The sequence below is a fragment of the Eschscholzia californica genome, unplaced genomic scaffold (assembly GCF_041429995.1).
Source record: "Eschscholzia californica isolate CP2 unplaced genomic scaffold, dmEscCali1.0.p SCAF_1, whole genome shotgun sequence".
In the NCBI taxonomy this organism is placed as follows: domain Eukaryota; kingdom Viridiplantae; phylum Streptophyta; class Magnoliopsida; order Ranunculales; family Papaveraceae; genus Eschscholzia; species Eschscholzia californica.
The window spans coordinates 23768650-23840738 of record NW_028238198.1 but is presented as its reverse complement, the minus strand read 5'-3'; the positions used below and the strand labels follow the sequence as shown (position 1 = coordinate 23840738).

At 35.1% G+C, this 72089-nt stretch overlaps 2 protein-coding genes and 2 long non-coding RNA genes across 5 annotated transcripts; 3 read left to right on the top strand and 1 right to left on the bottom strand.

Moving 5' to 3' along the window:
• Positions 1 to 3226: 3226 nt before the first annotated feature.
• On the bottom strand, positions 3227 to 7140 carry LOC147565278 (uncharacterized). Of its 2 annotated transcripts, XR_015237122.1 has the most exons (7): positions 7075 to 7140; positions 6890 to 6958; positions 6276 to 6337; positions 4468 to 4600; positions 4276 to 4363; positions 4020 to 4154; positions 3227 to 3644 (listed from the first exon to the last, which is right to left on the bottom strand). It is a non-coding gene; the product is annotated as an uncharacterized LOC147565278 (long non-coding RNA). The 2 variants fall into 2 exon arrangements; XR_015237123.1 differs by lacking the exon at positions 6890 to 6958 and having other exon boundaries at positions 7075 to 7131.
• A 29541-nt stretch (positions 7141 to 36681) lies between these two features.
• Positions 36682 to 39077, top strand: LOC147565277 (uncharacterized). Its single transcript, XR_015237117.1, has 2 exons — positions 36682 to 36919; positions 38773 to 39077. It is a non-coding gene; the product is annotated as an uncharacterized LOC147565277 (long non-coding RNA).
• A 4230-nt stretch (positions 39078 to 43307) lies between these two features.
• On the top strand, positions 43308 to 43904 carry LOC147565276 (uncharacterized). The gene has a single exon (XM_086651342.1). The coding sequence runs from the start codon at positions 43308 to 43310 to the stop codon at positions 43902 to 43904; it is 597 nt and encodes a 198-aa protein (XP_086507468.1).
• A 2050-nt stretch (positions 43905 to 45954) lies between these two features.
• LOC147565275 (uncharacterized) lies at positions 45955 to 46947 on the top strand. The gene has a single exon (XM_086651322.1). It carries the CDS (start codon positions 45955 to 45957, stop codon positions 46945 to 46947), a length of 993 nt encoding a protein of 330 aa, XP_086507448.1.
• The last annotated feature ends 25142 nt before the right edge of the window (positions 46948 to 72089 follow it).

The following is a 72089-nucleotide window of genomic DNA, read 5'->3' as shown; positions in this document are numbered from 1 at the left end:
TTTCGGCTATTCGTAGTCAAATTTCAAAATAATATAATGGTGTCCAAAAATAGTATCTGAGTTGTGACGGTTAAAATAAAGTAAACCCCATTTGTAACAAACAACCAAAAGCGATATGACAAGTTGGTGTCCACGTTGTATAAGAGTGTGGTCCACAAGGTTACCCTTGTGTTAGCGCCAACCCCATACGCTCCATACCTGGGCCACATCCGGTAGAGAGGGTCGAACCAACCACAAAACTACTACAATCCTCCGCCAACTCCATCACGTCACACATACATAATAACATCATACCATTTGTAGTAAACAACCAAAAACGATATGACAAGTTGGTGTTCACGTTGTATAAGAGTGTGGTCCACAAGGTTACCCTTGTGTTCGCGTCGACCCCATACACTCCATACCTAGGCCACATCTGGTAGAGAGGGTCGAACCAACCACAAAACTCCTACAAACCTCCTCCAACTCCGTCTCATCACACACATATAATAGCATCACCAATCTATTACGACATACGAATTTCATGTCTATTACGTTTTGCAAGTAATGAATCGATGTATAATAATAGCCTACAATTCTCATATCATATTGAGTTCTACCACATGTTCATGTATCTACATAAAAGATGTTGTCCAATAATGAGAGGCATCTAATTTTAAGAGTTATATGCTAACATCATGGCAAATAAAGGAGTTTAGCACTAATTATCATTTAGTACATGAATGTAGCATGAGAATGTTAATAGAGATTTTATGGTTCATCAAGTATGTCATTGGGGCAAATATCCTTTAAAATCTAACACATAGAGGAGATTCAAAGTGACCTAAAAATGAGTTTGTCGAAATGCAAAAATCTATTACTTCTAATATATATGTATATATGTTTAAAGAATCCTAATATATGTGCTAGTAATACCAAGATCTAGGGTTTGTAGTGTCATCTAGTTTGTCTAGGTTTTTCTATAAAAATGGCTATTCAAGCCCTAGAGAGATAGAAACCTACCTTATATCAAAAGCAAACCAATGAAGAGAACTCCCACACTAAGAATCAAAGAAAACCCACCAACACCTTGATCTTCCTCTTTTGCTTCTTGGCCTCCACTCACTAGAACATCCAACCTCCCTCTTTTTCTCACTAACTCACGGTTTTGCTAAAAGAAAAATAAGGAAGATAAGGTAGGGGAAGTAAGGTTTTAGAGGGGATATGTGATGTTGCTATAGGCACCACAATCTATTGGCAGGGACAGTAGGGATTTCGAGCAATTATTCTGATGATTTGCTTGTTTCTTTTGCTCAGGTGTTTTCTAAGAAGTTGAGCGCGAAATTGGATAAAATCGAGAAAAAGACACTCCTGAGGGCATTTTGGTCATTTGGGAAATTATGGTAGTCAGGTAATTTTGGTCAACGTTGATACTCCGAGGAAAAGAAGAGTCTGAGACGAATACGTAGGAGAAAACAGAGGTCGAATCGGAGTCCGGATGAGAAGATTAGCCTAAGTCAAAGTTGAAGTCAAGTATGGTTTACCAAGTCAGCAGTAGTACCACAACATATGATCCTCTACTTCGTGGAACAGAGATTTCGGTAGTCCCTCTCAATCCGATGGTGCTAGAGCGTGGATCTGTGAGCAGCAGGTTATTTTTAGGACACACAGATTCATCAACGATCCCACCTCACTTTCCTTCATTGTCTCGAGACGCACGTAATCATTCCTCCTGCCGGAAATCAAAAAACAATTGGTCCCCAAGATTTGTGGGACTTCTTCTCTAAATTTGCTGGTTCATTAGATAGGGAGAAAGGAAGTTTAGTTTGAAATATATTTTAGAAAAAGAAAGGAGAATATAACAGGTCATCAAGTATATACCGTAAATAAGTCGAAAGCTTTAAGGGTCTGACCTTATAAATAATCACGTGGGTGATATGTTAAGGGTCTGACCTCCAGGAGAGATAAAGTGAGTCAACCCTTTCAGGTAATCACGTGGGTGATGTAGGAAGGGTTTGACCCCTAAAAAATAAACGAACCATTCAAGTAGACGAACCCTTGATGGAGTAGGCGAACCCTTGTTAAAGTGATTATAGGAGGGAGAGAAAGTAGACAAACCCTTAATAAGTCCTTTTCTTGTACTTTCACGGGAAAGTATGTGTTTGTCTCATCAAAGGTCATGTACTTAATAAGACCCTATACCTTGATAAATGAGGTCTTGCTCCCTCTGTGAGCGGTACTTGATAAGGTCCTGCACCTTTTGTGAACGGTATTTGATAAGGTCTTCACCTCGAATGTTAGACCGTAACAGTATTTATATGAGTGAAAGGAAGCAGGCCTATGTGATCGAATGAGATTCTATCAAAGAGCAAAACTCTATGAGAGAGAAAGTGGGTGGTTTAGATAGCAGGCGATGATGTTTAAACCAATACTTGATGTGTTTGCCCATAATCAGATGATCTGTATTATCTTCTTCTCGCTTATTTTATAGTGTCTCGGTCGACTGTCACCTGACAGTGAGTTGACTCTTTAATGTGGTAACGCTAGAGCTGTCACCATAAATAAGAATATCGTAACTCCCCTAACGGGTATATCCGGGATATTGTCACCTCGAATGACGGTAACGAGTCCTCAACGGAAATAAGTCATATGCCGACAGTTATTTCACAAACCATTGCCGTCACCAAAAGTACCTTATTTTGTTGTACTTGGACCAATCAATAAGACAAACTCTTTTTATTCTTTTCCCATAATCTCTCCAAACTTCTTTGGAAGTCTATGCAGTTTGGTTTGTAGGTAAAATGTAGTTCTTGTAGATAAAATTGCAATTGAAAATAAAATTTGATAAAGACTTCAAAGAACATTAAAAACTTATATGGACAAGGAGTTGTAATTTTTGCTCACAATTTTTATATTCTTTTTAGTTCGTGGAAAAAAATTATCTCCGAATACATTCATAGAGTACTGGAAGAGGGTATTTGGTTATAGAAGACAAATTTCATTAGCTAAGGAGACTAAACTATGAAAACCATCTGTTCTAGACAACCAATGCTACCAGTTAGGAGAATAAGAAAACACTGAGGTGTTCTGTTCCCTAATATTTCTTTCGTCGCTCAGAGAGAAAGTGTTTTAAGATTGTTCTCAAATAAAAACGAAGGCCATAATATTGTAACTTCGGGTAGGTGACATGCGACGTTGACTGTTGAACCAATACACCATACACGACAAACATAAGCATCTAAGAAAGGGAGTTCAAACCAAGTTCCATAGAAAAATTGTTTTAAACATTTCTGAGCAGTCAAACACAAATAAAAAACTCTTCCACTTTTAAGTCATAAAATAACTACCAACTCATATTTTTTTCGATCTTCTATCATCAACTGATCTTCTTTCGTTCCTACCTCCATTAATTTTTCTCCAAATGGTAAGTGGGGTGAACTCTTCCACAACCTGGAAAATTCTTACATTCAACTCTGATGTTCCCAAATCCAAATTTTTGTCCATGACAAAACCAGCCCACCTTGAACGGTTGAACCCTCAATGACTACACAAGTATTCTGTTTGTAGACTTTGTAATCGCCACCCCATGTCTTGCCATCCATGTTAAGGTTTATTTCTGCACGTTCTCTAGGAAGGTACTTCCTCCGGAAGCATGTTGGGATTGTCTGCATAATGAGGTTATGATCAGAAATTGAAGTTTCATTAACATATCTCCAATCATATACTCTTACTTGTTGTTAATCCATGGTGTCGTCCCAAAGAAACGCTAAGTAGTTCGACTCCAGGGACTGAAACCAAGGGAATCCTTTCCCTACTCACTCTAGTAAAGGTGAACTCGGACAGTGTTTGGTTAACTCAGCTTGAGCACGGCTCTGTCACCGGGCCCAAGCCTGAGACCAACCTTAGGTCTCGAGTAACTAACGTAGTCATCTGGTTGTTTGACTACAAAAGTGAAAAAGCAAGCATCTGAAGAATAGTCAATTTGTACATCGGATGGTCGGATGTAAGTATCTCAAAGAATTATAAATTGAGAAGCTTACCAAACAGAATCTGCAAGATTCATGCGTCTCACACATGGTTACTAAAAAGTATGGGCTTCTTACTTTCTTTGTATGCTGCTGCAATTCTTTCTTTGAGACAGCTTTTAGGCTTTGGTTCCACATAGACTTCTTCATCTGAAACATTTTCATCAAAAGAATTAATCAAATCTTCAAATATATATTTGACCTTCTTCGCTCATTTCTGCTTCCATTATTGCACGGACAGAAGATATTGATTGTGTTTTCGCAGCTCGACCTGCTAGTAGTTGTGGTCCTTCCACAGACAGCTCTCCTTCTGTTGGTTTGCAGAATGAATAACTCTTTCAGAAGTCCAGCACCTCTTTCTGTCCCAACAACAAAATCAGAACAAACAAATCCCAACAACAAAATTAGAACAAACAAATCCCAACAACAAAATCAGAACTTAATTCCTAAAGTAGTTCTTTACCTCCTTCAAGAATTGATCTTTGAGAGTAATAGATGGTTTGGAATCGGATCGGTGACCTCATCAAGCTCAAATATAGTGATAGCAGACATTTTCTCTTTGTGCGAAATTAAATTCATATAACCAACAAAAAACCCTGCAAGGTCAAAATGTACATAAACTGTCATACAAATTATTCTGATATGATATTTAGCCAACAATCTAATCAAATTGTAACTGATCTTAAGGAATTAATTCCCAAATGGTGGTTTTATTCAGCCAAAAGTAACGAACCTTTTCTGTTGGAGAAAGGTTTATAGATATTTCTCATCGAACTTGCATGTGGCTCTTTTACGAAATCAAAAAGTCAAAGTGTATCACTCTTGTATGAAGTTCTTTCTTCAATATATACTACGTACCTTATATTCAATGAGTACATAACCTTTCAAGTCTATTTTATCAGTTTCTAACACGAGTTTATAAAATCTTAATTTTATTTTCCCTATATAGAAATCTTTGACATATACCAAAGTTTCCTTTAAAGTATTTATGATACCTCTTTTTCTCTAACTTTAAATAGAGTCACCATGTTTTATATTTGAAAATCCTATGCAGCACAAAAAGTGATAGACTAATTCTGGGAAAGCTTTATAAATGAAATTAAAATTTCAGATATTTTTCTAAATAATAAAATTTATGAAGTTGTTTTTCATTTCTTCCTATTTTTCTACTTCCTCTTTGTGTTCCTCTCTTTTATGTTTCTTCTTCTACTTCTTATTGTCCTCCTTCATATGGAAAAGCATCATATAATTTAGAGGTATTTGATGGCGGGAAAGGTAATAATTGTTTTGGATAGGAAGAACCATGGTTCCCATTGTTTCGAAAGATTTTCTTTATTGATCTTAAGGGAGGCATTAACACTTATTGGGATGCCTTTAACACTTACATATCATACGAAAAAGTGTTTATTAGTTTAAAAATTAGTCTCAACATGTTTTTAGTTCAGAATCTGGAGAAATGTTGTTTCTTGAAAATTCTAGAGGAGACAATTTTTTAAAAAGCTATAAAATTTCATGTTCATTGGACAAACAGTAGAAAAATGCGACGGTTTTATAGTAGGGTTTTTATGAGGGCATAGTGAAAAAAGAAAGATTAGTTAAATGCGTTCATTATTATTTCTTTTTTCAAAAGAAGTTAAACAACAATGTTACCGGATGAAAATGATGACTCATCATGTAAAACTGATTAAGAAAATACCGCTTATCGTTAGATTTATTTGCTCTTAGCATTAACCCTACGTTTTCTGAGAAAATGTATATTCTTACTACAAAGATTGCGAGTCAACCAAATGGGAGACAGATTCATTTATATTTAGAAAATACATATTTAAAACTATTATACATTGTAATTTCACTTGTTCATATGATGAAAACTCATCGTAGAGATATGTTTATCAATTAGTCGATAAAGTGCCCCTGGAGACAAAATTTTCTGGCCTCGCCACTGTGTGGAACTTTGGTTTCCACATATAATTTTGAGAGATCGGTCTACTTTTATTCAGCTTTTAACTGTTAGAATCTAATCCATTTTAATGTATGAAAATAAGGTGATATGCTATATATACAATTTTCTCATTAGTAAGACTGTTATTCCAAAAATCTCGATTGAGTAAAAACGATTTTATACTTCAATTAAATCTTCTTTCCTATCAAATGATTTTTCCTAATTTTGTTTTGTTCGAAAATTGTTTAGCCAACTTGATTTTCAAAATAGCCGAAACAACCATAGTATATTATAGAAAAAAAATCTAAAAGTCAGAAAACAATGCAGACCTTGGTTTTAGATTAATTGCTTTCTTGTTCCACTTCCTTCATTAAACCATTTGGTGGATAACCTACACAAGAACAAAAGTGAAGTTAAAGAGGATTGACCAAAAAAGATAATGAAAACACAAAGGGCGCTGCTAAAGACATTCACAAAATATTTCCCATGGTATATATATATATATATATATATAACTAGGTTCATAAGAAACGTTTTGCTAGAAGTTATCAAGATGAGAGCATGAGTGTGTACCCAAAACAGAAGTTAATTTAGGGTTCTTTGGGTATAAAATTGACAAGGTTTTAATTTGGTTTGATTCATCAAATAACTTAAAAAAGCTTTGAAGTCGAAGTTGAAGATAAGTTGAATCAAATCAAGCAAATGAAAGTGCCAATTCTAAGCAAAATAAACAAAAGCTTGCTAAAACATTAAAACTAAAATATAAAGATCAGTTACTAATAGAACTACTAAGAAAACATCCTAAAAGAAAATTATTTGTCATGAAGATAAAAGACGATGAAACGAAGAAAACAAAACACAGATGAACGACAGAAAAAAGGAGAAAAACTAAAAACAAAGAGAAAAAAAGAAAAATAGAGAGAAAAGAAAGAGAAAAAGAAACCTTGGCTAAGATGGAGTCCTTTCTTGTCTTCGTTCAATCCTTCAATGAAGAATGTATAAAGTAGCAAAACTAAAGTTGTTTTACCAAGGTTAAAGGGAAAAGAATGAATTGTTTCATGGAAGAAGATGAGATTGATGAAAACAAATAAAACCTAACAAAGTATTTATAATGAGATTGCTTCTTACCTAAGATCCATCTGAAAGATCTTGCAACAAAAAAAAAAATCCATCTAGAAGATTATGCACCATGAATGTTAAGAAATATTTTTCCTTTTTAAATAAAGATCTTGGAATTAATATAGTCAAGGAAATAGTTGAATTTTGACTTTTAAAATTAGAAATAATTTCCAACCTAACGTCTAACGCATGTAAAAAAAGAAAGATATTAAAGTCGCGAATAATAAATGTAACCGTGTTGAACCATGATATTTGAAGGGCAACAGATGACCTCAAGTCTCTACCAACCCAACTCAGCATTTTAATCTTTGCGCTTCGATTTTTAGTCATCAAATTTATAATTATGTTACATTTTGGTGATATGTTTTTTGTTTCCAATGATTTTAATTGAAATAGGAGTCCGTTTTAGTCTGCTGCTTGTTCCATCTTGGTAATGAAACTTGTTGATGTTTTTAGTTGTTTTTCCAAACAAATTGACTCTGTTTCAGCCTTTTAGGTATGAAATTGATTTGGATACACCTAAGGGAAGAAATCTTTGTGATTTGAAATATGAAATAAACTGAAATTAGTAAGTATCTAAGTTGAAATAAAAAACAAAATTATTCAAATTATATACGCATAAAGATATTTTGGATTTGGTAGAATTAAATTTTGGCCGCGGCTTTGGGGCGTAAAGAATAATCTCCGGGGAATAAATTCTTTAGAAATCCATGTTTTTCAGTACATTCTCGGGGCAATATTATTTTTTAACCCAAAAATTAACTTGATCAAACATTGCCCCCTAATCTTCATCTTCTTCTCTATCACCACCACAATTTCCCACCACCACCATTTTGACCACCATTTCCTCTTCTTCTCTCTTCTCTCTTCCTCTCTCACTTATTGTTACTATCTCTCTCGTTCTCTCTCCCTCTCTCTCTCTCTCATTATCCCTCTCTATCGATTTCTCACTGTTTCTCTCTCAATCTCTCATTGTTTATTGATCGATCTCTCATTGTTTATTGATCGATCTCTCATTATTTATTGATCGATCTCACTCTCTCAAACAGACACTGATCTAGCGAAGGGAAGTGATCCCTTTGCCAAAACCATACCTCGAGGAGGGTTTTTCGCGAAACCCTTCGAGGATATATGGCGGAACCCTTCAAGGATTTCGTGGTCACGAAACTTTTCATGGCCACGAAACGTTTTGTGGCCACGAATTTTGTGATCTTCACAGAGAGATCTATACATACCGCAAAAGAAAGAGGAGGGAATATAGACTGCGAGAAAGAGAGATAAAGAAAAAAAAGAGAAACTAATCTACAGAGAGATATGTCTACACCGAGAGAGATGAAAGAGATCTACAATGAAAGAGAGAGAGGAGAGAAAGAGATCTAGAGTGAGAACGACAACGAGATAGTTAGTGAGAGCGAAAGAGAGTGAGAGAGAGAGGGAACGAGAGAGAAATAATGTGGGATAGTGGGAGAGAGAGATAAAGTAACACCCCAAGCCTAGATTTCCACGTCGGCCGCCATGAAAACCTAAACTCAAAGCATTTCTCCGCAGAACAGTAAACATAGTTGATATACCCATCAAAAGAGACAAATAATATCAAATGTGAAGCTCATAAGAATCAATAAATCATCTAAAAGAAATCCATTAAACTTTCTTAACTCAAACAATGTTACTAAATCATCGACACGTAGGTCGGACAATATCGAATGAAATAAATAACTGTCTAGGAGGCGAAAATCCAAATAACTACCTAATCTCGAAAGCGAACACTAAGAAAGAAACTCCGAGTTGACGAACTGAGATCAAACTGGTGGCGTTCCCCGATCTCTATCACCTGAAAAATAGTAGGCTGGGTCAGAACCCAGCTAGTAGATTTCTAATTACCTAAGGTCTAAATAGACCAATTCAACACAAAACCAAGTATCGAACAACAGATCAATAATAACAGTCCATTATGTTACACCTTTCGTACCAACACAATTGAAGTCAACCTATTACACGGTTGAAGAGATTCATACAATACAACTTCCCTTTTGGAGGGACATAACCAATTTTGAGGTCCACGAGATAGCGTCACTTACCATTCGTGTTTGCATCGTCTTAAACCTCTCAATAGACAAAGGATACCACCCAAAAAGGGGATCCGTGCAACACGAGCACTTTACATATGAGCAGGAGGCGAGCCAACCTCTAGTTGGTAATTACTTCTCAAACTAGAAGTATGTGGTCCACAAGAATGATCTTGTGTTTGCATCGACTTAGACCTCTTCATAAACTATGGATACCTCCCAAAAAGGGGATCCGTGCAACACGAGCACATATGAGCAATAAGCGAGCCAACCACCGATTACTTATGGATTACAATCGTCAATCCATATTTGAACTCAAACCCCTGGTCCACTGGGTTGTCCAATATCACATTGACAAACCCGTGTTTGCAATCGATCCACATGTCGAGCCAACCAGTCTTAGTTCATTCCATTAACGGAACTTAAGATCATGGTCCACCAAGTTATCTAATATCACATAAATAACTAATGTTTGCAATCGACTCACATGTCGAGCCAACCAGTCTTGGTTCCGACTAGCCTATGCTTTCTAGGTTAACAACCTAAAGCAATATATCACACACAACTATTGGTAGCACTCATGCTCCAATATCACACAAATAATCTCATACAATCAATTATCAATAACAATAACATAAACACGAATAATCATTAGCGTCTAGGCTGCTGCCCGGATGTATTTTCTACTATGTTTATATAATCCTAATAGTCTAGGTTGCTGTCCGGGTATATACATACCCCATTAATATAACTATAATCGTCTAGGGTTACTATATTGTTGTTGTAAATAGTCTCTAATCATAATGGATATCTATTGTATTACTAATTGGTTCTCAGTTGATGATAACCTAGTAAACAACAATGGTTCAAAGCTATTATAGTCCTACTATCCAAAACTAGGTTAAAAATTAAAGAGGGCTATGTAAACCCTAGGGAAGAAGAAACCTACTTGATAATGGAGCACAAAGAAGAAGAAACCAAATCCCTAGCAAAACCCCTTTGTTGTTTCCCTCTTAGTCTTCACTTTCTCTCACTACACCTTCAATTTCCCACTAAACAAAACCCTCACTTTAGAGCTTCTCACAATCTCACGGTTTTAACCAAGTAAGAGGGAAAGAGATGAGTTGCTGGGTTATTAATTTGGTGGGTCTATTGCTATAGGGAATCCTAACTTTTACTTTAGTGAAAGTGGACCCTAAAATTGAAATCTGGCTACCGTGGGGATATAAGTGCCATCTTGCTATAGACACCCCCTATATTACTTAGGGTTGTTACAGATAATAAGTAAGATACCGAGAGAGAGGGGGAGAAAGAAGATGAAGAATAGGGGCAATGTTTGATGAAGTCAATTTTTGGATTAAAAGAAGAATATGCCCTCCAAATAAATTTTTATTGACTAATTCTTTATTCCCCAAAGACCTTTTTTTTTTAATTCCCCAAAGCCGCGGCATAAATTTTTCACACCCGATAATTTTCGTAGCCATAAAATTTCTAAAATATTTGTTCGTAAGACTGGTCTTGAACTCATCATAAAGGAAAGCGGTACATCTGTGATACGTTTCGAGTTTTTGCTATCTTGAGGGAAAATCTTGCACAAGTAAATCGAGTGGTGCACCATTACAACGGGATGTTGCACTATGTACAAAACATAAATTGCCCGTGTTTACAACCTTCAAATTGACCCATAAAATCAACTGATCATGAGAGTCAAGACAACTTACGTTCGAAAAAAATGTAACTCAAACCAAAACCCTTACATTTGAAAAAACCGTAACTCAAACCAAAACCCTTGACCACACTTCACCACTAAAATAAACAATTACTCAATACCCAGAATTTATACTTAAAAAGAAAATTCAAACTTATAGAAAATGGAATTTCATTTTTCCCAATAATAAGATACAAGTATGACGCGACAGATCAAGAAGCCGAAGATCCAGTGATGAACAAAAATTCAAGATATTCGAAGATCCAGAAAATTGAGTTTCATGTCTTTAGTGTATCTCTTATAATTATCTAATATTTTCACGCCGACCACCATGAAAACCTAAACTTAAAGCATTTCTCCGCAGAACAGTGAGCATGGGTGATATATTCATCAAAGAGACAAATAACATCGAACATGAAGCTCAATAGTAACAATAAATCAACTAACGAAACCTTACCAAGTTTTCAAAACTCATATGATGTCTCCAAATTATCGACATATATGTCGGACAAGATCAAATAAAACCAAAAACAAGTACTTAGGAGATGCAACTCCAAATAACTACCTAAAAAACGAAAGAAGACTACTAAGAAAACTCCTCCAAGGTTAACTACGAATCAAGCAGGTGGTACTTCCCGATTTTCTTGTCCTGAAAAATAATAGGTTGGGTCAGACCCCAACAAGTAGATTTCGAAACCTCTAAAACCTTAATACATTGTTTCAAGAGCTACCAAAACAAATAGACAACCCCATAACATATATAGGTCTCTATAAAAAGTATTCAAGTTATGACCGTTATAATAAATTAAAGCACATTTGTAACAAACAATCAAAAGCGATATGATAAATTGGTGTCCACCGGGGAAGTCAGATCCTTCATCTAAACCCTCCCTATAACCCTCGTTGTATAAGAGTGTGATCCACAAGGCTACCCTTGTGTTAGCGCCGCTCCCATAAGCTCCATACCTTGGTCGTATCTCCGCACGCCTTTACCATGCGAACCCTCGGTCATCACAATAAACATCTTATAGAGAGGGTCGAGCCAACCACAAAACTCCCACAATCCTCCAACAACTCCATCACATCACACACACATAATAGCATCACACCACAACATACATGAATCAAAATCATATTCGCCAAATTATGACCTACTAGTTTCATACCGATAATGTTTTGCAAGTAGTGAACTATGTATTATAATAACTTACAATTCTCATATCATATTGAATTCAAACACATGTTCATGTATCTACACAAGGAATATTGTCTATTAGTGAGAGACATCTAATTATAGGAGTTATATGTTAAAATCATGGAAAATAAAGGAGTTTAGCCCTAATTATAATCGTAGGACATGAATGTAGCACGAGAATGTTAATAAAGATTGTACGGTACATCAACTATATTACTAGGGCAATTTTCCTTCAAAATCTAACACATAGATGAGGTTCAAAGTGACCTAAAAATTCGATTTTGTAGAAGTGATAAATCTACTACTTCTAATGTATATATTTGTTTCAAGAACCCTAATCTATGTTCAAATAATACCAAGATCTAGGGTTTGTAGTCTCATCTATTTGTCTAAGTTTTTCAATGAAAATGGCTATTCAAGCCATAGAGAGATACAAATCTACCTTAATCCAAAGCAAAAGATGCCCCACACCTAGACCAACAAAGAAAAACCATCAAGTTCCAATCCCTTCTTCTTCCTCTAGCTTTCTCTCACTAGAAAATCCAATGCCCCCCTCTCACTCTCTAGCTCATGATTGTTCTAGAAAAGTTGAAGAGAACAGGGTCGTTTTGAGGGGGGAGGGGGGCAGGCCGGGCAGGGCGTCCGCCCTGAGCCCGCCATCACATGGAGGCCCGTGTCTTGTGAAGGTCAAATTCAATTATACATAATTAACCGTAAATACTAGGATATGAAATGTCCATCGGCTCTAATGGTGAAGTTTGTTCCTTTCCAAGTTTGAGGCAGGGGTTCAGAACCCACGGCTTTGTACCCTTTTGCTTTTTTTTTTTTCCTTTTTTTTCAATTGGGTAAAGTTGAGAGGGTTATTGCTAAATCAGTTCTTATTTATGATCAGTTACACTTTTTGTTTAAACAATCTTGTTGTTTGGGTGTATATTTTGACGTGTTTACATTTAAGCGTTTTTTTTTCTTATTCTAACAATATAAATACTAATAAGAAAATTATGATACAAAAGATAACATATTCAAAAAATTGCTTAGACTCTAAACTATATGTTGTACAAAGATTTTTTTATCATTTTAAATTACTTGTGCTCACTGAAAGTCTTTAGCGGCTCGTGGTTCAACTTTTTGCTTGTGTTTTTTTTATTATTCGAAAGGCCACATAATCAAACTTCGGGGCCCTCAGATTCTCAGCCACGGCTCTGGAAGAGAACAAGTGAGTTGCTATTTGGGAAAGTTAACTCTAAAGCTAAAAGTCTGGGCAACTCAAGTGGGACTAAGAGTGGTGCCTTACTATAAACACCCCCTTCTAACACTCATGGGTGTTACATGGACTCTTATTGCAGATATACTATTTTATATGGGGATTTCCTAAAGCAAGCATTAACAGATGAGGACAGAGCCCGTGTTCTTAAGGCTATGGAGCCAAAGTACCCAATTGAGTATAAAATTCATTTCTCTAACCGTTCTGTTAGAGAATTAAACTCTTTTTCAGGCATTACTTACTCGGAGTTCCCTGGGATTTTGGGAAATCCCACGGAAATAGAAGATAATATTAATAATATGCCTGTTGGATTAGACCTAAATGCTAATTTTGTAGATATATTTTGGATGATTTGACACAGGTAAAACGTTACAGGCTAGCTATTAACCACAATCGATCAGGCAGAGGTATTCCTGGTCCAGTGTCGTATGCTCATTCCCCTAATGTTGAACGAGAACAAATCCAAGTGACAAAGCCAGAAAGTTCAATTCAAGGGGAGGCTCGTACAAGAGGAAAACAGAAAAGATCCTTGAGGCAAATGGTGGAAGAAGTGAATACTATATCGGTTCCGGCTACCGCAAAGCCGATGGAAGAATGAGTATTCTATCCTAGAATTGTCGTGGTTTAGGGAACGCTACGACAAAAAATACTTTGTATCAGTTCCTTTCGGCCACTAGGCCTCTTATTGTATTTATTTCAGAAACTAAACTTAGTAATATGAATAATTTCCCTAATTATGATTATATAGGTTTATCTAATAAGTTTCATGTCCCTTCACAAGGTCGGGGTGGGGGACTTATATTATTATGGAATAATTGTTTAGACATCAATGTTGTCTTCTCTTCTAATAATCTAATTCACATTACTGTCGTAGGTCCGTCTGTGAATCAATCGTGGGACTTATTCTGTGTGTATGGGCCGCCAAGGGTGCAAGATAGAGCCGCATTTTGGGAGGATTTATTATTACGAATATCAAATATTAATGGTCCTTTCTGTTGTATAGGGGATATGAATGCTTTAGGAACAAGATCAAAAAAATTGGGAGGATCACCAAATATTCCGTTTTTAGATCAATTTCAAAATTTTATTCAAAATGGAGGACTAGTAGATGTCGGCTTTCATGGACCGGCTTATACCTGGACCAATAATAAATCAAGATTCCATATTACTAGAGAGAGGTTGGACCGAGCACTTTGTAATGTGGATTGGTTAATCCATTATCTGGATTCGGGTTTGTTCCACTTACCGAGGTACTCGAGTGATCATGCTCCTATCTTACTCAAAATGGTGGTAGAATCAAATGTCTTCTTTAAAATTGAGAGATTTGAAGCATTCTGGACAAAACATCCAACTTATAAAGATAATTTTCAACAAAATTGGGATAAAATTACAGGACAAATTTATGAGAAAATTTTGCAAGTCAAAAAGCTCACCAAAAAATGGAGTCGAAGAAGTTTTGGGATTATAAAAGATCAACTTAAATCGCTTAGAAATAGACTTCTTCATATTCAAACTTTAGATACTGATGAATCCCTTCAAATTGAGAGTAATTATCAGGAACAAATCCTTTATTTGGAAGAATTGGAAAGAAGTCAACTTGAACAAAGAGCGAAAACGAAATGGGTCCAGAACGGAGATAGGAATTCAAAGGCTTTTCACGCGTCAGTTTCGCAAAGGAGACAAGATAATCAAATTAGTCAACTCAGACTTCAATCAGGGGCAATGTCTGAAAACCCTATTGAAATTGCAACGGACATTACGTCATATTTTCAGAATTTGTTTTCGGAGGAGCCGGTAGTTTCACCCCCAATAGAGATTTTAAATGCTTACAAGGTTTTATCGACTGAAGACCTGGTCAACATCTCAAGAATACCCTCGACTGAAGAGATTAAGGACGTTGTAATGGAAATGGGATCTCTAAAAAGTCCGGGCCAAGATGGTCTCCCTTGTATATTCTATCAGCACAATTAGGAGACAATCTTTGGAACTTGTACAATTCATTCAGGATGCGTTATCAATCCCTCTCTGAACTTTACAACTATTGCCTTAATGCCTAAAGTAAGGAATCCGAGTATGGCCTCGGAATTCAGACCGATTTCCTTATGCAACTCTATTTACAAATTCATCACTAAACTGGTTGCTCATAGAATCCGACCATTTTTAGAAGAGAATATTATGTGGACACAAAATGCTTTTGTCCCTAACTGCCAAATTCTTGATAATATAGTTGTGACTAGTGAACTCCTCCATTCGATGAAAAAAATCTAAAGCTAAAAATGGAGGCTTTTCACTTAAGATGGACATGGCGAAAGCCTATGACCGAGTAAATTGGTCCTTCTTGTCAAATGTTCTTAAATCGATGGGTATTTCGGGGCTATTTTAGAGCTCATTTTGTGTTGTGTTACCACAGCCAATTTCAATGTGCAAATCAATGGGGGTGTTCATGGGGCATTCACTGCCTCTCGTGGCCTTAGGCAAGGGTGTCCTTTATCACCCTACCTTTTTATTTTAACTACTCAGTCTCTATCCCTACTTATTTTTCACTATGAGACATGTTGTCTTTACAATGGTTACAAATTAAATAAAAATAGTCCTCAATTTCACACTTACTCTTTGCAGATGATCTAATTCTTATTGGTGAAGCTAACTTATCAAACCTTCAGGCCATCCTTATGATGATGGAAGAGTATGCTGGCTTTTCTGGCCAGGCAGTAAACTTTGACAAGTCATCCATTTTCTTTGGTGCAGGCATTCCTCCTGAAATCCAAAATGAATACATAATGAGATTAAAGGCTCCCAGAATGACAGATAGAGCTAAGTACTTAGGATCTCTGATTATGAAGACAGGAAATAGAGTTGAAAATTACTCTTGGTTAACAGAAAAGCTCAAGAAAACATTGGCAGGATGGAAGCAAGGTCTAATTTCACAAGCAGGAAGGACAGTTCTTATTAAATCTGTCCTAGGTTCATACTGTACTTATGCTTTTAGTTATCATCGCATTCCGAAAACAACTATTAATAATCTAAAGAAGGAAGAAAGATGTTTTTGGTGGGGACATGATGTGGAAAATCACAAATTACATTTCATTAGGTGGGACATATTAACTTCTCCAAAAAAACTTGGTGGGCTGGGTATTAGGAAACTAGCAGAAGTCAATGAATCGATGTTAGCTAAGATGGCATGGAGGATTCTAACAAATAAAGATGCAATGTGGGTTCAAATATTAAAAGCAAAATACCTTACTAATGATAATTTCTGGGATGTACCAATCAAAAACTCCAACTCCCACTTCTGGAAATCCATGTTACATATCAGAGAGGTATTAAAAGCAAATTGTTGTTGGCAAATAGGCAATGCAAAGGAGGTGAAGGTTGACAAAGATCCCTGGTTATTGGATATGCCATACAAAAGAACTCAATTGATCAGAACTCTTCCAAATAATATTAATATGGTCTCGGATTTACTAATATCAGGCACAAATCAGTGGAATCAAGCATTACTTAGTGAATATTTTGACCAAGATAGTATTAATGCAATCAACAGTATATACATCCCTATCACAAATGAAATAGATAGTCTCATGTGGTGTCCAACCAAACAAGGTAAGTTCTCTACTAAGTCTTATTATTCATTAATTACTTCTCCTCCTGTTTTACCAGATACCTTAATGAATTTTCCATGGAAAAAGCTATGGAACAAAAAGAATATGGATCCTAAAATTCAAGAATTTATCTGGAAACTCATTCATAACGGAGTGGCTACTTTGGAAAACATAGACAGAAGAATGCATCATATTAATCCTTATTGCAAGCTATGTAATATCCAGGAAGTAGAAAATATAACTCACTTATTTGGTTCTTGTCCTACTTTTATTAACCTAATTAGTATTACTAATGATTTAGATCTGTTACAGCTAGGGTTAGATCCCATTATAAATCTACAGGATATACTTAATAAAGGTAATGAAGCAAATGAGGTATGGTATAAATTTACTTATCTGCTTTGGATCTGGTGGAAACATCGAAATGAATTGCATTTTTAGGGACAAAAGCATCGAGTTGGTGAGGGTTTGGTTGCTGACAAAGATAGAGTTAAATCGAAACCCTAATCTTATGATTCCTGCTCATAATGAAGCTTATCAACAGATTCAAACTTGGATTCCACCATTGTTTGGTCGGTTCAAAGTGAATGTCGATGGAGCTTTTAGATCTGAAGGAGCATCGGCGGCGGCTATAGTAAGAGATTCGAATGGGGTAACAGTGAAGACAAGTGCAGTAAGATTTCCACCCATCTCGGCGATTCACATCGAGATGAAAGCATTCGGATTAGGGTTACAAATTGTGGAGGAACTACTCTTATTTGAAGCTGAGATTGAAGGGGATTCTAGGGTTATGCTCACCCTCTTAACTGAAGTCTCACCCACAATACCTTGGAGGATGAAATATGAAGTGGGACTTATACGGGCAAAAGCTAGAGAGTACCGGGTCACCTTCAATTATTGTACGCGAAATGCCAATAATGCCCCTCACGAATTGGCTTATGGAATCCTTGTCTCGGGTTCTCAACAATTATATTAGTGTTGTTAATTGAATCGTTACTTTGTTGTAATGAATATTATGATTAATGGAATCACCTGTTCAAAAAAAAAAATGCATATATACTATTTTGTCATATTTAAATTCTTTGAACAAAAAATAACTAAATAAATAAATAAAACAAGGAGATTTATAAGCATTATCCAACGTCGTTAAAGGAAATCTTGCTAAAGGCAACCGAATTTGTTTAAAAGCAATGCGTGACTATGAGGCAATACCAAAATCAGAGTTTGACTTCACGACATCAAGTCGCAGGCCGGAAACCTCCGTCGTATTAACTTGGAAAAATTCTCTCTCCTATTCCTTCTTCTTCTCTCATCTTTTCTCTCTCTTTTCTGTCACCCACTTCCTTTCCTTTTAATGGCGGAAACTGTCAAGCAGTGAAGTTTTCCACAATTCTTTCACGTAATTAATTATCCGTTCCAGTTTCAAGGAATTAGGGTTTCGGCGATTTTACTAATTTCTCCATCATCTACCCTAATTCTTCATCCGACTGCAAGGTATCTCAAACACAACATTCTTTTTATAAACATGACGGCAAAAGGGTGTGAATCTGCCCTAAAAATTTCTCCTAATCGGCATATTTGAACTAAGATTTAATAACTTTAGTGATATATTTGTCGTTTATGCTAAAAGGATCAGTTCTTTTTGTTGTACTTAAACCAAACTAAGTTTAAATTCCGATTAATTAGGAAGATTTATTGAATTGTAGTTGTGAGATCTTGTTTTTGTTTAGGGAAGAAGGTAGATATGATAGGAGATGGCGTTGCCTCTAACCAAACTAACTCGATTTCTTTTTTACCAAGTTTTGGGGGCAAATTACACGACCTTTAAAACTGCCCAATAAAATAGACATTCTGAAATTTGACTGAAGCCAATTCGATATCAAGTAGTTCATACATAAAATTGCAATTTTATCTACTCCTTCTAACATTTTACCTATAAACCAAACTGCAAAGACTTCCAAAGAAGTTTGGAGAGATCATGAGAAAAGAATTAAAAGTGAGTAATTGGTCCAAGTACTCTTTCAACAAAAAAAATTGGTCCAAGTACTACAAAATAATGTATTTTTTCGGTGACGGTAATTACCGATGATTTTCTGAAATAACCTTCGACATATAATTTATTAACGACCCAATTAGTATAAAGCCATCGGTATCTTATTTATACGCGACGTTTCCTGCAGAAAACCATCGGTAACCATACAATTCATTTCCTTATTTCTTCTACTTCTTAGGACGATGTTTAACGGTTGATAAATATTCCTCGCAATAGCCCCATGCAGTGATCTAATTTAGGTAACCGAACCTTTGATATTAATTTTGATCGGACATTTTGAGGATAGTAGTCATTCCTTTCAAATGTTAGTCTAAGAGATCAAAGTTTCCATAATCTTCTGCAGGAAAACTATGAAAACCATCGGTAACCATACAATTCAATTCATTTAGTAAATGAAACTAGTTTAGTAAACCGTCGTCAATAAATTGGTAACGAGATTAAACTATGAAAACCATCTGCCCTAGATTACCAATTCTACCAGTTAGGAAAATAAGAAAACACTGAGGTGTTTTGTTCCCTTATCTTTCTTTGGTCGCTCAGAAAGAAAGTGTTTTAAGATTTGTTCCCAAATAAAAATGAAGGCCATAATATTGTAACTTCGGCTAGGTGACATGCGGCGTTTGACTGTCGAACCAATACACCATAAACGACAAATATTAGCATCTAAGAAAGGGAGCTCAAACCTTTCTGAGCAGTCAAACATATAAATAAAAAACTTCCAGTTTTAAGTCACAAAGTAACTACCAACTCATATTTTTTTCGATCTTCTATCATCAACTGATCTTCTTTGCGTTCCTACCTCCATCAATTTTTCTCTAAATGGTATGCAGGGTGAACTCTTCGACAAACCGGAAGATTCTTACATTCAACTCTGATGTTCCCTGCTGTATTTGCTCAGAAGGTTCGAAGGCGCAAACATCTCCCAAATCCAAAAATCTTCGCCATGACAAAATCAGCCCCACCCTGAACCCTCAATGACTACACAAGTTTTCTGTTCGTAGACTTTTTAATCGACACCCCATGTCTTGCCATCCATGCTAAGGTTTATTTCTGCGCGTTCTCTAGGAAGGTACTTCCTCGGGAAGCATGTTGGGATTGTCAGTATAATGAGGTTATGATCAGAAATCGTAGTTTCATTAACATAACTCTAATCATATACTCTTACTTGTTGTTAATCCGTGGCGTCTTCCAGTTTTCGATAACAAATAATAATATTTGACCTTCTTCACTCTTTTATGCTCTCACTATTGCACGGACAAGAGATATTGGTTGTGTTTTCATAGCACGACTTGCTAGTAGTTGTGGTCCTTCCACAGATAGCTCTCTATGTTGCTCCTTCTGTCGGTTTGCAAGATGAATAACTCTTTCAGAATGTCCAACATCTCTTTCTTTTCTTTTACGTTTTTTAGTTCCTTTTTGCCACTGGGTTTCCTCGTAAAGTGACGACTTTCAATCTCACAATGGCTTTGGTCAAACATAAATATTTCGAAACGAGACTCCATTTTGTACGCGAAACATAAGATGTTATTCTCTTTCACCTTATGATCCTCCACAAATTCACTCCACCCGTTTCTCAGAAAGAGATTATTGTCAGTTCTTGCCAACTCAACGTTCCAGGTATTGTCACTCGACCCTTTTAGCCCCACAGTCTTTGAGGGCTTATTTTTCATTATCTCTACAAACTTCTTTGGGAATTCCTGCATATACGCAATGTCAACATAACAAACTTAAGCGGAAAGATTATACGATGTATGAATAATTGAATTGGATCTTATAGTGAAAAAACTTACACAAGTTGGAGATGGGGATTCTTGGGTAGAACTACTATGAAATGCAACGACTTGAACTTATTCCAGTATAAGAGTTGATCTTGATCTGCAACGGTTGGTTGATGGCTAAGTTGGGAAGCTGAAGTTGGCGATTGTTTCATCTTTGCTTCATACAGTTCAATTATAGTGGATCTCCTCCCTAGGACTGTCCAATTACGTATCGCAAACTGTTCCTATTCGCTTGATTCTTCAGATGTGCTATCATCAATATAAGCATCATCGATCTCTTCAGATGTGCTATCATCAATATATGCATCATTGATCTCTTCGGAGGAGCTATCATCAATATATGCATCATCAATCTCTTCAGATGTGCTATCATCAACACATGCATCACCGATCTCTTCAGATGTATATTCAAATCTCTTCCTCGAAATACATTTACACCAATTTCCCTCTTACCTGCACCTTTACTACCTATATCCCTAGATGCACATGGTCTAGAATGTGAACTTGGGTATTTAATTCGACCTGTCAAACAAAGTTATGTGAAAAAGGTTACCTCCTCTAAAAGCTCGAACATGTAAGAAGAATCTCCAGCGGATACTTACAGTTTAATATAAATAGGAACTCAACTAGAATAGTTTAGGAGAACAGATATAACGCATAAATTTCAAACAAAAAATCGAACGTAATTAACAAATTAATACTTGAATAGATGATAATTGATTAAAAACTTCCAAAACACACAAAAACTAGTAAAACTTACGGTTCAAGGTATCTATATACCTTAAGACTCTTTTTAGATACTAAAACATAACCAACACAACGACCTCCAAAAACTCTAGTTTTAACAACTACAAATTTCATGGCCATAGAAACTACACCTGATAAAGCAACAAGTACTAAAATAAAATAAACTTAAATAACTTTTAATCCTCAAATGGTTTGCCCTTAAGACTTAAGAGAACTTAATTCTCATCACAAAGGGAGTTGCTTGTTTTATACTTATGCTGATGACCGGAGTGTGGCCCATTACAGTAACAGTCACTCACTGCGAGCACTTGGTTTATTTTTGTTCTCCTCGTCACGCTAACAAGGGAAATTCAACTATCAAGCGACCACTTTTTCGCTAAAAAATGTGGACTCACTATCCCTAATAAATCAAACATACAATATATATCAAACATATTATTAACATACAACTTCATGAAAATATAGCTTACCTTCAGCAGCTACCTTTGCAGGTACAACCTTGCAGGTTGATCTATTATGACCAGCCTTACGACACTTGTACAGTTCCGTTGCTTTGCCAACCAACTTGCACATCCTTGTCTCTCATCGTCTCTATCCCGGACCTTCCTGCTGCCAAATGAATCTTGATGACATTAGTACGAAAAAGTCCAAATAAAGAGAGTGGCCCATATAAACAAAAAGGTATAGAATGAAAAATATGACGAGATATTGAATGTATATCTCTCTCTAACCAATATCAGGATTGAATCCCAATTTATCATGAAATCTTGAAGTTGAAACTTGAAACGTGTTTTTCTAAGCGAGATGCCCATAAATAAATGTTTTCTTGAATTCAATGGTGATATTTCATTTCGCGCTTCATGCTCTTCACAAATTATTTTGAAGTAAAGGAAAACATATATAAGAAAATATGACCATCATCACAAGTGAGATCTAATCTTCCTCTTGCAATTAGGGTTTACTAGACTGAATCAACAATTCGATTGAGAAAGAAGTAAAGAGGGCGAGAATGGAGAGAAAGGAAACCCGAACAAAGAAGAAGTACAAGAAATAAGGAAATGAATTGTATGGTTGCTGACGGTTTTCTGCAAGAATCGTTGCCGATAAATAAAGTACCGACGGCTTCCTACTGATTGCGTCGTTAATAAACTATATGCTGACGGTTATTTCAGAAACCGTCGGTAATTCCTGTTATCAAAAATACCTTATTTTGTAGTACTTCCAATCAATAAGAAACTCTCTATTAATTCTTTACTCATGATCTCCCCAAGGAAGTCTATGCAGTTTGGTTTATAGGTGAAATGTTAGTAGTAGTAAATAAAATTGCAATTTTATATATGAACAACGTGATATCGAATTGGCTTGAGTCAAATTTCAGAATGTTTGTTTTATTTACTTATTTACTTTCGTTTAGAGATTTTGAGCTTATTTAAATATGACAAAATAGTCTATATGCATTAAAGAGTCCATTATATGAAATAATTAAGTAATGACTGTTGTTCACTTGACGAGAACAAGTAGCCACTCAAAGAAGTCAAATTTAAACAAATCAGACAGACTCAGGTGGGTTAGATTAAGAAAATACGGAAACAAAGAAACACCAAACTTGGGGGTGACTGAAGGCTTAAGTTCAATAGCGAGGAATGTTAAGACCTTCGAACAAACAAATCCCAACAACAAAATCAAAACTAAATCCTAAAAGTAGTTCTTTACCTCCTTCCAGTAACGATGTTTGAGAATAATGGACGGATTGGAATTGAATCTGTGACCTCATATTTAGGATAACTTAATTCATTATGACGAGCCTCAGCAAGCTCAAATGTAGTGGTACCAAGCATTTTTTTCTAGAAATTACATTCATATAACCAACAAAAAACCTGCAAGGTCAAAATGTATGATAAACTGTCAAAGTAATGCAAAATTGTTACGAAAAAAAGTGCATGAAGAGAATGAGTACAAATTATTCTAATATAATATTTAGTCGTTTTATTCTAATACAAATTATTCTATTTTTATCTTTCCGAAAAAATCTTTTACATATATTTAAGCTAATCAAAAAGTATTTGCGCCACCTTTTTCTCCATCTTTAAACGGAGAGAGGGTCATTGAGTTTTCTAACATTGGATTAAAAAGGTATGTCGACATTTTTTAGAGTTGGACCCCTATGTAAAGTTCAGACCTATGCAAAATCATGCAAGCTATGTGTTAATAAGGGCTGACTCCAAATCTTTGCTAATCTATGCAAACAAGGGAGGCCAAACATGAAACCATTAATATATAGATTGTTTTTGACAAAAGAGAAATTTTGACCAAGAGATTCCCGAAAATTTTCCTTTCAATTAATGTCCATTGTGGACTCAATATTGGAATAAAATTATTCTAATTTAGGTCATGAAATTGATTTTAGTTGTATTTCTGAGAGAAATAAAAATTGACATGGTTTTGAAATTAAAGTTAGCATATTAGTAATTGAGAGAAATTAATTTTGCGTTCTTTACACATAACAATTATTAGATTAGATTATGATTTTTCAAATAACTTAAAAGGGTTTTCTAATTGCCGTAGAAGAACATTACAAACTTAAAAACTACAATTTTATAACAAAGAACTACTAATAGATCTCATAAACTAAATCTAATAGAAAATAAATTGTCATGAAGACAAGAAGACAAAAAACAGAAAAAAAAAAAGAACAAATTCTGAACATAAAAGAAAAGCAGAAGAAAAGAAACTAAAGAAAGATAAAGACACCTTAGGAGAAGAGATTAAGTGGTCTACTCAAAAAAGATGAGATTGATAAAACCAAAGAAACCTAGCAAGGTATTTATAGAGTTTGGTTCAAACCTAACATCCATCTAGAAGCTACTATAGAGATAGGGTTGAGAAAATTATTTGTCATAAAGATAAAGATCGATAAAACAAAAAAAACTTAACATAGATGAATCACAGAAAAAAAAGAGAAAAACTACAAACAAAGAGAAAAAAGAGAGAAAACAAGGAAAAAGGAAACCTTGGTTAAGATGGAGTCCTTTCTTGTCTTTGTTCAATCCTTCAATGAGGAATGAATATAGAAGAGAATGAGTTTTTTGATTAAAGAAGATGAGATTGATGAAAACAAAACAAACCTAACATAGTATTTATAATGAGATTGCTTCCTACCTAAGATCCATCAAGAATCTCTTGCAACAAAAAAAAGGTCCATTTAGGAGCTTAAGCACCATGAATGTTTAGAAACATATTTATATTCTTTCCTTTTTCAAATAAAAATCTTGGAACCATGTAGAACCATCATATTTGCAGCTTAAAATGTGACAAAGATATTAGCGTTGGGAATAGTAAATGTAACCGTGTAGAACCATGATATTTGCAAGGCAACAGATTACCTCAAGTCTCTACCAACCCAACTCAGCATTTTAATTTTTGCGCCTTTGATTTTTAGTCATCGAATTTATAATTATATTACGTTTTGGTGATGCACTTTTTGTTTCCAATGATTATAATTGAATTGGGAGTCCGTTTCAGTCTGCTGCATGTTCCATTTTGGTAATGAATTATAATTGAAATAAGAATCTGTTTTAGTTTGATGTGTGTTCCATTTTGGTAATGAAACGGGTTGATGTCTTTTGGTTGTTTTTCAAAACAAATTGACTCTGTTTTAGGATAGAAAATTGATTTGGGTACACACCTAAGGGAAGAAAATCTTTGAGATTTGAAATTAGTAAGTATCTAATTTGAAATCAAAAACAAAATTACTCCAATTATCTATGCATTAAGATATTTTGGGTTTCGTAGTAATAAATTTTTCACATCCCATAATTTCCTTAGCCATAAAATTTCTAAAACATTTGTTCAAACATTTAGTAAGACGGGCCATGAACTCGTAGTAAAGGAAAGGGGCACCATTTGTGATGTGTTTAGAGTTTTTACTATCTTCGGGGAAAATCTTGCACAAGTAAGTCGAGTGGTGCACCATTACCACAGGATGTTGCCTTATGTACAAAATATAAATTACCCGTCTTTACAAACTTCAAGTTGACCCATAAGATAAATGGATCAAAAGAGTCCAGACAACTTGCGTTTAAAAAAAATGCAACTCAAACCAAAACCCTAGACCACACTTCTCCACTAAAATAAACAACTACTCAATACCCAGAATTTAAACTCAAAGAAAACTCAAACTTATAGAAAATTGCATTTCATTTATCGCCGATAATAAATTATGTGTATAACGTGACAGATCAAGAAGTCGAAGATCTAGTGATGAACAAAAGTTCAAGATATTCGAAGATCCAGAAAATTGAGTTTCTGTTACAAATATTTGATTTATGGTAGATGCCCACCACACTGTTGTTTCTCAGGTATTATGAAAAACCAAGATTATGTTTTCTTGTTTTAATAAAAACAAGGAGACACCTTACTGTGTCTTTCTGAAATAAATTCTGAGATAACATTTAGTCCTTCCATGAAAACGTCTCTCCGAAATTTTAGTCGTTCTTAAAATCATGTGTTGAGTCCTTTTTCCATATTCATACTCACACATGCGAGTAAACCATTCCGAGTGACTTTTATTTATGAGTGTATGTCCGTGAGGCTGAAGTCGAGGCGAAATGTATTAGAAAAGGGAGTGAAGTTTTGTTTTCTCAGAACTGAAATGGTGCTCATATTGGCTTGCAACAGATACTTTGAGTCTAGATTACTAGTGAGATAATTTTAGTACTTGAATAGTGTCTCAAACTTTGATATTTTTCTATTAGCTTTCTAAAAGAGTGAGGTTGGATGAACTAGTTCTATTTTTACTCTTCTTAAACTCTAAATAATTTGAGCCCTATTGTATTTTGAAATATGAATTTTTTGGGTGTATTCACTAGAAACCCTCACGAGACACAACTCGTCCACTAGGGGAAACCTAGGGGTTTAACGGCTTGTTGCACGTGCTAAGTGCAATCGCGATTGCCTGCGAAAGTGAATTAGGATTTTTATATTCTTAGTATAGTATTTTTCTGTTTTGCTCGAGGACTAGCAAAATATAAGTTTGGGGATGTTTGATGAGTACGTAAAGTACTCCATTTTTGGGCTTTATTTTATAGTCTTTACATGTTAAGTTTGATGAAGTTAATCACTCCTGCTGCCAGCAATCAAAAAACAACTGGTCCCCAATTTTTGTGGGACTTCTTCTCTTAATTTGCTGGTTCGTTGGATAGGGAGAAAGGAAGTTTAGTTTGAAATATATTTTAGAAAGAGAAAGGATAATATAACAGGTCATCAAGTATATACCGTAAATAAGTTGAAAGCTTTAAGGGTCTAACCTTATAAATAATCACGTGGGTGATATGTTAAGGGTCTGACCTCCAGGAGAGATAAAGTGAGCCAACCCTTTTAGGTAATCACGTGGGTGATGTAGGAAGGGTCTGACCCCTAAAAAATAAACGAACCATTCAAGTAGACGAACCCTTGATGGAGTAGGCGAACCCTTGTTAAAGTGATTATAGGAGAGAGAAAATAGACAAACCCTTGATAAGTCCTTTTCTTGTACTTTCACGGGAAAGTATGTGTTTGTCTCCTCAAATGTCATGTACTTAATAAGACCCTATACCTTGATAAATGAGGTCTTGCTCCCTCTGTGAGCGATACTTGATAAGGTCCTGCACCTTTTGTGAACGGTATTTGATAAGGTCTTCACCTCGAACGTTAGACCATAACAGTATTTATATGAGTGAAAGGAAGCATGCCTATGTGATAGAATGAGATTCTATCAAAGAGCAAAACTCTATGAGAGAGAAAGTGGGTTGTTTAGATAGCAGGTGATGATGTTTAAACCAATACTTGATGTGTTTGCCCAGAATCAGATGATCTGTATTATCTTCTTCTCGCTCATTTTATAGTGTCTCGGTCAACTGTCACCTGGCAGTGAGTTGACTCTTTAATGCGGTAACGCTAGAGCTGTCACCATAAATACGAAGATCGTAACTCCCCAAACGGGTATATCCGGGATATTGTCACCTCGAATGATAGTAACGTGTCCTCAACGGAAATACGGCGAGAGGCCTGCTGGTGAGGACGAACCTCTTTATCCAGGATTGTAAACACTTGTGTATCTTGACGTTGCTTCGAGGGTGCCCGAAGCTTAGTGGGTCGGCCCCATTAGTTATTAATTCATGGGCTTGGTCACCGTGTAAGCCTATTAATCGTGGATTTCTGGCAGTGCATAGTTGTTGCGTCGTTAATAAGTTATATGCCGACGGTTATTTCACAAACCGTTGCCGTCACAAAAAGTACCTTATTTTGTTGTACTTGGACCAATCAATAAGACAGACTCTTTTTATTCTTTTCTCATAATCTCTCCAAACTTCTTTGGAAGTCTATGCAGTTTGGTTTATAGGTAAAATGTAGTACTCGTAGATAAAATTGCAATTGACAATAAAATTTGATAAAGACTTCAAAGAACATTAAAAACTTATATGGACAAGGAGTTATAACTTTTGCTAACCATTTTTATATTCTTTTTAGTTCGTGGAAAAAATTTATCTCCGAATACATTCATAGAGTACTGGAAGAGGGTATTTGGAGACTAAACTATGAAAACAATCTGTTCTAGACAACCAATGCTACCAGTTAGGAAAATAAGAAAACACTGAGGTGTTTTGTTCCCTAATCTTTCTTTGGTCGCTCAGAAAGAAAGTGTTTTAAGATTGTTCCCAAATAAAAACGAAGGCCATAATATTGTAACTTCGGCTAGGTGACATGCGACACTTGACTGTTGAACCAATACACCATACACGACAAACATAAGCATCGAAGAAAGGGAGTTCAAACCAAGTTCCATAGAAAAATTGTTTCAAACATTTCTGAGCAGTCAAACACATAAATAAAAACTTCCAGTTTTAAGTCATAAAATAACTACCAACTCATATTTTTTCGATCTTCTATCATCAACTGATCTTCTTTGCGTTCCTACCTCCATAAAATTTTTTCCAAATGGTAAGCGGGGTGAACTCTTCCACAACCTGGAAGATTCTTACATTCAACTCTGATGTTCCCAAATCCAAATTTTTGTCCATGACAAAACCAGCCCACCTTGAACGGCCGTACCCTCAATGACTACACAAGTATTCTTTTTGTAGACTTTGTAATCGCCACCCCAGGTCTTGCCATCCATGTTAAGGTTTATTTCTGCACGTTCTCTAGGAAGGTACTTCCTCGGGAAGCATGTTGGGATTGTCTGCATAATGAGGTTATGATCAGAAATCGAAGTTTCATTAACATATATCTCCAGTCATATACTCTTACTTGTTGTTAATCTATGGTGTCTTCCCCAAAGAGACGATAAGTAGTTCGACTCCAGGGACTGAAACCAAGGGAATTTCCCTACTTACTCTAGTAAAGGTGAACTCGGACAGAGTTTGGTTAACTCAGCTTGAGCACGGCTCTGCCACCGGGCCCAAGCCTGAGACCAACCTTAGTCTCGAGTAACTAGCGCAGTCATCTGGTTGTCTGACTAAAAGTGAAAAAGCAAGCCTCTGAAAAATAGTTAATTTGTACATCGGATGGTCGGATGTAAGTATTTCGAAAAATCAAGTATAAATGGAGAAGCTTACCAAACAGAATCTGCGAGATACATGCGTCTCACACATGGTTACTAAAAAGTATGGCTTCTTACTTTCTTTGTATGCTGCTGCAATTCTTTCTTTGAGACGGCTTTTAGGCTTTGATTCGACATAGACTTCTTCATCTGAAACATTTTCATCAAAAGAATTAATCAGATCTTCAAATATATTTGTACAAATTACAGTACAAAGAATAATATTTGACCTTCTTCGCTCATTTCTGCTTCCATTATTGCACGGACAGAAGATATTGATTGTGTTTTCCCAACTCGACATGCTAGTACTTGTGGTCCTTCCACAGACAGCTCTCCGTGCAGCTCCTTCTGTCGATTTGCAGTGAATAACTCTTTCAGGTAGTCCAGCACCTCTTTCTGTCTTAACAACAAAATCAGAACAAACAAATCCCAACAACAAAATCAGGACTTAACTCCTAAAGTAGTTCTTTACCTCCTTCAAGAATTGATCTTTGAGAGTAATAGATGGTTTGGAATCGAATCGGTGACCTCACCAAGCTCAAATATAGTGATAGCAGACACTTTCTCTTTGTGCGAAATTAAATTCATATAACCAACAAAAAAACCTGCAAGGTCAAAATGTATGCATAAACTGTCATACAAATTATTCCCAAATGGTGGTTTTATTCAGACAAAAGTAAGATATTTCTCATCGAACTTTCCTCTGGCTCTTTTACGAAATCAAAGAGTCAAAGTGTATCACTCTTGTATGGAGTTCTTTCTTCGGAATATACTACGTACCTTATATTCAATGAGTACATAACCTTTCAAGTCTTAAATATCAGTTTCTAACACAAGTTTATAAAATCCTAATTTTATTTTCCCTATATAGAAATCTGTGACATATACCGAAGTTTCCTTTAAAGTATTTATGATACCTCTTTTTCTCCAACTTTAAATAGAGTCACCAAGTTTTATAATTGAAAATCCTATGTAGCACAAAAAGGGATAGACTAATTGTGGGAAAGCTTTATAAATGAAATTTAAAATTTCAGATATTTTTCTAAATAATAAAATTTATGAAGTTGTTTTTCATTTCTTCCTATTTTTCTACTTCCTCTTCGTGTTCCTCTCCTATATGTTTCTTCTTCTACTTCTTTTTGGAGGTATTTGATGGCAGGAAAGGTAATAATTGTTTTAGATAGGAAGAACCATGGTTCCCATTGTTTCGAAAGATTTTCTTCTATTGATCTTAAGGGAGGCATCTTTAACACTTACTGGGATACCTTTAACACTTATATATCATACGAAAAAGTGTTTATTTGTTTAAAAATTAGTCTCAACATGTTTTTAGTTCAGAATCTAGAGAAATGTTATTTCTTCAAAATTCTAGAGGAGACAATTTTCTAAAAAGCTATAAAATTTCATGTTCATTGCACAAACAGTAGAAAAATGCGACGGTTTTATAGTAGGGTTTTTATGAGGGCATAGTGAAAAAAGAAAGATTAGTTAAATGCGTTCATTATTATTTCTTTTTTCAAGACAAGTTAAACAACAAATTTACCGGATGAAAATGATGACTCATCTTGTAAAACTGATTAAGAGAAAAAAATACCGCTTATCGTTAGATTTACTTGCTCTTAACATTAACCCTACGTTTTCTGAGAAAATGTATATTCTTAGTACAAAGATTGCGAGTCAACTAAATGGGAGATAGATTCATTTATATTTAGAAAATACATATTTAAAACTATTATACATTGTAATTTCACTTGTTCATACGATGAAAACTCATCGTAGAGATATGTTTATCAATTAGTCGATAAAGTGCCCCTGAAGACAAAATTTTCTGGCCTCGGCACTGTATGGAACTTTGGTTTCCACATATAATTTTGAGAGATCGGTCTACTTTTATTCATCTTTTAACTGTTAGAATCTAATCCATTTTAATGTATTAAAATAAGGTGATATGCTATATATACAATTTTCTCATTAGTATGACTGTTATTCCGAAAATCTCGAATTGAGTAAAAACGATTTTATACTTCAATTAAATCTTCTTTCCTATCAAATGATTTTTCCTAATTTTGTTTTGTTCGAAAATTGTTTAGCCAACTTGATTTTCAAAATAGCCGAAACAACCATAGTATATTATAGAAAAAAATCTAAAAGTCAGAAAACAATGCAGACCTTGGTTTTAGATTAATTGGTTTCTTGTTCCACTTCCTTCATTAAACCATTTAGTGGATAACCTACAAAAGAACAAAAGTGTAGTTAAAGAGGATTGACCAAAAAAGATAATGAAAACACAAAGGGCACTGCTAAAGACACTCACAAAATATTTCCCATGGTATATATATAAAACTAGGTTCATAAGAAACGTTCTGCTAGAAGTTATCAAGATGAGAGCGCGAGTATGTACCCAAAACAGAAGTTAATTTAGGTTCCTTGGGTATAAAATTGATAAGGTTTTAATTTGGTTTGATTCATCAAATAACTTAAAAAGGCTTTGAAGTCGAAGTTGAAGATAAGTTGAATCAAATCAAGCAAATGAAAGTGCCAATTCTAGCAAAATAAACAAAAGCTTGCTGAAACATTAAAACTAAAATATAAAGATCAATTACTAATAGAACTACTAAGAAAACACCCTAAAAGAAAATTATTTGTCATGAATGACAGAAAAAAGGAGAAAAACTAAAAACAAAGAGAAAAAAAAAATAGAGAGAAGAGAAAGAAAAAAAGAAACCTTGGCTAAGATGGAGTCCTATCTTGTCTTCGTTCAATCCTTCAATGAAGAATGTATAAAGTAGCAAAACTAAAGTTGTTTTACCAAGGTTAAAGGGAAAAGAATGAATTGTTTGATGGAAGAAGATGAGATTGATGAAAACAAATAAAACCTAACAAAGTATTTATAATGAGATTGCTTCTTACCTAAGATCCATCTGAAAGATCTTGCAACAAAAAAAAAATCCATCTAGAAGATTATGCACCATGAATGTTAAGAAATATTTTTATATTCTTTTCCTTTTTAAATAAAGATCTTGGAATTAATATAGTCAAGGAAATAGTTGAATTTTGACTTTTTAAAATTAGAAATAACTTCCAACCTAACGTCTAACGCATGTAAAAAAAGAAAGATATTAACGTCGCGAATAATAAATGTAACCGTGTTGAACCATGATATTTGAAGGGAAACAGATGACCTCAAGTCTCTACCAACCCAACTCAGCATTTTAATCTTTGCGCCTTCGATTTTTAGTCATCAAACTTATAATTATGTTACATTTTGGTGATATGTTTTTTGTTTCCAATGATTTTAATTGAAACAGAAGTCCGTTTTAGTCTGCTGCTTGTTCTATCTTGGTAATGAAATTGGTTGATGTTTTTGGTTGTTTTCCAAACAAATTGACTTTGTTTTGGCCTTTTAGTTATGAAATTGATTTGGGTACACCTAAGGGAAGAAATCTATGTGATTTGAAATATGAAATAAACTGAAATTAGTAAGTATTTAAGTTGAAATCAAAAACAAAATTATTCAAATTATATACGCATTAAGATATTTTGGATTTGGTAGTAATAAATTTTGACGGCGGCTTTGGGGCATAAAGAATAATCTCCGGGCAATAAATTCTATAGAAATCGATGTTTTTCTGTATATTCTCGGGGCAATATTATTTTTTAACCCAAAAATTAACTTGATCAAACATTGCCCCTTAATCTTCATCTTCTTCTCTATCACCATTCACCACCACAACTTCCCACCACCACCATTTTGACCACCATTTTCCTCTTCTTCTCTCTTCTCTCCTCCCCTCTCACTTGTTGTTACTATCTCTCTCGTTCTCTCCCTCTCACTCTCATTATCTCCCTCTATTGTTCTCACTATCTATATCTCTCGGTCTCTCACTGTTTCTCTCTCAATCCCTCATTGTTTATTGATCGATCTCTCATTATTTTTTTTCTCTCTCTCACTCTCTCAACCAGACCCTGATCTAGCGAAGGGAAGTGATCCCTTCGCCATAACCAGACCTCGAGGAGGGTTTTTCGCGAAACCTTTCGAGGATATTTGGCGGAACCCTTCGAGAATATCTTGGTAACGAAACATTTCGTGGCCACGAAACGTTTTGTGGCCCTGACCATTTCGTGGCTACAAAACGTTTCGTGGCCACAAAACGTTTCGTGTCCACGAATTCTGTGATCTCCACAGAGAGATCTATAGATACAGCAAAAGAAAGACGAGGAGATATAGACTGCGAGAAAGAGAGATAAAGACTGTGAGAGAGAGAAAAAAAAGAGAAACTAATCTACAGAGAGATATGTCTACACCGAGAGAGATGAGAGGGATCTACAATGAAAGAGAGAGAGAGAGAGATCTAGAGTGAGAACGACAAAAAGATAGTTAGTGAGAGCGAAAGAGAGTGAGAGAGAGAGAACGAGAGAGAAATAATGTGGGATAGTGGGAGAGAGATAATAAGTAAGATAACGAGAGAGAGGGGGGAAAGAAGATGAAGAATAGGGGGCAAAGTTTGATTAAGTCAATTTTTGGATTAAAAGAAGAATATGCCCTCTAAATCAATTTTTATTGACTAATTCTTTGTTCCCTGGAGACCTTTTTTTTATTCCCCAAAGTCGCGGCATAAATTTTTCACACCCGATAATTTTCGTAGCCATAAAATTTCTAAAATATTTGTTCGTAAGACTGGCCTTGAACTCATCGTAAAGGAAAGTGGTACATCTGTGAAATGTTTCGAGTTTTTGCTATCTTGAGGGAAAATCTTGCACAAGTAAATCGAGTCGTGCACCATTACAACGGGATGTTGCACTATGTACAAAACATAAATTGCATGTGTTTACAACCTTCAAATTGACCCATAAAATCAGCAGATCATGAGAGTCAAGACAACTTACGTTCGAAAAAACTGTAACTCAAACCAAAACCCTTACATTTGAAAAAACCGTAACTCAAACCAAAAACCTTGATCACACTTCACCACTAAAATAAACAATTACTCAATACCCAGATTTTAACTTAAAAAGAAAATTCAAACTTATAGAAAATGAAACTTCATTTTTCCCCAATAATAAGATACAAGTATGACGCGACAGATCGAGAAGCCGAAGATCCAATGATGAACAAAAATTCAAGATATTCGAAGATCTAGAAAACTGAGTTTCATGTGTTTAGTGTATCTCTTGTAATTATCTAATATTTTTATTAGATAAGTATTATCTAATTTCTTACATTAGTAAGGAAACATAAGAAACTAAGAACCTATAATTTACTCTATAAAGATATAACTTGGCCCTAGTGTTGTATTCACTTACAATTGTATTGGCTATTTCAGTTTATCTATCCGATAATCAGATTATGACTATAGTAAGGAACCTCTGATTTAACACCCCCATTGCCTATCCGGAGAAAATCCCCAACTTTAGGTTCAAATTTTCACTATAGTACTTGCATTGGTAGACGATGGGAAGAGATTTCTCTCGCTTAATATCTGCCGACACAGTCATCTTACGTCATTTCAGTTTCCATACGTTTCATTTTATCATAGTCATGCTAATTTTCAAACGCCTCTAAGGTTCGACCTACTCTCCAATTTGGCCTCAACATTGTCGACTAAATGTGCACTACTATTTGGTTATGGAAACTGTGGTGGTTGGAATTTGTGTGTGGACTTGAGGTGAAAATGAAGAGTAAGGACAAAAATCAATCTGATTTATTTTTGGACTAAAAAATAAATATGCACCCTAAATCAACTTGGCTTTTCTTTATCCCTAAATCCGTAAGTAATTTTGAGTGAGTTTTTTTTTGTTCCACGAACTCCACCACCATTGTTCCTTGCTCTTGCAATGGTCTCCGCAAATAAATGTATTTGTCGACGGTGTTTAGCTTCTGAAAATTGGGTAGAATACCAAATTTTAAACTTTTTGAAGTTGAAAAGACAACCCCAATAATAAATCTAACCATGCAAAACGATTATATTTGAAGTGGTATCAAATAATCTAAAGTCTTTACCAACTAAAATTCGGAAACTTTAACTTTTTCAGATCGATTCAGTCACCAAATTTGTAATTTCTTTTGCAAAGTTGTAGAGGAGATGATTTCTTACCATACAAAATTTTATGTTCATTGGATAAACAGTCGAGAACATACGACAGTTTTATAGTAAGGTTACTACGAGGACAAAATAAAAATAAAAATATTAAGGCGTTCATCGTTCTTCCTTTATTTAAGAAGTTAATACTCCATTAATTGTTCATTTACGTATCATTGGGCAATCATGCCATGTTAATAATATCACGTGTCCGTAAATCTTTTAGAGAAATGCTATCTTTACAACCTCAAATCAGGAAAACGCAACTAGATTGACATGGATCCTACCTTGCATTATGGATTTAAAATATATTTATTATTAGTTTTACACTTTTGATAAATTAGCCTTTGTTTCTTGAGAGATTTTATAGGCAATGCCCAAAGCTGTTAAAGGTAGGCTTGCTAAAGGCAATCGCTAAAATGCAATGTGTGTATAATAAGAGGCGACGCCTCGGTCATTATTTGACCTAACGGCACAATTGACGCTGTTAGGTTGTCAGCGGCAGACAATCTGAGGCCAACGACCTTCATAAAAAAAAAAAAAAAAATTTATTTCTTTTTCTTCTCTTCTCCGTTCTTACGGCAAAAGTCGCTTGCCGGAGTTCGATCAGCGAACGTATTTTTTTCCTTTTTCCTTCTCTCATTCTTCGTTTTCCTTCTTCATCTTATTTTAATCCCCCATTTGCTTGAATTAATTTTAAGGCTCTTCATTTTTCTAGATCTTTCAATCATGACGACCTTTGCAGCTAAATTTCTTCTTCCTTTTGTTTTACAGTCAGATCCGCTTTATATTTCCAAAGTTCTCTCTTGGTTTTGCATTTTAGATTCAACGCTATAGGGTTTTTTGCGGTTATTGTTTGTGACCTTGAATGAGACTATTGGTTCTTGTAACGACCTTCAATGATTTTTTCATAAACTGAAATAAATAACACAATAGTTTACGTGGTTCGGTCGGAGGATCACGACCTACTTCCACGGAGAAAGCAAGAATGGCTACATACTTTATTATCCACAATTGTGGAGATTCGTTACAATGATTGATTAGTAATCGAACGCTTAAACTCATAGAACCCATATCTTATTTATAGGGTTTAGGGTTTCCTAGTTTCTCCTAACTAAACTAGGAAACAATATAATCTCTACTGAATATTACTATTAAATAGTTACAAGAGATATCCTGAATATATCTTCGATATCTTTCATATCTTTCAATATCTTGGACTCATAGTGATCGTCGGATCTCTAGATGTGGATCCGTCCCATCTTCATATATCTTGGACGGTTGATCTTGGATATCGATCCTTATACTCTAACACTCCCCCTCAAGTTGGAATGCGGAACTTGTGAAGTATCTGTAACACCCCTATTTTATATATATATATCAAATTAGGTGGTAATAACAAAACTCTAGGTCAATATGGGGTTGGGCCTAATATGAAGAGTAAGTTAGTGTGGGTTTGAGCATCATAAAATAGAAGTGGGTTGGAAGGAAAATTAGGGTTGCTTGAGTTGATTATATAAAAAGGGGTCTAGAGCTCTTTTTGTAGATCTAGAACAAAACTTAGAGAGAGAAAGATAAATGATATTCTTTGGAGAAGATTTTGATGAATAAGTTGAAGAAATCTATGTATTGTTTATGTTATGGTTAGTATATCTTCTTAATCTTCAACAAGCCACTCTTAGTGAATGAAGAATGGATAAAGAAGAAAAGAGGTAGAGATGGAGTTCTCTAGAGAGAGAAAGAGGCATGATTGTGTTCTTTGTGTCATGTAAGGCGAAAGAGGTAGATTTCTTATCTCCTAATTCTTTTGTAGGCTTTTTCAATTTATTACATGATAGGTTTAGTATTGTTAATCACATAATTTCTATAAAGATTGATTGAATGATATAGATATTAGTTCTATCTTGAATTCCAAAAAAATATCTATAGAGGACAATGTTTTGATCTAACTTCAAAATTAGATCTGGATTGATTGGTAACGAATCTAGGTGTCTATATTATATGGTTGGAAATTTCTGTTTGTCTACTTTCTAGTGGTTCAAACGGTGAGTTAATTGGAGTTCCGAGCGAGGAGTTACAATAGTTTTCGTACCAGGTGTCAGATCAGTCCCTACTGTATTTCTGTCTACATTAAAAATAAATCTGGTATTGATTTATAATGAATCTAGGTGTGTATCTTACATGGTAGGAAAGGTCTGTTTGTCTACTTTCTAGTAGTTCAAACGGTTAGTTAATTGGAGTTCCGAGCGAGGAGTTACAATAGTTTTCGTACGAGGTGTCACAGCAATCTATACTGTATTTCGGTCTAGATTATAATTAGATCTGGTATTGATTGGTAATTAATCTCACTGTGTATCTTATATGATTGGAAAGGTCTGTTTGTCTACTTTCTATTGGTTCAAACAGTAAGTTAATTGAAGTTCCGAGTGAGGAGTTATAATAGTTTTTGTACTAGGTGTCGATACAATCTCCAATGAGCGAATTGATTGAGATAATTCACATGGTTTCTATTCTTTAAGCAATGTATTTCCTAGGTATATGATACCTTATATTGGTGAGTCTATATTTGTTAACTATTATTGTTATTTGTTTGTTTGAGGTTGTGATCCACGTGAGGATCTATTATGAGCATCATCCATTTTGACTTGCCATGTGTTGTTGGCTTGAATGGTTTGGTGAACTTGTTTGTAATTCTTTATTAAAGCCAATGTTTGTGGTGTGATGCTATTATGATTGTATGATGCTATTATGTGTGTGATGAGATGGATGTGATGGAGGGTTAAATGAGTTTATGTGGTTGGTTCGACCCTCTCTACCGGAGGTGATGTAGGTATGGAGCGTATGGGGTCAGCGCTAACACAATGAATGACCTTGTGGACCACACTCTCATTCGACTTATGTTTGTTGTATGATGCTATTGTGTGGGTGATGTGATGGAGGATTGTGTGAGTTTATGTGGTTGGTTCGACCCTCTTTACCGGAGGTGATGTAGGGTATGGGGTCGGCGCTAACACAATGGATGACCTTGTGGACCACACTCTCATTCAACTTATGTTTGTTGTATGATGCTATTATGTGTGTGATGTGATGGAGTTGATGGAGGGTTCTATGAGTTTATGTGGTTGGTTCGGCCCTCTCTACCGGATGCGATATAGGTATGGAGCGTATGGGATCGGCGCTAACACAATGGATGACCTTGTGGACCACACTCTCATTCAACGTGGACACCAACTTGTCATATCATTCGATGAGAGTTTGATGATTGTGTCTTTTGACATAATGATTTGTCGACTTAATTGTCAAGTTTGGATTCTATAAAGGTTTGTCTTGGTTAAAAGTGTGATCATTTTATATCTATTGAAAAAGAGAAAGATTGTTGTACTACGAGAGTCAGTATTGGATTAGAATACGAGGACGTTGAAAGCCTAATAATCAAGAACATAAATTGTTAGTTTCTACATGTATGAGGTAAATCTCGTTGAATTATGTTAGTTGTCACATTAAATTTCAGATAACATCAACAATGAATATGAATGCAATGTTTCCTTGATTGGGGATTGAGCTTGCCTACCCGAGACTTAGGTTTGAATAAATCTACTGCAGTTGGGTTTTAACCCAACTATTTTGTTTTTCAGGTATTGATAATGCACTCATGGTAGGCGTTGCTCGTGGATCCAGTTTGAAGGTCTCAAATCTTCGATTTCAAGGCGTTAGCTTGAGATTTGGGATTTGGGGCGCTACATTATCCAATTTTAAGATTGACTTGGAAAAAGATGAATGTTGCTCGCATACGATCGGATTCAAAGCTTGAACTTGAACTAGATCTTTTTTTTTGTTTAATGTCGAACAATGGCCAATGATGCCGAGTTCTTTGTCTGCAACTTGAACTTGTAATCGCACATAAACTTGATATAATATTCTTGTATTTTGTAAACTTGAATCTCATTCTTTTCTTCTTTCCTTCCTCTCTTTCTTTCTTTATATCGACAAAGACGAAAGAATGACGGAAGTGAACATTGTGAATAAATATTACTGATTGACGGGAGGGATGGATTGACCCGTAAGGTACCGACTTTAAGAGAAGATCAAACTCGTTTGGATGTTAACGAATTGATTATAACCGGATGGTACGGTTTGATAAAATATATATTCATTGTAGACGAAACAAGAAGAAATAGGATCTAATGATACCATATGAATTTCACTCACGTGAGAGAAACCGTGAGGGAGAGAGAGAGATAGCCGAGAGTGATTAATCGGCGAAAGTCCAAAGCCGAGAGAAAAAAAATGTTAATTCATCGCCCAACTGAAAGAAAGTCAGTGGTGGTTCAATAAATATTGTCCAACCCGAATGGGAACTATCGATTGGTAAAAGAGACGGCGCAAAATCAATCGACGAAAAGAGAGGGAACAGTCGCCGATAAAAAACCAAAAGAAGAAACTAATTGATGTGCCATCGGATGAGATAAAATTGATACAAAGTCAGTGGAATTTTCAAGAACGACCTGAGCTATCCATTGGAGATGGGGATACTAAAAAGTCGGTTGAAAAAAAAAACAAATTAAGAAAACAATGTATAACTGAACTTAGTAGCAAGAGTAATTAATACCCAACTAAAGATGAGTGCCTGGACGTGATAAGACAACTAAGGAATTGTTTTCTCAAATTGAAGAAAACAACTCCACGACAATAATGATTCAATCACAATAGATTGAGGGAAAAAGCAGAAATTGAACCGGATAACATCTCTCTTGATTCAACGGGATAACACCATGATGGGAAGAAGATGATTTCATATTTGTTTTCGTCGTATGCCACATCGGAAACGATAAGAATCTGAAAGAGAGGAGAAGAGTGAAAGAGAGGAATGGTTTTAGGGAAAAAAACTTCTCCTTGAAGGACAAGATAATCTTGGATTTTTTAAAATAATCGGCTAAGAGATTGAACCATTACTAATTACAAAGATTAAAAGAAATCGTGGAATGCAGAAGCGAAATATGAAGCAAGACTGAAATCGAAACCTGCTCAGATACCATGTGAAAGTTCATGTTAGTTGGTAGATTAGAAGACATAAACTGAAATAAATGACGCAATAGTTTACGTGGTTCGGTCCGAGGATCACGACCTACATCCACGGAGACAGCCAGAACGGCTACATACTTTATTATCCACAATTGTAGAGATTCGTTACAATGATTGATTAGTAATCGAACGCTTAAACTCATAGAACCCATATCTTATTTATAGGTGATGGGCCTAGAAAGTTTCCTAAATAGGTCACCACGCGCAAGTATACGGGCGTCAAGTGATAATTCCGATAAGACCGGGTCGATCCGCAAGGACTAAGTGAAACCCGTTCTAAAACTTGAAAGTAACACGGTTTCTTTTCAAAAGTTGTTTTTGGTGAAAATCAAAAAGTAATATACTTGAAAAAAAACTCAAATAACTAGTAGAAAATATCAAGTGGAAAAAAATCCTAAAGTTCGGAATCCGCTTTGAACATTCGAAAATAATTTCACCCCATTCCTATCATGATTCTCTAACCTTATAACTCAACATTTAGAAAATCAACATTATCTAAACATCGGAAAATCAAACCTTTTAATCTAATATACTCGAAATGAACTATGGCGCAGAGCAGTGAATCTGCCCCTAAACTGGATCCTCAATTTATCCCACGTGTACCACCAATGTACCGAAATTAGCCCTCGACAACAGATTGCATGCCACGTGTTGCTGGACGACGTGGTCACTTAATATTTTTTTCCCCAACTTTGACTAGCTATAATTCTTCCATCCAGACACCTATTTGACCTCTGTTTTCGCCTAGGGACTCGTAATGGACCCCACTTCTCATCCGAGCACCAACATTGGTTTTCAGGACCAGCAAATTACCATAATGCCCCTAGCATGTTTTTCTCCCGATTTTAGCTATTTTTCGAGCTCAATCTCGTAGAAGACACCTAGATAAAAGAAACACTAACTGCTCGAATTGGACTAACTAGCCGTAGTTAAGAGGTTCAGATGGGACATTTTCACGTCCCATCAATAGGGTTTAGGGTTTCCTAGTTTCTCCTAACTAAACTAGGAAACAATATAATCTCTACTCAATATTACTATTAAATAGTTACAAGAGATATCTTAAATATATCTTTGATATCTTCCAATATCTTGGACTCATCTTGATCGTCGGATCTCTTGATGTCGATCCGTCCCATCTTCATTTATCTTGGACGGTTGATCTTGGATATCTTCAGATCTCGATCCTTATACTCTAACAATTTGATTTGAAATCCTATATCTGATCTTTATGAATTTCGCAACTCTTTTACGTCGAATACACCTTCTTCCATGATTCTCAGTTGTTTTACTTACAGGTTTTACAATTTCTATTTGATACCCACATTAGATCACTCAAATTCATACTCTGGCTTCATGAGTAAAGGGACTATTAATTACTCAAACTATGAGTTCCACATATGGTTCCTGATGAAAGGAGAAAGAAAAGAATGTTATCGAATTGAGAATCGGCTAAACGATCCAAAATGGAAAACCAAACCCTTATGATCTTGAGTTAAGAGAGTTTAGAGAGTTTAGAGAGAAGATAGGAAAAGAAGAAGAAAAAGGAAAAATAAAATAAAGTCGCCGGCCGGTGTTGCCTATCGAACTCCGGCAGTTGACTTTTTCCAGGAAAATGAAAAAAGGAAGAGGTTGGTGATAAACACCTTGAAATTTGGGCATTGCCTTTAACCATACTTGGTTAACTTGTTTAGACAAAGTTTTGAGTATAAACCACATTGCATTCAACATATAAAACTTCCCAATGTTTCTTTATTCTCTTTAAAACTTGGGTTTTTTTAGCTTACCCCTTCAACACTAATTAGTAATTGAGTTTACCCCCTTCAGTAATTAGTAATTGAGCTTACCCCCTTAAGTTTAGAATTTTTTGTCAAAACTACTAAGGACATGTTTGGCATGGGTTAATAAAATCATAAGTTAAATAATGTACAAACAAAACCGATATTTTCTAATCATATTAACGACCAAATCAAACAATAAAGTAAGGTTAAACAACTAGGAGGAATCATATTGAAGGATAATTGCTCTTGTTGACTGATTATAGTTTCTGTAAATGACAAAAGAAAGATTCTATATAATAAAACTGAAGGAAAAAACCTTGACTGGGACAAGCATCCCTGTTTAATAAACGATATTGTCTAGAAGTCTTTCCCAAAATTTAAAATATAGTCCTTCTTATAAATAAAATAACCAATTTAAAATAAAATTGTGTCTTTCTTAGAAATAAAATTAGTAATTTAAAAAAAAATGAAACAAAATAAATTGCAATGGTTAAAAAAAGGAAATTGAAAGCTCTCTCTATCAATTGAATAACTAATTTAAGAAAAAAATGAAACAAAAGAAAATAAACAATAAGTATAATACCAAAAAGTTAGGGTATCTAGAATATAACAATAATAAATATGGAAAGTCGGGTGACATGTCTGAGGAGAGTGCCTAGAGCAACACTATGGGGCTCCTACAGAATCTGGGTTAATATTTCTTGAAATTTGATTGACACAATTGTTCGTGCCCTAGGGCACGGGATATAGCCTAGTTTCAGTAATAACCTACAAGCTTTTGGAGATAAATTAAGAGAAATCTAAAGTGAAGATTGAGTCATTCCTAAAATATAGAGTAATATATTTGAGCTAGTGATTGGGAATTTTTATAAGTTATTATTGTTCTAAATTCAAATAAAGAGATCTTTTATGGATAACATTCCTTCAGAAAAAAGAACCGTTTTCGGAAAAGAGATTACTAAGCAGTAAAATTCAGAGAGAGAAAGAAAATAGAGGGCAGTTTTTGAAAATAAGACAAAGAATAGAGGGCAGTTTTGTAACCATAAAGAATAGCAATAAATACATGTTAAATCCGTAATGCCATATAAGATCTGCCTCAATCTGGACGCTTTTTCCTGATTTTAGGTTGTAAAGATAGCATTTATCGATCTTGGGCAATTGCAGAGTTGGAGTTTATTAGCCGTGTATGGACCTCCTTGTAGGAATGAAAGAGAAACTTTCTGGAATTATATTCGAAGCTTCAGTCTCAGAATTAAGGAACCTTGGTGTGCCATTGGTGACTTCAATGCTATCATAAGAGAATCAGAAAAATGGGTGGTGTTGGACTTAACAAAAAAGCGGTAGAACAATTCTGTAGCATGATAACAGATTGTAATTTAATCGATATTGTGTACTCAAGGCCAGCATACACTTGGGCTAATGGTAGAAGTCTACAATATCACATTAGGGAGAGATTGGATAGGGTACTTGTCAATTTAGATTGGAGAATCAATTTTCCAAATGCATCAGTGAGACATTTACCAAGGTCTAATAGTGACCATGCACCAATTATACTAAATACATCAGCAACAAAACTACAAGGGAGCATTCCATTTCGTTTCGAGGCACATTGGGTTCTTCATGAAAATTTCGAGAATACATTTAAGGAGAGTTGGGAAAGGACTAGAGGAGGATTTGTGCAAAAACTACCTCAATTAGCAAAAAAGTTAAAGAAATGGAGTAAAGAGAATCTAGGGCATATTTCTGAACAAATAAAGGAGGCAGAGAAGGAGCTATTGGAGATACAAAATCGACCCCCATCGATTGTCACTTTCGAAGATGAAAGAATCACCATAGAGAAGTTAAACTCTTTAAGAAGAATGGAGGAGGTTTTCTGGAAACAAAGAGCTAAGAAGCATTGGGTCTAAGAAATAGATAAAAATACAAAAATTTTCTACTTATCGGTATTAAACAGAAGAAGAAAGAACAATATCCATGCGATAAAGATGGAAAATAACATATGGACGACGGAAGCGACTAAAATATCTTATGTATTTCTTGATCATTTTTACAGGGCATCTCGAGCGACCCAAATAGATGACTTTCCAGAAACTATTGAACTCACGAATCGACCATTAGTAGCTACAGAGAATTTAATGGTGAGTGAATCTCCTTCGAAAGATGAGATATGGAAAACTATCAAAGATATGAAGACCGAGAAGGTGTCTGGACCAGATGGATTTTCAGTATTGTTCTACAAAAAGTGTTGGGATATTATCGGTGAAGAGGTAACATCACAAATTAAAAATATTTTTGTTACAGGGGAATTACCAAATACTCTCAACCGTACTTTTATAGCCCTTATTCCAAAGATACAGAACCCAGAGAAACCGGTGGATTACAGACCAATATCATTATGTAATGTGTTATACAGGGTCGTAACCAAAATCATAACCAATAGAATTCGACCACTCATTGGGAGACTAATTTCACAGGTACAAAATGCATTTGTACCCGGACGTCAGATTTCTGACAATATTATTGTAGCCCAGGAACTCTTTCATTCTACAGCACACACTTCGGCGAAAGATGGAGCTTTTGCATTGAAAGTGGATATGGCAAAAGCTTATGATAGAGTAGATTGGAGATTTTTTAGCTCGGTTCTTAAAAGTTATGGTTTTCTGGAAAATTCCCATAAATTAATAATGAACTGCGTATCGACGGCATCCTTTTCAATATTATTAAATGGGAGACCGAAAGGGTTTTTCACAAGTGAGAGAGGGTTAAGACAAGGGTGTCCGCTTAGCCCTTACTTATTTATTCTATGTACAGAGACTCTCACAAAATTGGTTGTCCAAGCTGATACCGTCGGATTATACAAGGGGTTGAGAATTAACAGGTACGTTCCTGGCATTAGTCATCTCATGTTTGCAGATGACTTGTTCTTTTTTGGAAAAGCAGGTAATGAGAATGCAGAGAGTCTAAAAGGTTTTCTGGACTTATATGTTCGATGCTCGGGTCAACTTATAAATTATAATAAGTCTTCTATTCATTTTAGTACGAACTGTAATGCAAATAGAAGAGATATTATATTGAAGTTACTGAAGGTAAATGAAATGAAGGAAGATGATGTATACTTGGGCAATTACTTATTAAAATCAAAGCATAAAGTTGCATCATATGAATTTATCGTTCAAAATATTGAGAAAAAACTAGTGGGGTGGAAGAGAAGTACTTTATCTCATGCGGGAAGAACTACACTACTAAAAAGTGAATTATCGTCTATCCCAATTTATTTCTTGTCTACTAACTTAGAACCAAAGGGTGTTATGGAAGCAATAGAAAAGAAATAGCGAAATTTTTGGTGGGGGCATGATACACAGAAGCCTAAAATGCATTATATCAATTGGAAGAAGATGCAAGATAGCCAAGAGGAAGGCGGATTGGGCATTCGAAACATGGGTATAGTTAATCAAGCACTAGTGGGGAAATTGTTATGGAGATTCATCTCAGAACCAGATGCAATATTGACTAGACTGCTAAAAGCAATATACCTTAAGACTGAAGATATTTGGCAACATAACCCTCGCAACAATAGTTCGGCCACGTGAAGGGGAATGATGGAAATGCGAAAGTACATTGAAAAGGGAAGATGCTTCTCGGTTGGAGATGGTAATACAATCAGAATTTGGGATGACCCTTGGATACCAAGTATCCGAGGATTCAAACCAGGAAAAAAACTGAAGAAACAATGATAGAGAATTTATTCTTTGTGTGTGATTTAAAGTACCCAGATGGAATATGGAGATAATTGAGTCAACATTCGATGTCCTATCGGCTGCAGCAATAAAACAATTGCCAATAGCAAAGAAAGGGGTGAAGGAGAAGTTGATATGGGTATTCACAGAGAAAGGAACGTTCACGGCCAACTCGTTGTACAAAACAATAACAAATGAGCAACCTTCATCTTGAACTAGAATGGAATTACCATTTGGACTCGAATGGCGAAGAGTATGGAAAAGAGTTGTAGTTGCACCGAGGGTCCAATTGTTTGTATGGAGAATTCTACATGACGCGTTGCCCACGAAGAAGAAGGCACTACGATACAACACACAAGCATCGTTGCTATGTTTGGCATGTAAGAGGGAGGAGGAAGACAACGATCATATTTTCCATACATGCCAAGTTGCTAGAGAAACATGGTTGGCAGGCCCTTTGAAATTAAGAATGGAAGAAAACATGAAATTTAGAGACATCCTTTGTAAGTGGCTGAATGGGGAGGAAGAAGAAGAGGTTATTGCCTTGAGAATATATGTAACATGGCATTTATGGAAAGCAAGGAATAAGTTGTTCTTTGAAGGTGTTTCAACAAGCAGATACTCAATCATTAATGAAGCGAGATGTATATTAATGTACTTCTCGAAGGCTACAAAACAGTCGGACTCCCCAAGAAGTACGGATATACCTACCACAATAATAGAATGGAATCCTCCTAGTGTTAACAAACTAAAAGTAAATTTCGATGCCTCTTATAAGAACGGGAAAGCAGGATTAGCGGCTGTATGCCGCAATAGTAATGGTGGTTTTGTTTTGGCCAAAACAATGACTACATTGGCGACCTCACCTCTAGAAGCCGAAGCAAAAGCGGCCAAACTTGGGATTGAACTTGCTCTAGATCTTCATCAATATGGAACTATTATAGAAGGCGATTCTATGACAGTAATAAAGGCTTGCAATGTAGTAGAAAATGAAATTCCTTGGAAAATTCGACCATTGATGATTGAGCTACAACAAGATTACTCCACTTTGCAAGAGTGCTCATTTTCTTATGTGATTCGTAATGCAAATAAAGTAGCGCACTTGTTAGCGCATTATACTTTAAATCTTGATGTGAGTCCTACTAAGGAGATTGTTGATCCTCCATGTTACATTGTACATCAATTGGCCTCTGAAAGAGGCATATTGGCTTGAGTTGATTAATAAAGTTAGGCATGGGCCTATTTACATAAAAAAAAAAAGATTTTACAGACATAAACACAAGTTGCTCATAAATTCTTCAAAGTCAACCTTATTCGCAATGGTCTAATTTTATTCATTTCACATAACAACTTCAATAAAACCTTGACGTTCCAAACTTGATAAAGTAATATTTCTAATACACTTCTTTGAACTCACAAATATAAATAAAGTAAATACGTTTATTTCCAGTAATTCTTGAACAATTGTGGAATCCTTTATGTTTATGTGAGAGGTAAAAAACGATCTTTCGTTCAGAAGAGGTAACTTCACTTAGTTAGACTCATAAATAAAACTAGATCTTCCACGACTTCCGGGTCCTGCTTCTTGTATCATTCTTTGGTTTGGGAAAGACATGACGAGCCGGTAGTATCCTTCTTTGGTTCGTTTACAAGTAACAAAGAGTGATCTGTTTTCCTTCATTTAAGCCTTACCCACCACACTAGATTTATCTGCATTCAAATAATAATTACCAAAAACAGATCCTATTGGAGTTGTTTTTCCTTCCTCTGCTTCTTCTTCTAATCCCGTACGTTTTCTTCTGCTTCTTCTTCGTCCTACTTTTTCACCCATGCTCTTCCTATTAGGGGTGGCAATTTGGTCCGAACCGGTGGGTTTTTTCCCGAACCCGCCCCTAATGGAACGGCTTTTACCGCCCCGTTTATTAAATGGGACGGTAATGGTATGAAGATAAAACCATTTACCGGGTTCAGGGCGGGTTTGGGATTAGGTAGTAAAACCCGCCCCGCCCCGATTATATATGTTATGTATTATATATACAATAGGTTTCTAAAACTTTTTATCTTATATCATCAATTTAACTATTTTATATTTTATATTATGTAGTAAGTTGTAGTGTTTATAGTTGATAAAACCAAAATGTTATAAAATTTTGTTTATAATATTTATATTATTTTGATTAATCTAACTTATTTGAAATAAAAATATGAAATTTATGTTTAAATCCGACCCGCCCCGCACCGTTTCATGTTAAACGGGGCGGGGCGGGTCGGTAATGGTTAAGTCATTTCTAATCGGAACGGGTATGGTAATTAAATACCCACCCCGATTAACTATTGGGACGGGAATGGTAAAACCCGTTTACTAACGGGGCGGACTTGGGAAAGAGGTAACCCGTCCCAAACCCGCCCCGTTGACATCCCTACTTCCTATTCTCCTTTTGTATGGAGATGTACTTTTATTAATCTTTTAATTGGTAAATCTAATCAATTCTGATCTATTAAAATAGGCTCAGATTCTATAAATGCGATATTTTCATTAGTATGACTTTATTAAGAAAATTTTGATTGAATCAAAATGATTTTATCCTTTCGCTAAATCCCCTTTCCTATCAAATGATTTCTTTTAATTTTATTCTGTTCGAAAAATGAGAAAAATCTTGAACCAATTTGATTTGTAAAGATAGTATGAATATTTTATATTTTTTAATATTTACTATGTTCCTCCTTGTAATTTATTGTTAAATGTTTTACTTCAAGTGGTGAATAAGTTTGGTTGGATCCGTATGCCCAAATATCTGCATATTATAGATAATCCTTGTCAAAGACTTGGTTCGTATCAGGTTTTGTTTCTTATTTAAATGATTCCTTTTTCCAGTTTTTCAATGTTATTGTCCGTGTTGTTTCCCTGTCATGTAAGTTGACATTTTTTGTAAGTGATATAACTAAAAGTCGCGGAAGCTATCGAACCTATCTTAGAAATTGATCCGATTATGAAAATTATCGAAAAGCTATGCCAAAACTGAATATGCAAACAGAAATTAACGAGGTTCGGCTTAAAGCCTACGTCCTCGGGCGAACAAGAAATCTTTATTGAAGGATAGATGAAGACGACTCACACAACCCGCAAGTTCGTCCCAAGATGGTACCGTTAGAAATTTACCTTCTATACTAAATCTTTGACGACCGAGAAATTAAACACCGCTCAAACCTATGAACAAAATTTCTCTCTCACTTGCTCTCTCTCTAGCTCTCTCTAAAGAAGAGTTGTTGTTGAGTAGTTGTGTTGATGTGTTTAAAAAATAACTCAAGCCCTTATTTATAATTATTATAACCGGTGACATTGAACCAAAATTGGAAATTGAATCCAAACCGCCTATTAGCTTCAAACAGCCACAAGCCATGCATGAAACCGCGTATTCAAAAAATTGGAAACTGCCTCATACAATTCTCCACCTCGTACACAATTTGATACACCTCAAATTTTGGACGAACACCAGGATGCTCCTTATAAGATATCTCTGCTTCTTGTAGCTTCATCCGACTGCACCATATTGCCATGGTTGCTTACATACCTTTTTACAAGATCAAGCCTACCGTAGTTCTACCAACCCTTCACATAAAGTTTATCTTGTCGCCATTACGCCCTTTCGGGCAACTTAACACGAGCCGATTTGTAGAAATTTCAGGCAATGCTGAAACTTGCTACACGTCACCACTTTAGTCAACATGTCCGCGAGATTCTCATCTGTGTGTACCTTCATGAGAGAAAACATCACCTTCCTCTATGACATCTCTTACAAAGTGATACCTGACATCGATATGCTTAGTACGAGCATGATGAACCTGATTCTTAGCCAAGTGGATTGCACTTTGGCTATCACACCATACATCTACGTTCTCCTGCTCATCCAGAAGACCCCACAACCACAATGCTTCCTTCACACCCTCGGCCACAGCCATATACTCGGCCTCCGTAGGAGATAACGCAACTGTAGATTGTAACATCGATCGCCAACTAACTGGAGCACCATCTACCCTAAATACATAACCAGTAGTAGATCGTCTTCTATCTAGATCGCCAGCATAATCTGAGTCAACATAACCGCTTACCTGACATGTGTCTCCACCAAAGCACAAACCTGTATCAACAGTACCCTTCAAGTACCTCAAGACCCACTTCACAGCTTCCCACTGTGTCTTCCCCGGGTTTGCCATAAACCTGCTAACCACACGGACCGCCTGTGAGAAGTCCGGACGAGTACACACCATAGCGTACATCAAACTGCCAACTGCAATAGCATACGGTACACGATCCATATGATCCTTCTCCACCGTAGTAGTGAGAGATTGTCTTCCCGGGAGCCTGAAGTGTGGTGCCAAAGGTATTGTCACCGCCTTCGCATTCTGCATCCCGAACCGAGAAACTACTCGTTCGATGTAACCTTTCTGACTCAAGTACAGTTTCTTACTTGACCGCTCTCTCTTAATCTCCATTCCCAGTATCTTCTTTGCAGCGCCGAAGTCTTTCATCTCAAACTCTTGACTGAGTTGAGATTTCAACTTATCTATATCTACCATGCTTCGAGAAGCAATAAGCATGTCATCCACATACAAAAGGAGATAAATATAGTCACCTTCGCGAAGCTTTTTGATGTATACACAACAATCATAGTCACTTCTGTGAAAATCAAGCTTTAGCATGAAAAAGTCAAATCGTTTGTACCATTGGCGATGGGATTGTTTCAATCCGTAAAGAGATTTCCTAAAACGACATACTTGATTTTCTTTACCCTCAACCTTGTATCCCTCAGGTTGAGCCATATGAATTTCTTCTTCCGAATCTCCGTGCAAGAAGGCGGTTTTAACATCAAGTTGTTCCAACTCAAGATCACTGTAAGCAACAATACTCAATAGCACCCGAATAGAAGTATGTTTCACGACCTGAGAGAAAATCTCATTGTAGTCGATACCTTCTTTCTGTGCATAACCCTTGGCCACTAGTCTTGCCTTATACGTTGTACCCTTGATCTCGGAAGAATCCTCTTTCTTCTTGTACACCCATTTACAACCAATAACAGACTTACCTTCGGGCAATGGGACAACCTCCCATGTCTTGTTCTTGTGAAGAGCTCCATCTCTTCTTGCATAGCAACCAACCAACTCTCTCTTTCCTCCGCGGTAATAGCTAGTTTGAAGGTGACCGGCTCGTCGTCTTCCATTGAGAGTACATATTCAACCACATTTGCCTGCCCGTAATGCCTAAAAGGTTTGTCTGACCCTAACCTCTGTACCGGCTTATATAACCGTTTCGGCCTAGTGTGTACCGAAACATCCTGCTGTTGTTGTTGTAAAACTTGTGTACCTTCCCTTTGAACCTCCTCATGATCGGGTTCATCAATTTCCTCATCCTGAGTATCATCCTCATGCTCCACCTGAACATGATTCCTAGAAACCCGTTGGTCTTCGGCTTCTACTTCCATTACTTGAGCTTTAGTAGACCCAACAACACCACAACTAGGCACCGTAGCTTTCACAATAGATGACTCATCAAACACCACATCTCTGCTGATTACAAACTTCTTGTCTTTCGTACACCATAGTCGATAACCCTTGACTCCTGTAGTATATCCTAAGAAAATTGTCTTCTTTGCTCTAATGTCAAGTTTGTTACCTTTAACATGGTAATATGCCGTACAACCGAAAACCTTAAGTCTCCCGTAATCTGCATGTTCACCTTACCACACCTCGTAAGGTATGCCGCCATCTAAAGAAGAATGTGGAGACCTGTTCACAATATAACATGCTGTAGCAACAGATTCTACCCACCATTCTACGCCTAATCCCGAATTGGAGCGCATACATCTAGCCTTCTCAAGTAGTGTACGGTTCAATCTCTCTGCGACTCCATTCTGCTGAGGTGTGTTTACTACTGTCCAGTGCCTCACAATGCCTTCCTGATTACAAAACTCCTTGAATGCCCCATCCGTGTACTCGGTCCCATTATCCGATCTTAACGTCTTCAGCTTTCGACCAGTTTTGTTCTCAACCATTGCTTTCCACACCAGAATGTGTTGAATACCTCATTCTTATGCTTCAGAAAATAAAGCCAGACAAATCTCGAATAATCATCAACGAATGTAACAAAATACCTGAAATCACCCTTGGAAGGTAACTTTGCTGGTCCCCAGACATCGGTATGTACGTAGTCTAATGCCTCTTTGTTCCTGTGCTTGCTTGTAGAGAACGTCACCATGTGTGCCTTCCCGAACACACAATGCTCACAAAACTCCATGCAAGACTTCTTCATGTTCTTTAACAAGCCTTTCCCGCACATCAAAGATAGACCCTTTTCTGTCATATGCCCAAGGCGCATATGCCAAAGCCTCGTACTAGCCGTTGGATCCCTTCCACTGATTCCTACTGCTACATCTCCCGTAATTGTTGTCCCCAAAACTTTGTATAAATTTCTGTAACGAGTACCTCTCATCACCACCAAAGAACCCTTAACGACTTTTATGGAGCCATTCTCCATAATTATCTTACAGCCGTTCCGCTCTAACACACCGAGGCAATTCGGGTATGTGTCTTACGTCCGTCAATGTTCTCACCACTCCATCGTGCATCTTGATACGTATTGTTCCGAGTCCCACAGTTTTACATATACTATCATCACCCAGTATAACTGTACCACCATCTATACTCCTATAGGTAGTAAACCACTCCCTATTTGGACACATATGGTGTGACGCCCCTGAATCAAGCATCCACTTATCGGAGATCTTCTCAGACACCTCTGTTACCGAGAAACATTCGTCAGGGTCTTCTGACACATATCCTGCCACAATTAAAGCACGTTTTTTTGAAAGAGCCTCTAGATTTGGATCTAGATTTCCCGCCCTTTCCCTTTTCCCTTTCATTACTCCTCCCCCTCGTTACAAACAACTCTTGTGCTTGATCCTTGTCTACTCCACCTGACGGCATACTGCTAGTAGCAACCTTACGAAGGTCATCCGCTAATAACGAATTTCTCGTGTCTTCCATGCTTAGACTGTCACCAACAAGCATCAAAGTTTGAACAAGGTTCTCATAGGATTTAGGTAATGAAAGTAACAATATGAGGGTTTGGTCCTCATCCTCAACCTTAACATCAATATCCTTCAAATCTGAGATAATCCTGTCAAACCTATTCACATATTCTTGAATAAAACAACCCTCTTCCATTATACATGTGAATAATTTGGATTTTTAAGTAGACCCGATTTTTAAGTAGACCCTATTCACATTTTTGGACTTATTTTACATATATGACTAATTACCCCCCTATTTTTGGACCTTAAACTCAAAAATCCAAGTTATTATTGTTCTAAATTGAAATAAAGAGATCTTTTAGGAAAGAGATTACTAAGCAGTAAAAATTTAGGGAGAGAAAGAAAATAGATTGGCAGTTTTTGAAAATAAGACAAAGAATAGATGGCAGTTTTGTAACAATAAAGAATAGCAATAAATACATGCTAAATCCATAATGCCATATAAGATCTGCCTCAATCTGGACGCTTTTCAAGATTTTAGGTCGTAAAGATAGCGTTTCTCGATCTTTTAATATAGATACATGTTTTCATATTTAAAAAAATGCAAGTATCACCATTCATTTAACTTAAGAGATCAACTTGCTCATAAATTATTCATAGTCAACCTTATTCGCAATGGTCTAATTTTATTCATTTCAAATAACAACTTCCATAAAACCTTGATGTTCCAAACTTGATAAAGTAATATTTCTAATACACTTCTTTAAACTCACAAATATAAATAAAGTAAAGACGTTCATTTCCAGTAATTCTTGAACAATTGTGGGATCCTTTATGTTTACGTGAGAGGTAAAAAATGATCTTTCGTCAAGAAGAAGTAACTTCACTTAGTTAGACTCATAAATAAAACTAGATCTTCCACAACTTCCGAGTCCTGCTTCTTGTATCATTCTTTGGTTTGGGAAAGACATGACGAGCTGGTAGTATCCTTCTTTGGTTCCATTTACAAGTAACAAAGAGTGATCTATTTTCCCTCATTTAAGCCTTATCCACCACATTAGATTTATCTACATTCAAATAATATATATCTATGAATGCAAAGATAATATATTGGTGTGATGCTCCTTTATCTAGATTCCTAAACATGATTCAGTTTTGAAGGACATAAATTGTTAATGGAGATTGTGTAGTTTTTCTTTGGGTTATTTCCCTAATAGCCCCCAACTTTGTGATCGGTTTCCTGCCTAGCCCCCTACTTTATCAAAATTCCTAGATGGCTCCCTTTTTTAGATTCTGTTATAACACCATTACTAAGTCATCATTTCTCTCTCTTCCATCTCATTACCTCTCTCTGCCACCTCACCTTATCGCCACTTCATCATCTTCACCGGCGAATGTTCATTAAAAAAAAAAAAAATTCTTCTCTCCTCTCTCCCTCTAAAAATTTTTTTTTTTTTTTTTCCTCTCTCTAGATCTGGTTCATATGAACCAGAGCTAGAGAGACCTTCTTGAAGGTCTGCAACAAATATTCTTGAAGGTCTGCAACAGACCTTCTTGAAGGTCTTCAACGGACCTTCAAGAAGGTCTCTCTAGATCTGGTTCATATGGACCAGATCTAGAAAGAGAATTTTTTTAGAGAGAGAAAGAGGAGAGAAGAATTTTTTTTTTTAATGAAGGTCGCAGGCGGGAAAATTGGTCGGCCGGCGACCTTCGCCGGTGAAGATGATTAGGTGGCGATAAGGTGTGGTGGCAGAGAGAGGTAATGAGATGGAAGAGAGAGAAATGATGACTAGGTAACGGTGTTATAACAGAATCTAAAAAAGGGAGCCATCTAGGAATTTTGATAAAGTAGGGGGCTAGGCAGGAAACCGATCACAAAGTTGGGGGCTATTAGGGAAATTTCTTTCATCATATTCCATGGTCAAAGGGTTGCAGATGGAAGGACTTCATATTTGTACTAATTTCATTTTGGTTTATTAATTTTTCCTGATGGTGAATTCATCAAACCATCTTACATCCAAATGTAATGAAAGAAATATTTATAGATGTACAAGAATATAACTAAGTTCAAGGATAATTTTAGTACGTAAAGGGTAAGGATATTTGAGCGGAGTGGTAAAGGTGATTGTTATCAAAGTTTTCGTTTTATTTTAATGAGTTAAACACAAATGCCCGTGACCCACGGGCACGGGTTGTACATAGTGTATATAATAAAACACAATATGTTTTGTGCTGACTGGGACAAGTCAAAAGACAAATCCGATCGTTCCTTGAGATTTTGATAGCATCTTGACGGTTGGATCTATTACCTACTTAACAAAATGAAAATTTGTTCACCTACTCAATTGAAGAAAGTAAACAACTCAATGAATCTGGACCGTTAACATTCTTCATTTTGTTAATCTACACGGTTATGATTGGTTGAGAGGGTACATTGATAAGATTTGGTGGGTAAAACCCGTAATTGATCTGGATATAACTCTCTCTCACTCCATTTACTACCTACATTACTTTCGGTAAGCATAACGGCCAAAACCCCATTACTGAAGAAGTGAAGAGGGGGATTAAGAATACACCGTCCTTACCCAGACCCAAATCGACTTCACCTATACCCATTTCTCTTCCTCCTCCATTAGTTCATCTGCGGTAACATATTTCAATTTCACAATCTTCCTTCATCTTCTTCTTCTTCAATCTCATACCGCATCCTCCATTACTCCCTCATTAATTGATGAATTATGATTAAATCACCTCAAAGATGGTCTCAAGAAGAATGGAGAGACGATTTTAAGGTAAAACAGTTTAATTTCATTTTCACGTTGCACCTTCTTGGGTTCTCGGTTGCCTCAAGAATTTCATTTTCAAGTAAGTTATTTTTCAATTTCATCTTTCCTGTTTGATTAAATCTGCGTGACTCAAAATTTATGCTTCCTTTTTGTTCGATTTGTAGTTTATTCTAGGTTGTTTCTTGCATCATGAGGTTAGTAATTTCTTTTCATTACATTTCCTTTCTAATTGCTTTGCATTTACTGGTTTTTGGCTCTTTCATTTCACCAACACTCTCTTCCATCTCATTTCATTTTTTTCTGATTCACTGACCTAATTATTTGAACAAGAATCAATCTGTTTAGGGTTAGGTTTTCCTTTATTCAGATATTTTCAGTCGGTATAGGATTAGGTTTAAAACAATTATTTACGACTTAGGTTTGTAATGTATCCATTTTCTTATTTAGGTTTCTAATGTAACCATTTTCTTATTTAGGTTTGTAATGGATTTACAACTAATTAAAATCAGTGTTTTAGACTGATTGGATTTGGTTTGTAATGTATAAATTTAGGATTCACTGACCTATTTATTGCTTTATTTCAGTTGATTTTGCTTCATTTGATTCATAATGACAGATTATAGTTGAAATTGACAAAATGACAAATTATAGTTGAAATTGACAAAATACAGAAACATGGAATAGGTTGATGTTGCAACAACGACAATTCAGAAAGATTATGATAGTTTGTTGAAACCGACAACAATGAACTTGGAGATCGATGAAGGGCAAAATTAATTTCAGTCATTTGCAGGATAGTTCCGTGGTTCAATAGACATTTGATATTAAATGATTCTTATTGCTTAATGCAAGATTGTTCAGAAAAGGTTGGTGGAAAAAGGAGATGGTGAATGAGTTGATGGGCTGCCCTAACGGGGGTGGTATTTGAAAGGATGCTAGAAGAATTCCCTCATGTTGCTAAAAAGCGTGGGAAGTTAAATTGAATTCTTACGGAGTCGAAAGTTGCTGCTAAGATAATGGATTGTATCGCCGTAAATGGTGAAGAACTGAAGATTAGGTTTTTGTTTGTAGCTTGTGTGATTCTTAGTCTATGCTTTCAGTTTGTGATTCTCGAGTTTTTGTGTAGGTTGGTGGTCTATGTCTTAGGTGGAATCTAGGTATATACGTCAACAAGAACTTATGATTGGACAATATATAATTATGCGGCTTTCATTATGACTCTACGTTGGCTCGTTACTTTGCTAACTTTCAAACTTTGACATATGATCTTGCAAAAGATCATATCGTAAATAAGGTTCATGGGGAAGTAGTTATTTATATTCTTTAAGGTGTTTAAGGAATTATAAAGAATTAATTTTGTTTTGTTGTTGGTGTTACTCTGTCAGCTTAGGTATTCAAGGAGCTGTCTAAAATTTAAATATGATGCTTCTTTCCCAATCCAAGGACTATATTATGATAAACTAAATGGATACCTCTTGAAGTTGGATTTCTTTGGGTCTGTTGAGCTTGATGGATGCTTCTTTGGTAGACGGAAGGTAATTTGCTGTGAACTGTTTTAATTTGATGATGTGCTAAAGGTTATATGTTTTTTTGTTGATATCAAGTTGAAGCTAATATGCTACAAAAAAAAGCCATGTAATTAAACTCTTATATATATGTCACTTGCTTACTCAGAAACAAAAGAAATTTTAATTATATTCATCAACAAGGCATAGATTGTGATAATGTATGCTTAAGCTAAAAAAACATTTAGCTGGTAATGGTAGGTGCGGACTTATGTTACAAGTGGAGTTGCTTGGGAAGGTTACCTTTAGATGCATCATGCATAGTACAATACTGCCACTCAATAGGAAAGACTCTTTTTATTCTTTTCCCATAATCTCTCCAAACTTCTTTGGAAGTCTATGCAATTGGGTTTATAAGTAAAATGCAGTACTCGTAGATTTTTTTTTGAGAAAGAGGTAATATATTGATTATTGTGCCCAGGGACGGATTCAGGATTTTCACTTAGGGGGTGCGGATTTATATACCTAAATAATTTTTTTTTGCAAACACAATAATTAATAAAATACTTATATTCATTAATTATATTGATACATCAACGATTACAGACGTAATTGACCTCTACGAGAGTTCATATTTTGAAATGTTCGCATAATCGACTCATTGTCAATTTCACTAAAAACTTCTTTCTCAATAAAGACTACTAAACTATCATTTAGTTACACATCACCCGTCTTGTTTCTTAAGCGTGTTTTAACTAGCTTCATAGATGAAAAAACTCTTTCAACAAAGGCAGTTGCAACCGGCAAGAGCTCCAATTCCATCTTAGTTTCCACCAACATTCTAGCAAGAACTCCAATTCCGTCTAAATTTGAGAAATCGTCATTTTGCCTCATATTGTAAATGTGATTATCAAGCTGAGAACTTAGTAGAGGAGAAGTGATTTTAGTGTGGTTTGAGATGAAGAAATGGGAGATATATATAGAGGTAAAAAAAATTGTGTAGTTGGATGGTTGGGTAGATGAATTGAAGTTTAGGGTAGATGAATTGGATTTTATAGGATTTATGGTAGATGATTTGAAGTTTATAGAGTTTAAGCTTTAGGGTAGATGAGTTAAAGTTTGTAGGATTTATGGTTAGAGTTGAAGTTTGTAGGGGTTTAGGGTAGATAAATTGGGGCTTGTATGAGGTTTATGGTAGATGAATTGAAGTTTATAGAGTTTAGGGTAGATGAATTGAAGTTTGTAGGGATTTAGGGTAGATGAATTGAAGTTTGTAGGGTTTAGGGTAGATAAATTGAAGTTTGTAAGGATTTAGGGTAGATGAATTGAAGTTTGTAGGGGTTCATGGTAGATGAATTGAAGTTTATAGAGTTTAGGGTAGATAAAATAGAAGTTTGTAGGGTAGATAAGTTGAAGTTTGTAGGGGTTCATGGTAGATGAATTGAAGTTTATAGAATTTAGGGTAGATAAATTGAAGTTTGTAGGGTTTAGGGTAGATGAGTTGAAATTTGTAGGGATTTAGGATAGATCAATTGAAGTTTGTAGGGGTTTATGGTAGATGAATTGAAGTTTATAGAGTTTATGGTAGATAAATTGAAGTTTGTAGGAGTTTAAGATATTTGAATTGATTTTATATAAGTTGGTTTTTGAATATAATCTATTTAAAAAAAATACTAAAAGGGGACAATTGGGCTCGAACTCGTGCAAATTTGGTTACATGTCCAGAAGGCGGTCCATACTACCATCAGGCCACTCTATTATTTAGACATAACTGTGCACGCTGCTGTAAATAGACATTTAAAAGCCACAGAGCACTTCAAAAAAAAGAAGTAAAAGTGAGTTTCGAACTCATGACCTCATGGTCAAGTAGTTTCGATTCCCGCGATTTGCCATCACGCCAGACCCTCCTTTGTGTCTTCTACACACATAGTTATATACATATCCATTATAACTACTACTTATAAAAAACAAAAAATTATTACTACTACTTATACTTTTTTTACGGGAGGATCGAGAGGGTGCGGCCGCTCCCCCTCGCACCCCCATGGATCCGCCCCTGATTGTGCCGAGACAGCACTCTAAAAGTCAAATTTTACATATTAGATAACATCGACTCCCAAGAAGACTGAGAAAGGTACCCCTATGAAAATTCTAGTTGGTAAAGCCCATGAAAAAATTAATCTCTTGACCTCTACAATTATTTGTTCAACCGAACTAAAATTATCTTTAAATATCCTTGTGTTTCGCTCCTTCCACAACGCCCACCAAATAGCAAAAGGAATAGCAGTTCCTAAGTATCCTTTTGGTGTATCTAACTTATATCTCTTCCATCTTGTAAAGAAAACCTCCATCTGATATGGTAAACTCCTGAAACCAAAAATCGTTTGTGAGAGAAAATAATCCCATATCTTCCTAGAGACTGAACAATTCAGGAGCAAATGATCTGCATCTTCTTCTTCGCACTGACATAACACACATCTATTAGGGATAGAGTAACCCCTTTGTTTTAAAAGATCTAAAGTAGGGATTGATCTCAGCATTGTCGCCCAAATGAAAATGGAAACTTTCTCTGGTATCCTTCGACGCCATATTTTTTTATATGGGAGACGATGGCTGATTATATTTGAGGAGCTGATGGAGTCGTGTAATGAGTGTACCGTGAATTTTTTATTCTCAGTGAGAGTCCATATTCTGCTATCTTCCTCCATTGATAGAACGGGAGGTTCTCCGATTTCATTCAGGAGGTTGATCAAATCCTGCAAATTAGAATTTTGAGTATGTTGACCTATGCCCAAGTTCCATGTCGAATTACCTTCCTCATCTGTTATTATGCAATCCACAATTTTAGCATTTTCCTTGGATGAGTATCTCCATAACTCACGGTATTGTTCTTTTAGACACAAATTACCTTTCCAAATATCCTGCCAAAATCGAACTCTACATCCATTTTGAATAGATATATTTGAAAGAGAGGCAATGTTATCCTTAGTAGCAAGAATTGATTTCCAACACCTACGCCATATGATAGATTTGTTTCCTTTGGAAAAAAGTCAAGAGTGGTACCACCATATTTATCAATGATTACCCGTTTCCAATCGCTTTGGTTTTCATCACCGAAACGCCAAATCCATTTTCCAAGGAGTACTCGTAGATAAAATTGCAATTCTAAATAAATTTTGATAAAGACTTCAAAGAACATTAAAATCATATCGACAAGGAGAGCTGTTATTTTTGCTAACCATTTTTATATTCTTTTTAGTTAGTGGAAAAAAATTATCTCCGAATACACTCATAGAGTACTGGAAGAGGGTATTTGGTTATAGAAGACAAATTTCAAATTGCTAAGGAGACTAAACTATGAAAACCATCTGTTTTAGACAACCAATGTTACCAGTTTAGGAAAATAAGAAAACACTGAGGTGTTATGTTCCCTAATCTTTCTTTGGTCGCTCAGAAAGAAAGTGTTTTAAGATTGTTCCCAAATACAAACGAAGGCTATAATATTGTAACTTCGGCTAGGTGACATGCGGCGTTTGACTGTTGAACCAATACACCATACACGACAAACATTAGCTTCTAAGAAAGTGTTAAATTCACGATTATATTATAATCGGAGATATAAACATAAAGTAAAGACACGATAATTTAACGTGGTTCGGTCGAATACTCAAGACCTACATCCACAGAGAAATAACTCTTTATTAATAATCACCGCATACAAATGTGGGTTGATCGGTTACATTGGTCAGACATAACTCGATAATCTAAATCCCAGAATTCATCTCTTATTTATAGAGGAATTAGAGATTAGAGTTTCCTAGTTCCTCCTCACTAAACTAAGAAATGATATAATCTTTAACTAAAGATAATTACAAGAGATCCTAACTACATGAAACTAAATATTTCTAAATCTTCATATATTTTGGACTCTTCTTGGTCGTCGGATCTCTTCATCTCGATCCGTCTCATATCTTTTATCTTCCAATATCTTCCATATCTTTTATATTAGTAGTTACCACAACTAATATATTTTCCATATCTCAATAAAAAGGTAGTTCAAACCAAGTTCCATAGAAAAAAGATTTCAAACATTTCTGAGCAGTCAAATAATAAAAAAACTTCCAGTTTTAAGTCATAAAATAACTACTAACTCATATTTTTTTTCGATCTTCTATCATCAACTGATCTTCTTTGCATTCCTACCTCCATTAATTTTTCTCCAAATGGTAAGCGGGGTGAACTCTTCCACAACCCGGAAGATTCTTACATTCAACTCTGATGTTCCCAAATCCAAAATTTTCTCCATGACAAAACCAGCCCACCTTGAACGGTTGAACCCTCAATGACTACACAAGTATTCTGTTTGTAGACTTTGTAATCGACAACCTATGTCTTTCCATCCATGTTAAGGTTTATTTCTGCACGTTCTCTAGGAAGGTACTTCCTCAGGAAGCATGTTGGGATTGTCTGCATAATGAGGTTATGATCAGAAATCGATATTTCATTAACATATCTCCAATCATATACTCTTACTTGATGTTAATCCATGGTGTCTTCCCAAAGAGACGCTAAGTAGTTCGACTCCAGGGACTGAAACCAAGGGAATCCTTTCCCTACTTACTCTAGTAAAGGTGAACTCGGACAGAGTTTGGTTAACTCAGCTTGAGCATGGCTCTGCCACCGGGCCCAAGCCTGGGACCAACCTTAGTCTCGAGTAACTAACGTAGTCATCGGGTTGTCTGACTACAAAAGTGAAAAAGCAAGCATCTGAAGAATAGTCAATTTTTATATCGGATAGTCGGATGTAAGTATTTCGAAGAATTAAGTATAAATTGAGAAGCTTACCAAACAAAATCTGCGAGATACATGCGTCTCACACATGGTTACCACAAAAGCTTCTTACTTTCTTTGTATGCAACTGCAATTCTTTTTTTGCGACTGCTTTTAGGCTTTGATTCCACATAGACTTCTTCATCTGAAACAATTTCATCAAAAGAACTAATCAGAAACTCCAAATATATTTGTATAAATTACATAACAAAGAATAATATTTGACCTTCTTCGCTCATTCCTGCTTCCATTATTGCACGGACAGAAGATATGGATTGTGTTTTCGCAGCTCCACATGCTAGTAGTTGTGGTCCTTCCACGGACAGCTCTCTGTGCTGCTCCTTCTGTTGATTTGCAGGATGAATAACTCTTTCTGTCCCAACAACAAAATCAGAACAAACAAATCCTGACAACAAAATCAGAACAAACAAATGCCAACAACAAAATCAGAACTTAATTCTTAAAGTAGTTCTTTACCTCATTCAAGAATTGATCTTTGAGAGTAATAGATGGTTTGGAATCGAATCTGTGACCTCATCAAGCTCAAATATAGTGATAGCAGACATTTTCTCTTTGTGCGAAATTAAATTCACATAACCAACAAAAAAACCTGCAATGTCAAAATGTATGCATAAACTGTCATACAAATTATTCTGATATGATATTTAGCCAACAATCTAATCAAATTGTAACTGATCTTAAGGAACTAATTCCCAAATACTGGTTTTATTCAGCCAAAAGTAACGAACCTTTTATGTTGGAAAAAGGTTTATAGATATTTCTCATCGAACTTGCATGTGGCTCTTTTACGAAATCAAAGGGTCAAAGTGTATCACTCTTGTATCGAGTTCTTTCTTCAGAATATACTACGTACCTTATATTCAATGACTACATAACCTTTCAAGTCTATTTTTCAGTTTCAAACACGAGTTTATAAAATCCTAATTTTATTTTCCCTATATAGAAATCTTTGACATATACCGAAGTTTCCTTTAAAGTATTTATGATACCTCTTTTTCTCTAACTTTAAATAGAGTCACCAAGTTTTATAATTGAAAATCCTATGCAGCACAAAAAGTGATAGACTAATTCTGGGAAAGCTTTATAAATGAAATTTAAAATTTCAGATTTTTTCTAAATAATAAAATTTATGAAGTTGTTTTTCATTTCTTCCTATTTTTCTACTTCCTCTTCGTGTTCCTCTCCTATATGTTTTTTCTTCTACTTCTTTTTGTCCTCCTTCAATATGGAAAAACATCATATAATTTGGAGGTATTTGATGGTGGGAAAGGTATTAATTGTTTTAGACGAAGAACCATGGTTCCCATTGTTTCGAAAGATTTTCTTTTATTGATCTTAAGGGAGGCATCTTTAACACTTATTGGGATGCCTTTAACACTTATATATCATACGAAAAAGTGTTTATTTGTTTAAAAATTAGTCTCAACATGTTTTTCGTTCAGAATCTGGAGAAATGTTCTTTCTTCAAAATTTCATGTTTATTGGACTAACAGTAGAAAAATGCGACGGTTTTATAGTAGGGTTTTTATGAGGGCATAGTGAAAAAATAAAGATTAGTTAAATGCTTTCACTATTATTTCCTTTTTCAAGAGAAGTTAAACAACAAATTTACCGGATGAAAATGATGACTCATCTTGTAAAACTGATTAAGAGAAAAAAAAATACCGCTTATCGTTAGATTTACTTGCTCTTAGCATTAACCCTACTCGTTTTGTGACAATATGTATATTCTTACTACAAAGATTGTGAGTCAACCAAATGGGAGACAGATTCATTTATATTTAGAAAATACATATTTAAAACTATTATACATTGTAGTTTCACTTGTTCATATGATAAAAACTCATCGTAGAGATATGTTTATCAATTAGTCAATAAAGTGCCCCTGGAGACAAAACTTTCTTGCCTCGCCACTGTATGGAACTTTGGTTTCCACATATAATTTTGAGAGATCAGTCTACTTTTATTTATCTTTTAACTGTTAGAATCTAATCCATTTTAATGTATTAAAATAAGGTGATATGCTAATATACAATTTTCCCTTTAGTATGACTGTTATTACGAAAATCTCGATTGAGTAAAAACAATTTTATACTTCAATTAAATCTTCTTTCCTATCAAATGATTTTTCCTAATTTTGTTTTGTTCGAAAATTGTTTAGCGAACTTGATTCTCAAAATAGCCGAAACAACCATAGTATATTATAGAAAAAAAATCTAAAAGTAAGAAAACAATGCAGACCTTGGTTTTAGATTAATTGCTTTCTTGTTCCACTTCCTTCATTAAACCATTTAGTGGATAACCTACACAAGAACAAAAGTGTAGTTAAGGATTGACCAAAAAAGATAATGAAAACACAAAGGGCGCTGCTAAAGACACTCACAAAATATTTCCCATGGTATATATATAAAACTAGGTTCACAAGAAACATTCTGCTAGAAGTTATCAAGATGAGAGCGTGAGTATGTTCTCAAAACAAAAGTTAACTTAGGGTTCTTTGGGTGTGAAATTGATAAAGTTTTAATTTGGTTTGATTCATCAAATAACTTAAAAAGGCTTTGAAATCGAAGTTGAAGATAAGTTAAATCAAATCAAGCAAATGAAAGTGCCAATTTCAAGCAAAATAAACAAAAGCTTGCTAAAACATTAAAACTAAAATATAAAGATCAATTACTAATAGAACTACTAAGAAAACATCCTAAAAGAAAATTATTTGTCATGAAGATAAAAGACAATAAAACGAAGAAAACTAAACACAGATGAACGACAGAAAAAAAAGGAGAAAAACTAAAACAAAGAGAAAAAAGAAAAATAGAGAGAAAAAAGAAAAGAAAAAAAGAAACCTTGGCTAAGATGGAGTCCTTTCTTGTCTTCTTTCAATCCTTCAATGAAGAATGTATTAAGTAGCAAAACTAAAGTTGTTCCCAAGGTTAAAGGGAAGAGAATGAATTGTTTGATGGAAGAAGATGAGATTGATGAAAACAAAACAAACCTAACAAAGTATTTATAATGAGATTGCTTCTTACCTAAGATCCATCTGAAAGATCTTGCAACAAAAAAATCCATCTAGGAGATTATGCCTATGAATGTTAAGAAATATTTTTATATTCTTTCCCTTTTGAAATAAAGATCTTGGAATTAATAAAGTCAAGGAAATAGTTGAATTTTATCTTTCTAAAAGTAGAAATAATTTACAACCTAACGTCTAACGCATGTAAAAAAAGAAAGATATTAACGTCGCGAATAATAAATGTAACCGTGTTGAACCATGATATTTGAAGGGCAACAGATGACCTCAAGTCTCTACCAACCCAACTCAGCATATTAATCTTTGCGCCTTCGATTCTTAGTCATCAAATTTCTTTATAATGAGAGGTATGAGCTTGAGCTAATTAACCGTTGGATTTTCTAGATATCCTCAAAAGATATCTACAAAATAAAGGTACAGGGTATGAACTTGAGCTAATTAACCGTTGGATTTTCTAGATATCCTCAAAAGATATCTACAAAATAACATTAAATGGGTAGTTTTTAAAGCAAAATAACAAGACACATTGTACATCCGTATTTACATAAATTGCCATCCAAATTTTAGACCGAATGTGAATTTCAAATGTGAGCTATAGTTGGAGAAAAAACTCTATTGGGGGAGATAACCCATTAAATTTTTTTTCTAGAATTAATACATGTGTCAAACTACAATAACTTAGAAAAGGAATATACTAAAGAAGTTGCTCATAAAAAAATTTAACAATATTAAGACCATAATCATATAGTTCATAAATTAAAATTAGTTGGAAATTGAACTCATAAATTAAAATTTAACAATGAGACCACTAACATATCTAAAAAAATATAACTAGCAATTCATCTAAGGAGAAAACGCAATTGTTAGAACCACCTATTGTCAAGCACAAAGACTGGAGAAAAAGAATAAAATCTTGGATTGATCAGTTACCGAAGAGAATGTTTTTCAAACTGTCAAAAAAAAAAATCTAAAGGAGTTGTAAAGATGTAATGTTAATTTATTGTCATTAATAAATCATTTATCTTGACATAGTGTGTAAAAATATTGATAATTATTACTTGAAATTTTTTGTCCCTCACATGACATGCAAACAACAACCAAAAAAAAAATCTTACTAACTAATAAATATATGTTGTGAAAAATAAATGAGGGAAGAAGAAAAACAATAGAAATATAGACCAAGAGATAGAGACAAGAAGAACTTGATTTGTATTCATATGTTTGTAGATGATTTCTCTACTTTGATATATTGGTATATTAGGTATATTGGTACACTAGTTTGGTACATCTTATTCACTAACAAGAAAGCTCTTTATATAAGCCTCTTGATGAGTTACAAAACTAATGGAGAGTAATGGTGCTTGAATACAAATAATGGTGGAGAACTTATGGTGGTGGGAGTTACCAAAGTGTGGGGGTCATCCACCATAAATCAAAGATTTATAACACTCCCCCTGGATGTCCACCACATCAGATATTGGCTCATTAAAACCTTACTAGGAACCCAATAGGACAAAACCATAGTGAAGGAAAAAAAAGTACAAATTCTTTGTTCATGTACATCTTTTATGTACACATAATCTGCCTCATTAAAACCTTGTTAGGAAAAACCCAGTGGGAAAAAATCTTAACGAAGGAAAAAGAGTACAATATGAAAATGTAGTATCCAGTGTCTTCATAAACTTGCTTCCCCTCATGAAGGTTGAGGACATTGTTCAACTTGTTATGGTCAGCTTCCTTTTTGTATATAAAATAAATATAATAAGTAGCATTTGACATTTCAAGTTGCATTCATATAATGCTTTAAAGTTTATGCATACTTTCGATTGAAGCTTGTTAAATCCTTCTAGGATTTCAGTTGAACTCACTTTCTAGTGATTCATATTTGTCATATACATCGATAAGATAATTATAATATTTTGTGAAATCAATATACTAATCACATTTCAATGTGCATTATAAATTTCATGCACAATCCACCTCACACACATTAAACTCATCATTCGATGACTAGTTGTCTCGCCAAAACCTTGTCAGGAAAATCCAACGGGACAAAACCTGAACGAAGGAAAAAAGACTACAACTTTTAAACAAGTTATAACAATTTTCAATACGCATAGTTGCCTCATTAAAACCTTGACAAGGAAAACCCAATGGGACAAAACCTTGACGAAGGAAAAAGAGTACAACACGATTGACATTTTATATATGAATGATGGTTGTGTTCTAAAACCACATTACAACACACATAATGTATTATCTGTACTATATTAGGTACTTCGGGACCTGAATTTCCATGACATATGATAAGTTAAGACAATATGAGTTGCTTTGAACTATAGCTTTTTAGTAATTCAGAATATGTTCATTTTCAAGATTTTCGTTACTCGAATAATCTTTTTCAATATTCTACTATCAAACTTTGATAAACTCTTCAGGAGTCACAATGGGATTTATAAATACTTCATAATATAATTCGGAGATTTGTAATTCATATTAAAATTTTATAAGTGGACGTCAAATCCTTTATAGACTAAAGGACATCTCTTACACATGTTTACTTTATTACCTTCGGGGTAATTCTTAATTGGTGCTTCGACTTCATGTCTGAAGAATTAATTATTTTGTAAGAAAATCCACAAGTAATGAAGTATCTCGTCAAAAGTTGACCAATATTACTTAGAGTAATTCCGGATCAATATGCTCCCAGTAGCTACTATATTCAGAAATACATCGTCTGAAATGATTTATTTGATTTTTCAAATTTTTACAGCATACATAGTTCAGTGATCTCATATATGTGTCTTTGTAAAAGGTCGGTGTCTCTTTTTACACATATCCTCTTCAGGAGATTTTATTAGGAATATGAATCACATTCATTTCTAATTTGATAGCCTCTTCAGGAGGAAAAATTATTCCTTCAGTGTCAAAGAGTATACGTCACTTTGATCAACTCTGATCATTTTCCATTACCTTTATCTGGATATAAGCATATTAAGTTCTGAAAAATATTAATATCTCGAGGTAGCAAGTTTTCCGTATATTGATTCCAAATGAGAGAAATTCGATCATTTTCAAGTATTTTACGACATTGAATATAGGATTTCCTCCCCCTAATGTCGATAGATTTCTGTCTTATTTATGAGCACATACTTCAAGGATGTGACAAAGACGAAGGAAAAATCAATTGCTTTAGGAAAATTTAATTTTTTTTTCATATCACATTTTTCGTTGGACAAAAGTTTCTATCTGATCACAGCTTCAGGTGTGAGCAATTTGTTATAATATCACAACTTCAGGTGTGATTAATTACATGTGAGATATATCATCTTCATGTGATTTTATTTTATTTTATTTATTAAATCCATCATCACTTTCTTTTAGGGTATACAACTTCAGGTGTAAATTGAAAGCGGATATCATCACCGTCCAAAGATGGAAAAAATATCATCACCACTTGCAATGCAAGTGCAACCAAAACTTTGATATCACATTCTCCTTAAAACAATTTCGTAAAATTTGGTTGTCTTCCACCACCATGAAGAACTTTGTCAAATTTAATCAAACTATATGTTCGTATAGTAAAATGAGATTTTCAATTTTGTCACTCTATTTTGAATATGAACTCGGTGGAAGATTTTCTTATCACCGTTTAATTATAATCCTTTCATAATCAATGGAAAATAATTTCACAACTGAAAAATTAGCATTTGTCATTCTTCATGAATGCGCATATAAATTTGTTTTCTCAAGGGTTTACCCTTTTTCGTGACAATTTTCCAACTCATGAGGGACATATTTTTTCATCCTTTGAGATTTGATTTATTATCATCTCGTAGAAATTTTATATTTCAAACTCTTGTAGAAATTTTGAGATTTGAAGACTTGTTTCAGACACACCAAACTTCAGGTTTGATTATCTCATATACAATATATGGTTTAATTTGATCTTAATCAAATTCTAGTGGTTAAGTTTCCTCTTTGGAGAAATCTTCTTTAACAAATCAAATATGCACTTATGATGTATTCATACAAAAATAAACATTAGTTATGAGAGTAATATCAATTTATTTATTTTAGGCATAACTTACCTTGACCTTACCATTGAATAGATTTCACTACATTCATATTAGTTTGAAATACCAACCATTTTTCATTATCAGCTATGTAACTCTAATATCCTTTTGATATGATTCACTATGCCTCAACAATCACAAAATCAATGGTTAGAGATAAGTAAAAATAATAAGTTTGAAACTTTAACAAAGAGAACCCACATACCTTTTAACTTACCAATTACAATTGACCAAACTTACCTATATTTTATTTGTTTGTACCTTGATCAAGGAGTTGATAATTTCTTCTTCCCTTTGGCATAGAGCAAATCGTGCTGATAACGTGTTGTGAAAAATAAATGAGGGAAGAAGAAAAACAATAGAAATATAGACCAAGAGATAGAGACAAGAAGAACTTGATTTGTATTCATATGTTTGTAGATGATTTCTCTACTTTGATATATTGGTATATTAGGTACATTGGTACACTAGTTTGGTACATCTTATTCACTAACAAGAAAGCTCTTTATATAAGCCTCTTGATGAGTTACAAAACTAATGGAGAGTAATGGTGCTTGAATACAAATAATGGTGGAGAACTTATGGTGGTGGGAGTTACCAAAGTGTGGGGGTCATCCACCATAAATCAAAGATTTATAACAACATATTGTATTTCGTAGTGGTAATAATAAACACATACTTTCTAAGGAGTTCAATTCCCGATTTTAATTAATGAACTATATGATTATAATTTCTCCCTTTTTTTCCGCTCATGTGATTTGTTTTTTTTTTAATTTACTAATGAGTTCAATTTCCAACCGATTTTAATTTATGAACTATATGATTATGGTCTAACATGGTTAAATTTTCTTATGACCAACTTTTATAATATTCTTCTTTTCTAATTTATTGTAGTTTGGCACATGTATTTTAATGGGTTATCTCCCACCAATAGAGTTTTTTCTCCAACTATAACTCACATTTGAAATTCACATTCGGTCTAAAATTTGGATGGCAATTTATGTAAATATGGATGTACAATGTGTCTTGTTATTTTGCTTTAAAAACTACCCATTTAATGTAGGAAGGTACAACTTGACCTTTATTTTGTAGATATCTTTTGAAGATATCTAAAAAATCCAACGGTTAATTAGCTCAAGCTCATACCCAAGGGTATGAACTTGAGCTCATTAAATGACCTCTCATTTATAAATATGTTACATTTTGGTGATATGTTTTTTGTTTCCAATGAATTTAAATAAAATAGGAGTCCAACTTAGTCTGCTGCTTGTTCCATCTTGGTAATGAAACTGGTTGATGTTTTTGGTTGTTTCTCCAAATAAATTGACTCTGTTTTAGCCTTTTAGGTATGAAATTGATTTGGGTACACCTAAGGGAAGAAATCTTTGTGATTTGAAATATGAAATAAACTGAAATTAGTAAGTATTTAAGTTGAAATCAAAAACAAAATTATTCAAATTATATACGCATTAAGATATTTTGGATTTGGTAGTAATTAATTTTGGCCGCGGCTTTGGGGCGTAAAGAATAATCTCCGGAGAATAAATTCTTTAGGGAATCCATGTTTTTCTCTACATTCTCGGGGCAATGTTATTTTTTAACCCAAAAATTAACTTGATCAGACATTGCCCCCTAATCGTCATCTTCTTCTCTATCACCACAATAACTTCCCACCACCACCATTTTGACCACCATTTCCTCTTCTTCTCTCTTCTCTCCTCCTCTCTCACTTATTGTTGTTATCTCTCTCGTTTTATCCTTCTCTCTCTCTCTCTCTCATTATCTCTCTCTATTGTTCTCGCTATATATGTCTCTCGATCTCTCACTGTTTCTCTCAATCTCTCATTGTGTATTGATTCACCCGAAAAGGTTGCAAACCCAAGCGGAGGTATCAAGTAGTACCCGGTAAAACCGGGGTCGATCCACGAGACGGCAGGTGTAACTAAAATAAAGACTAAAGAGGATTAAAGTGACTAAAACCTAAATCAGAACAAGTAATAGGAATTTTTGCATGAAAGGATGACTAACGAAGAAAAACAGAAACAAATAAAGTAAAGAGGGGGGTTTTAATTAGGCATTGACCAAAAAGAAATAGAAGAGAAATACGTAAACTTGAACTATTAACTAAAGATTCTCGGGAGATGAGGGTTTAATTCTAAATATGAGAGAGGTTAAGGATTCGGGAATCCATCGAGATATATTTGCGTAGATGCTTGTTTGGGTCGATTCTCAAGTTTGAGTCTTCTCGACTCTAAATTAGATGCTCTAAGTGCTAGATATACCTAATGGTCATAACTAGTCAAAGGGTCATCATATTCCATTAACATCGAGTCTAGATCGGAAGATCGATTAACAAGTAACTATATGACATATGCTTGACATAAGACATGAAACAAGTTTAACCTATGGGAGATGCTAGAGTGCCCAGTTTTTAGCCCATTAAATTGCCCAGCTGATGTGGAATCACTAAAAGACAAGGGTTTTTCAAAGTTTGACTACGGTGGGGACCGCTTTTATTTCTAAATAAGGAAAGTTGGGCATTTTAATGGGCAAAATTGCTGGGCACTCTATCATTTCCCTTAACCTATTAACCTAACATGATAGAGATATCAAACATACTAATCTAATCAAACAAACACATACATAAACATATCAAGATTTCATCCCTAGACCTCAACAAATTGATTAGCTAATCATGTTCAAGCAAATATTGAGATTCAAAGTTAAAGAAGAAACCACACACATGATTTTATAATGTTGGAACACTAAAGATCTCAATTAAATTAATAGGAGTAACTTAACACAAACTAATATGCTCTTGGAGTGATTGGATAAGATAAAGAACAAGTAAAAATGGAAGAACACAAGAGAAGGTGAGAGAAATGGAGGTTTTCCAGCTGAGGTTCCGTTTCCACTGTGTAGCCAAAAAGTCCCTTAAGTAGAAGAGTTTCCCAGCCAAGAACTCACCAAACAGCACCCTTCTTCTCCAACCTAACCCAGCAGCTACTGTTTCCTCTTTTTCAATCCAACCAAATACTTTTCAAAACCTCCCTTTAAATGCTTTTCAAAACCGCCCATTAA

Excerpts from the sequence above, each read along its gene's own strand:
- LOC147565275 (XM_086651322.1), top strand. The coding sequence starts at position 45,955 with ATGGAATTACCATTTGGACTCGAATGGCGAAGAGTATGGAAAAGAGTT.
- LOC147565276 (XM_086651342.1), top strand. The coding sequence starts at position 43,308 with ATGGGTGGTGTTGGACTTAACAAAAAAGCGGTAGAACAATTCTGTAGC.